The 72089-nt window shown below is 43.5% G+C and overlaps 1 protein-coding gene across 1 annotated transcript; it reads left to right on the forward strand.

Moving 5' to 3' along the window:
• The first annotated feature begins 9897 nt into the window (after positions 1-9897).
• Positions 9898-54307, forward strand: LOC126455659 (transmembrane protease serine 9). The gene is made up of 5 exons (XM_050091427.1): positions 9898-10019; positions 35871-36057; positions 42249-42597; positions 45698-45823; positions 52381-54307. Exons 1-5 carry the CDS (start codon positions 9914-9916, stop codon positions 52540-52542), a joined length of 930 nt encoding a protein of 309 aa, XP_049947384.1. The 5' UTR covers positions 9898-9913; the 3' UTR covers positions 52543-54307.
• The last annotated feature ends 17782 nt before the right edge of the window (positions 54308-72089 follow it).

Below are 72089 nucleotides of genomic sequence, written 5' to 3' on the forward strand. Positions count from 1 at the left end.
TCCAGTAGGTTTCTACAGCCGTGGAATCGGTAAACTACCTGAGCGTTGTCAGACTGCTTAAGATAAAGTGAGAGACATACAGGGTTATTACAAATGATTGAAGCGATTTCACAGCTCTACAATAACTTTATTATTTGAGATATTTTCACAATGCTTTGCACACACATACAAAAACTCAAAAAGTTTTTTTAGGCATTCACAAATGTTCGATATGTGCCCCTTTAGTGATTCGGCAGACATCAAGCCGATAATCAAGTTCCTCCCACACTCGGCGCAGCATGTCCCCATCAATAAGTTCAAAAGCATCGTTGATGCGAGCTCGCAGTTCTGGCACGTTTCTTGGTAGAGGAGGTTTAAACACTGAATCTTTCACATAACCCCACAGAAAGAAATCGCATGGGGTTGAGTCGGGAGAGCGTGGAGGCCATGACATGAATTGCTGATCATGATCTCCACCACGACCGATCCATCGGTTTTCCAATCTCCTGTTTAAGAAATGCCGAACATCATGATGAAAGTGCGGTGGAGCACCATCCTGTTGAAAGATGAAGTCGGCGCCGTCGGTCTCCAGTTGTGGCATGAGCCAATTTTCCAGCATGTCCAGATACACGTGTCCTGTAACGTTTTTTTCGCAGAAGAAAAAGCGGCCGTAAACTTTAAACCGTGAGATTGCACAAAACACGTTAACTTTTAGTGAATTGCGAATTTGCTGCAGGAATGCGTGAGGATTCTCTACCGCCCAGATTCGCACATTGTGTCTGTTCACTTCACCATTAAGAAAAAATGTTGCTTCATCACTGAAAACAAGTTTCGCACTGAACGCAACCTCTTCCACGAGCTGTTGCAACCGCGCCGAAAATTCAAAGCGTTTGACTTTGTCATCGGGTGTCAGGGCTTGTAGCAATTGTAAACGGTAAGGCTTCTGCTTTAGCCTTTTCCGTAAGATTTTCCAAACCGTCGGCTGTGGTACGTTTAGCTCCCTGCTTGCTTTATTCGTCGACTTCCGCGGGCTACGCGTGAAACTTGCCCGCACGCGTTCAACCGTTTCTTCGCTCACTGCAGGCCGACCCGTTGATTTCCCCTTACAGAGGCATCCAGAAGCTTTAAACTGCGCATACCATCGCCGTATGGAGTTAGCAGTTGGTGGATCGTTGTTGAACTTCGTCCTGAAGTGTCGTTGCACTGTTATGACTGGCTGATGTGACTGCATTTCAAGCATGACATACGCTTTCTCGGCTCCTGTCGCCATTTTGTCTCACTGCGCTCTCGAGCGCTCTCGCAGCAGAAACCTGAAGTGCGGCTTCAGCCGAACAAAACTTTATGAGTTTTTCTACGTATCTGTAGTGTGTCGTGACCATATGTCAATGAGTGGAGCTACAGTGAATTTATGAAATCGCTTCAATCATTTGTAATAGCCCTGTACTGTTGATTAATTTCTCTGTGATGTTTGTTTTGTTCTGTAAAATAATGGACAACGCTATTAAAATATGCACTGTCCTAATTCAGATGAAATAGGAATTACCATGATATCTTTCCGACGAAAGTATATTTTAATAAAACTTGAAGTATCTGTAACGGGAGTTTGCCTAGATCAACACGAATTAGTAAGATCACACTCGTTCAGTACTTCGGAACGGTCTGTGTTTACTTGCCGTTTTGTGTCATAATGAAGTTGTATGGAAATACGGCATTTCATAAATATAATTTCCTTGTTGATATTTGATCTGACTTATTCCGAAACGACTAAAACTTTACCCTCAGCGGGGACTAAAGCATCCCCCACTTTAAAAAGCAACCATGTTACCTCACAGCTAGCATAACACCGTAGCATACGGCTCTCGCTCATTACTCCAGTGGTGGCTATGACAGATAAACTCGCAACATTTAAGACGGGATTAAGTGCAGTTTCCATGTCGAATGACTTTTTTGCTTCAGTGGTTGTTCCTGTCATATTCCTGAATACTGACCATACCTGTCTATGACAGATAAACTCGCAACATTTAAGACGGGATTAAGTACAGTTTCCATGCCGGATCACTTTTTTGCTACAGTGGTTGTTCCTGTCATATTCCTGAATACTGACCATACCTGTCTATGACCGATAAACTCGCAGCATTTAAGACGGGATTAAGTGCAGTTTCCATGTCGAATGACTTTTTTGCTTCAGTGGTTGTTCCTGTCATATTCCTGAATACTGACCATACGTCCTGGAACACGCTCTTTATAGTTCACTGAACAGCGCAGACAGATCACAAAGGCCACATGGGTTCTCAATCCATGTAACATTAAGTGAAATTATAGAAACAGACCTCGAAATTACATGTTTTCGAGATATGTCTTCCACAAAAATAATAAACCGTTTATAATGCAGGATAGAATGATAAGTTTGAATTTATAATGCAATGGACTGAAAAAATGTTTCTCAGTATTGTAAATCAGCTTCTACTTCACGAAAAGCGAACACTCTATGAGCCATCACGTCACCACGCACAAGAAAGAGTAGTTGACTGTGCACTGGATATGTATGTACCAGTAGAACATTTCATAATGGGACGGACTCTCAATCTATACAGTCACTGTAAAGAAATTTCTAAAGAAATAGACTACTGCGTAGTAGTTGTACAGCAAAGCTTAAGGCTATAGATAGAGAGATGCTGAATGAAACATGTTTGGCTGTCAAGAGAGCAACACGTGAATCCTTCAGTGACGACTGTGACAAATTATTGTCATATGATCTTTCACAGAACCCAAAGAAATTCTGCTCGCGTACAAAAGCTGTTAGTGGTACCAAAGTTAGTGTCCTGACACTCGGGGATGAGGCAGGAACTGAAATTGTGGGTATCAAAGCAATAGCAGAATCGCATTACTCCGTTTTCAAATTTCCTTTATAAAGGAAAATTCAATAGTAAAACTCTGGTTTAATTCTCGTAACACTGAAAAGATGAATGAAATAGTCGTTAAAACCGAACAAAGCTCCAGAGCCTGATGGAGTCCCTATTAGATTCTATACTGAATTTGCAGGTGAGGTAACCCCCATTTTAACTACAATCTGTCGTACATCCCCCGAATAAATAAACGTGCCCAGTAGTAGAAAAAAAACACAGGTCATACCGGTTTACAAGAAAAACTACCATCCAGTACCCTTGACATCTATTTGTTGTTGTATCTCAGAACATACACTATGTGATCAAAAGTATCAGGACACCACAAAAACATACGTTTTTCATATTAGGTTCATTTTGCTGCCACCTACTGCCAGGTACTCCATGTCACCGACTTCAGTAGTCATTAGACATCGTGAGAGAGCAGAATGGGGCACTCCGCGTAACTCACGCACTTCGAACGTGGTCATGTGACTGGGTGTCACTTGTGTTATACGTCTGTACGCGAGATTTCCACACTCCTAAACATCCCTAGTTCCACTGTTTCCGACGTGATTGTGATGTGGAAACGTGAAGGGACACGTACACCACAAAAGTTTACAGGCCGACCTCGTCCGTTGACTGACAGAGACCGCCGACAGTTGACGAAGGTCATAATATGTAATAGGCACACATCTATCCAGACCATCACACAGGAATTCTAAACAGCATCAGGATCCACTGCAAGTACTACGACAGTTAGGCGGGAGTTGAGAAAACTTGGATTTCATGGTCGAGCGGCTGCTCATGAGCCACACATCACGTCGGTAAATGCCCAACAACGCCTCGCTTGGTGTAAGGAGCGTAAACATTGGACGATTGAACAGCGGAATGACGTTGTGTGGAGTGATGAATCACGGTACACAACGTGGCGATCCGATGACAGGGTGTGGGTATGGCGAATGCCCGGTGAACGTCTTCTGCCAGCATGTGTAGTGCCAACAGTAACATTCGGAGGCGGTGGTGTTATGGTTTGGTCGTGTTATTCATCGAGGCAGCTTGCACCCCTTGTTGTTTTTCATGGCAATATAACAGCACGGGCCTAAATTTATGTTTTAAGCACCTTCTTGCTTCCCACTGTTGAAGAGCAATTCGGTGATGGCGATTGCATCTTTCAACATGATCGAGCACCTGTTCATAATGCACGGCCTGTGGCAGAATCGTTACACAACAATAACATCCTGTAATGGACTGGCCTGCACAGAGTCCTGACCTGAATCCTACAGAACACCTTTGGGAAGTTTTGGAACGCCTACTTCGTGCCAGGCCTCACCGACCGACATCGATACCTCTCCTCAGTGCAGCACTCCATTAAGAATGGACTGCCATTCCCCAAGAAACCTTCCAGCAACTGACTGAACGTTTGCCTACGAGAGTGGAAGCTGTCATCAAGGCTAAGGGTGTGCCAACAACTTATTGAATTCCAGCATTACCGATGGAGGGCGCCACGAACTTGTATGTCATATTCAGCAAGGTGTTCGGATACTTTTGATCTCATAGTGTACACCGACTTCAAACATAATGACATATCTCGAACAAAATGACCTCCTCCACGCCTACCAGCATGGATTCCGAAAACGTCGATCTAGTGAAACCCATCCCGCACTTTTCTCACATGACATACTAAAAGCTTTGGATCAAGGCAGTCAAGTAGATGCAGTATTTCTTGATTCACGAAAAGCATTTTACTCAATCCCACAATCACACTTTACTGTCAAAAGTACGATCGTTCGGGTTATCTATGGAAATTTTTGATGGATTGCGGGTTTTTTGGTAGGAATGATGCAGCATGTTGTCTTGGATAAACAATCATCAACAGATGTAGAAGTAACTGAGGGCGTCCCCTAGGGAAGCGTGTTGAGACTCTTCCTTCTCATGTTGTATATTAACAACATTGTGGACAATGTTTGTAGTATCCTCAGACTTTCTGCAGATGATGCAGTTATCTATAATGAAGTACTGTCTGGAAGAATCTCCACAAACATTCACCAGGTCCTGATAAGATTTCAAAATGGTGCAAAGATTGGCAACTTGTTTGAAATGGTCAGAAATATAAAATTATGCACTTTATAAAACGAAAAAACATCGTATTCTACGACTGTAATATCAGTGAGTCACAGTTGGAATCAGTTAAGTCATACACATACCTGGGCGTAACACTTTGTAGGGATGTAAACAGGATGATCATATAGGCTCAGTCGTGAAAAGCTGGTGGCGGGCTTCGCTTTATTGGCAAACACTGGAGAAACCTACACAGGAAATTGCTTATGAATCACTCGTGTGACATATCCTAAAATATTACTGAAGGGTGTGGGACCTGTATCAAATAAGGCTAACAGAGGATATTGAACGTATACAGAGGAGGGCTGGAGGAATGGTCAAAGTTTTGTTAGTCCGTGCGAGATTTTCACTGAGATTCTGAAGAAACTGAATTGGCAGGCTCTTGAAGAAAGATGTAAACCATCAAAGAAAAGCCTACGTACGAAGTTTCAAGAACCGGCTTCAACTGATGACTCTAGGGATATATTACAACCCCCTGGCATCGTAGGGATCTTGTGGACAAGATTAGATTAATTGCAGCAGACACAGAAGCATTTAAATATTGCTCTCCATACGTGAATGGAGGCGGGAAAACCCTGATAGTAGTTACAACTGGACATACCTTCTGCCATACACTTTACAGTGGTTTGCATAGTATAGATATAAGATGTAGATGGAAAAAAATCAGATTATCAAGAAAGAGTTGTGCGACATAAAGTTGGTAGGCGTGTTTCTGCTACTGAAAGCTGATGTCTATTCAAATTTCGCGCCTGTCGCGTAAGAGAGGCACTACTAGCGCCCTATGAGGTTTGCTTTAAATAGACGCCGTAGGCTTTAGTTACCTTTGAGGATGGACGTGGTGGCTTGATGTCAGTTAAGAATGTCTTTAATAAGGCGACAGACAACTTTGTCAGTACCTCACTTAGTTTGAACGTGGTCGTGTAATATGGCTACGAGAAGTTGGATGTCCCTTCTGGGATACTGCAGTAAGACTTGGCCGTAGTGTAGCCACTGTGCATGATTGCTGGCAGCAGTGGTCGCGAGAACACATGGCCACAAGATGACCGGGCTCCGGGCGGCCACGTAATACTACCGAGAGGGAAGACCATCGTGTTCGGCGTGTGGCTCTGCCATATCGTACTGAATCTGCAGCAGTAATTCAAGCAGCAGTTACCACCACAGTGACATAACGAACTACACTACTGGCCATTAAAATTGCTACACCAAGAAGAAATGCAGATGATAAACGGGTATTCATTGGACAAATATATTATACTAGAACTGACATGTGATTACATTTTCACTCAATTTGGGTGCATAGATCCTGAGAAATCAGTACCCAGAACAACCATCTCTGGCCATAATAACGGCCTTGATACGCCTGGGCATTGAGTCAAACACAGCTTGGATGGCGTGTACAGGCACAGCTGCCCATGCAGCTTCAACACGATACCACAATTCATCAAGAGTAGTGACTGGCGTATTGTGATGAGCCAGTTGCTCGGCCACCATTGACCAAACGTTTTCAGTTGGTGAGAGATCTGGAGAATGTGCTGGCCAGGGCACCAGTCGAACATTTTCTATATGCAGAAAGACCCGTACAGGACCTGCAACATGCGGTCGTACATTATCCTGCTGAAATGTAGGGTTTCGCAGGGATCGAACGAAGGGTAGAGCCACGGGTCGTAACACATCTGAAATGTAACGTTCACTGTTAAAAGTGCCGTCAATGCGAACAAGAGGTGACCGAGACGTGTAACCAGTGGCACCCCTTACCATCACGCCGGGTGATACGCCAGTATGGCGATGACGAATACACGCATCCAATGTGCGTTCACCGCGATGTCGCCAAACACGGATGCGTTCATCATGATGCTGTAAACAGATCCTGTATTCATCCGAAAAAATGACGTTTTGCCATTCGTGCGCCCAGGTTCGTCGTTGATTTCACCATCGCAGGCGCTCCTGTCTGTGATGTAGCGTCAAGGGTAACCGCAGCCATGGTCTCCGAGCTGATAGTCCATGCTGCTGCAAACGTCGTCGAACTGTTCGTGTAGATGGTTGTTGTCTTGCAAACGTCCCCATCTGTTGACTCAGGGATCGAGATGTGGCTGCACGATCCGTTACAGCCATGCGGATAATATGCCTGTCATCTCGACTGCTAGTGATACGGTACGCATTTCTCCTCCTTACACGAAGCATCACAACAACGTTTCACCAGGTAACGCCGGTCAATTGCTGTTTGTGTATGAGAAATCGGTTGGAAATTTTCCTCATATCAGCACGTTGTAGGTGTCGCCACCGGCACCAACCTTGTGTGAATGCTCTGAAAAGCTAACCATTTACATATCACAGAATCTTCTTCCTGTCGGTTAAATTTCACGTCTGTAGCACGTCATCTTCGTGGTGTAGCAATTTTAATGGCCAGTAGTGTATTAAAAATCTGTTACATCAAGAACAGCTCTGAGCCAGACGCCCGGTAGCGTACATTCCACTGAACCCAAATCACCGCCGGTAGCTGCGGTCGAGCGGTTCAAGGCGCTTCAGTCCGGAACCGCGCGGCTGCTACGGTCGCAGGTTCGAATCCTGCCTCGGGCATGGATGTGTGTGATGTCCTTAGGCCAGTTAGGTTTAGGTAGTTCTATGTCTAGGGGACTGATGACATCAGATGTTAAGTACCGTAGTGCTTAGAGCTAATTCAACCATTTTGAACCCAAACCACCGCCATTTGCGACTTCAGTGGTGTCAAGCGAGAGCTCATCGAAGGGCAGGGTGTAAATCTATCGTATTTTCTGATGAATGGTGGAAGCTGGTTCTGTTTCGGTGCCAGTGATGACCGTGTGTTGGTTAGAAGGAGACTAATTGAGAGCCTGCAATCAACCTGTTAGTGTGCTAGACGCAGTGGACCTATCCCAGTAGTTACGGTCTGGACTGCGACTTCATATGACATCAGGAGCACTTGCGTGGTTGTTCAACTCACTCTGACTGCAAATTTGTACGTCAGTCTGATGGTTCGACCTGTTGTGCTGCCATTGACGAACAGCAGGATAGGGAGCTATTTTCAACAGTACAACGCTCGCCCGCATACCAATGTTGCAACCCTATATACTCTACAGAGTTTCGACATGTTCTCTTGGCCTGGCAATCACCAGATCTGTCTCCAACCCTGCACATACGGAGATCATCGGACGACAATTCCGGCGTCTCCCACAAACAGTATGAACCGTCCCTATATTCACCGAGCAAGTGCAACAGTCATGGAACTCCGTCCCACAAACTGACATCGGGCACCTGTCGAACACAATGCATGCACGTTTGCATGCTTGCTTTCAACAGTCTGGTGGTTACACGGGTTATTAATGGACCATAATTTCACATCTGCAATGGTTTATCTCGTACCCATTTGAACACTTGTGATCCTGCAACGTTAATCAATTAAATATGTTACCTAGACAAATGTATTATCAAAATTTGATTACTCTAGACTAATTATATTTTGGTGATGCGATTTTTTTCCGTCAGTGTGTTTCATGTTCTAATTGAGCGCAAGTTCCGTATGCGGAATGATTGCAACATAATTGTTGTAATATTTGACACACGACCGAAATAATCTCCACATCGCGAAGTAGTGACTACCGTCAGTAATTCTAAAGCTCTCATCCAGAATCTTCATCAGTGCAGAACTCCAACTGCAGCACCCCAAAATCAGGTCGAGAGGAAAAGCAAATCAGAATGGTTGGTTGGCTGATTCGGGCAAGAGGGCCAAACAGCGAAGTCATCGGCCCCATCGGATTAGGGAAGGATGGGGAATGTAGTCTGACGTGCCTTTCAAAGGAACCATCCCGGCATTTTCGTAAAGCGCTTTAGGGAAGTTATGGAAAATTTAAATCAGGATGACCGGACGCGGGTTTGATCTGTCGTGCTCCCGAATGCGAGTCCAGCGTGCTATCCACTGCGCCACTTTGCTCGGTAGAACAGAATGGCCAGCACCCATTTGAACTACACAGCCTCGCAGCTAGGCACCAGCGACGGTTCAATCCCGCGTCCGGCCATCCTGATTTAGGTTTTCCGTGATTTCCTTAAATCGCTCCAGGCAAATGCTGGGATAGTTCCTTTGAAAGGGCACGGCCGACTTCCTTCCACGTCCTACCCTAATCTGATGAGACCGATGACCTCGCTGTTTGGTCTCTCTCCCCAAACAACCCAGCCCCAACCCTCTCCACCCCTCCATAACTATGACCCGGCCATGACCTAGGCACCTGCAAATGTTTCCCACTGGCTGATGGTTCTAGCATGCTTCAGTGGAGATAGCCTCGTGATGACTGGGTGTTGTGTGATGTCCTTAGGTTAGTTAGGTTTAAGTAGTTCTAAGTTCTAGGGCCTGATGACCATAGATGTTAAGTCCCATAGTGCTCAGAGCCATTTGAACAATTTTTTTCAGTGGAGATATAAACAGATAACGCAAAGAGTTTGCCTCCATTAATCGTAGCTGACAACACAATATACTTGCAAAACTTTGCAAAGATGAACTCGCCATTTTAGAAATCAAAAATATTGCAGGTGAAAAAGTGCTGTTGAACAGCCAACTTCCAAAGTCTGCAGTGACGTCACAGCGCCAAGCGGCTTCTCCGCTCCCACCGCCGCCGGCAGTCGTGTGACGCGCTCGCCACTTGCAGCGGCTGCGCCGGCACGTGACTGCCCGGCATACTTACCTGGATGCACCGGCGGCGTTGCGCAACGCGTGAACTAGACCCAGTTGCGCCGCGCAGCCTCCGCGAGCGGCGATAAGCTATCACTTTCACCTTCGCTGCGGCGCGGCGCGCCCCGCCATTCCGCGATGTAAACAGTGTTCGGCGGCCGACGGCAGTGGGAGGGGGCCGCGGTGCGCGTTTAAAAACTGTCGGCTCCGCCAGGCGGGCACAGTGCAGCCAGTGGCTTGCGGCGGCGCGATCATGGCAGCGACACGCCCCACCACGTGCGGACCGACTGCGGCGTCGATCGCTGTACTACTGGTAGCTGCGGCTACCTGCGTGACGGGGGCGTCGGCTGCCCACAACTGTGAGTGATTCTGTCAACCGTTCCCACAGCCATCTGCGTCCTTCACACCTACCGTCCAATCGAACGACCACTGTTTATAGCACGTGTTTCCCCTCCTGTTCCTTAAAAAGGAACGGAACGCCTGGTCTCACACAGTACATGTTTTCAGTGGCGAATGCAACGAATTACTCGTTTGACGGTTTTTTTTTATCGCGGTTGAACTGTCACTGCGTGTTTTGGCCCAAATCTTGGCGATCGTAACATGTTCGTCGTTCCCAGAATGAGACTTTCACTCTGCAGCGGAGTGTGCGCTGATATGAAACTTCCTGGCAGATTGAAACTGTGTGCCGGACCGAGACTCGAACTCGGGGCCTTTGCCTTTTGCAGGCAAGTGCTCTACCAACTGAGCTACCCAAGCACGACTTACGCGCCGTTCTCACAGCAATACTTCTGCCACTATCTCATCTCCTACCTTCCAAACTTTACAGAAGCTCTCCTGTAAAGTTTGGAAGGTAGGAGATGAGGTACTGCCAGAAGTACTGCTGTGAGGAGGGGGCGTGAGTCGTGCTTGTGTTGCTCAGTTGGTAGAGCACTTGCCCGCGAAAGGCAGAGGTCCCGAGTTCGAGTCTCGGTTCCGCTCACAGTTTTAATCTGCTAGGAAGTTTCATATCAGTGCGCACTCCGCAGCAGAGTGACAATCTCATTCTGGGAACATCCCCCAGGCTGTGGCGAAGCCATGTCTCCGATGTATCCTTTCTTTCAGGAGTGCTAGTTCCGCTGGTTCGCAGGACAGCTTCTGTAAAGATAGGAGACGAGGTACTGGCAGAAGTATTGCTGTGAGGAGGGGGCGTGAGTCGTGCTTGTGTAGCTCAGTTGATTGAGTTCACGGTCAACAACGAACTAAAACGGGTGTCTTACGACGTCCGCCCCGAGCAGATGTAACGAACAAAACCGAACAAAATGAGATTTTAAAAAAATAAAACAAAAAGTTGGTAGAGCTCTTGCACGCGAAAGGCAAAGGTCCCGAGTTCGAGTCTCGGTCCGGCACACAGTTTTAACCTGCCAGGAAGTTTCACTCTCGTCGTTATTTATGTTAGTATTCTAGCGGTTTTCCCAAATATTTGATGCTCAAGTGTAAAGTTCAGCGAACTTTTTCATCTCGAACTCATGCATTTCACCTTATCGCCATAAACCTGTGGTCTGATTGTAGTACGGTTTCTAGAAACGCTGCTAACATTAATCATCTGACGAAAGCTTGATGCCAAAGTTCGTTGTACTGACGCATCCTTGCCTCATGGCGAGTCAAGGCTGAAGTAATAAATTAGTTAAAAACAATTTTGTGCTTCAGTCACTCTCTGCTTACGTGCACTACCCATGTCGGTGGTCGTGCCACCGTCACCATCGGCTGGATTCCTTTTTTTTTTTTACCCGTGCAGTTTTTTTTCCGAACTTGCAGCATACCGCAGGTGAAAAATAGGTCCACAACTTGTTTTATAATTGAAATAAATGGTAATAAGGTGCATTAAGAGGTATCTTTTTTTTCTTGATGGTCACTAGTTTGGGATAGCTACGTCCATTTTCAAGCCATCCGTATCGTAAGCGTGAAAATACATGCTAAAGGCTATGGACAAAAAATTGCTCCTGCAGTGACAATTAATGTCTTCTTTTGTGGTCTATCTCCTGTTGTTGTGTCGGCATAGTGCCGCTTTGATGGTCACTTCAGGGGCTTGCACCTGTATTGTCACACGATAAGGATGGTTTGAAAATGTACATAGGTATCCGAAACTAATCACCATCAAGAAACAAAAACATACTTCCTACTGGAAATTATGACAGAGCACAACCATTTATTTCTTTTCTTCAAGTACCTGGGTCAAGTTTCATTTCCTTTATAGGCGTTTGGCCATCGCCATTCAGCCATCCATTACGTTTCCTTAGTATCATTGTTACTCTTAAATTATTAAACCCTCGTAAAATTAACTAGTGCATCTGGTACTAGTTCGCGGTTCCCGCCAATCTGCATTTGTCGGTATAGGGTATAAAACAGGATATTTTGTATTTATTTTGTATGTGACATACCATTGCAGACCTTAAAAGTGAAATTAACTTCTGCCGAGACTATACATTATGACTTTCTTTAAATAAAATATGGAGTAGTAAAATTTACGATCGTTTAGTAACAATGTAGCATCCTCCCCCCCCCCCCCCCTCTTTAGTGTACTAGAGTTAATAGTTATTCTACAATGCACTTCACTAACTACTGTTTACGAAAAAAAGCATATGAATAAATGATTGAAACGTAACGCCACTACAACAAGCTTTTGGCAGCCAGCGACGACTTATAAAACCAAAAAGTTTGACGAGCCCATGCCAAGAATGGGAACACAAAGCACACATCTATGATATAAATTCAATTCTTGATGTAAAAGTGAACGACGTCTACGTGATGAAGATGGCAAGGCAATCGAAACGCGTGTTAGACTAAATCACAGACACAAACGTAAGTCGCTGCTTTTTGCATCACCTAATCAGTCGTACTCCTTCAAACCAGTGGTGAGTTGAGCAAACGGTTTGTAATACATTTAATGAAAATATTTACCGCATGGGATCATCTGTTAGACAGTCTATCGCAAGTTTAACACATTTTACTCTAGTTCACGTGAACAGAAAGACACATCTTCCGGCTCGGTCTAGAACTCAGAAATAGGATTCGTCCAGAAAACGGCGTTCAGGCTGACCACAGTGAGGTGCAGCCTTTACCTGGCCAAATGATGCTCTGGCTTCGAACAAACTGAAAGCCGTCTACAGCAGCCTCATCTTAGAATGTAACTACTGCAGAAATAATGTTACGGCCAATTTCAGGAAACAGTATTCGCCCAGCTTTGACAGAAACTACTGAAACTAAAAAACGGGTCTTTTAGGCTAGTATCGGGGTTCTCGGGATAAGCGGGATCATTCGGGATAAGCGGGGTTCGAAACCCTGTCCGACCCTCCGTGTTTGAACTAAATCTTAGTATGATTCCTTTAAAACAAATGCAGCCGATTTACTGCCCATGATTGTCCAGTACCGAGTTTCTGCCCTTCAGTAATAATGCTGCTATCGTTGACCGGAAGTTAATGTCTAGTTCTTTTCCTCTGGTCCTTCGATTAGACCTCGATGCGTACCCCAAGCACGTTGTACAACCCCGTGTGTGCAAATGTTGCATAGCTAACACGCTTCATTTCACGACGTCATTTACCGAAAATCAACTTTTTCGGGGCATGTAAGACACCATTGTCACACAAACGTATAAAACGAATTTATAGGTTTCGCTCCTAGCTCAGTCCATGAACCCATTACCAGATGCAGCTTCGTGTGTCGTTTTCAAATTACGATGTATACCTTTCGACTGAATTGCTGAAAGACCCAGATAGCTGCTGCGGTGTGCGTTCGAAATGCTAATCTCCACTGGAAAATCGAGTTTAAGTTACTTCAGTCTTCAAACGACACTTCAAGCGAATATTTATTTGAACCACTGAACGAGGTCATGAAAGTTTACAGGCTCATCCTGTCCAGCTGAGCTACTTGACGTTCCTACAGAACTACGAAAGGAGGAGAAACCGTAAAAGAGCTTGAATTTAGCTGCAAAATACTATTCGCGGTTTACATAAATAGGTGTGGAAACGCTTATCGTGTTTTATCTGTATATAGCAACAAATAGACTGTCTACTGTGACTCAACTGCTGTGGTCATAAGTCCCCTAGAACTTAGAATTACTTAAACCTAACTAACCTAAGGACATCACACACATCCATGCCCGAGGCAGGATTCGAACCTGCGACCGTAGCGGTCGTGCGGTTCCAGACTGTAGCGCCTTTAACCGCTCGGCCACTTCGGCCGGCTGACTCGTAGCACTGAAAACTTAACATCCACACATTGTCCTTCTGCTGATATGCTATTGTACTTTACTCCTTCTGCTCCTATGCTATCGTACATTACCACTCGCGAAGGTGGTTCCGGAAATGAGATTCTGTGTGGAGAAATTAACTTAACTGCCGTTCCTTTCAGCTATGTGTCAATTTTACACATAACATGAAAACTCTAAGAGAGATGTCCCATTCCGCTGTGATTGTCCGATATTGGGCGATACGAGATTAATAGCTGTGCCAACTCTGTTATTGTTCGCACCAACGCAGAAGCTAGCCGTCTGCAGTTGAAACGATTTCGGAATACGCAAATGACGGCCACTGTGACCGCGATGTGAGCTCTGCTTTGTTGTGTAAACAAACGGCCGCGTTAGTCGGTCAAGGTTTCGGAACAGGTTGCTCGCGCCAGGCGCCGAGTCCACTCCCGTCTGGTTTTCCGGTTCGAAGAGCAACGCGAGTAGCTGCGTCTGACGCAACGCGAATTCATAATTCTCCCAAATATTTTTTTTAAAGGTCAGTGCACAGTTATTTCAGAGGTTATTGGTTTTAATGTAAATGTAACACTGGAAATTTACCTTCCGTTTACTTACTAACCAGTAGAAAATTCATTTTATTTTTTACGTTCTTTATTCTGCAGTATTCGTATTTTTTGCGATAAGTATACATTGTTGACCCCTTAGGATGCTCTCTATTCTGGCTTAGATAATCCATCACTGTCTACTTGACATTGTTTTTGTTGAAGTTACTGAAACTGTCACTAATGTGGTTAGTTGTTTACCGTTTGGGCCAAAATAAACATTCCTGTGAAGAGAACATATGCCCATATTTGAAGTTTCGTCCTCGATACGACTGTGCTGTTATTACGATATCTTTTTCCAGCGTATGTTCTGCCCATTGATACTGATAGGTGATGACGCAACAGGCCTAGAAATTTCGTCAGGTCGGTGTGTCTAGTGCCATGGAGCGTGCAATATCCATCGGTCTAAATACCTAACGATGGCAGCAACATCTGTGCTTCAACGGAATTTTTTTCTCACGAAACGAGTAGTTGAAGTAACGCAATCGTTAACTAGAAAGTATTTACCAACTCAGGCCCCGGGACCTGTAGGTGCGGCGAATGTGAAAACACTGGCCTGGCAATTACAAATGAGCAGGAAGATAAGGGCAGATACCGATTAAGCAAGCGACTCTGGGGATGTGGGTCGCACCAACTGCGTAGTTAGGTTCTCCGGGCTCCGTCCTGCAGACGCGGTTCGGCGAAGTTGGCCGAATGGGACGTCTGTTCTGCCGAGGCTGCTGCCACGGTGAATGGTGCTCAGGTGTACGGGGCGGTCCGCTCTGGAGCGAGGACAGCGTAGCCCGGCCGAAGATAAGGGCTGCGACGGCCGCACGCGCGGCCACGTGGGCTCCGGCCGGCCGGACGCCGTCTGGACGTCGGCAGCCACGTGCAGCGCACGGGCCCGCATCTGGCTGTCACTTGGAGCCGGCGCGCGTGGCCGCGATGCGCAGCGGTGCACGCAGCAATGCAGCCACGTCACCAGGGGGCCGGCGCGGGGGCGGCTCACGCCTCCGCTGGAGCGCGCGCGCTCTGACCACGTGCGAGGCAGTCAGTGGGAGTTAGCTCTTCTACGCTATTAACCAAACGCTATGAAGCTCACATATCCTACCTGTATAGGAATTTCAACAGTTACGGAAGAAAGCATTCAATCATCATAGAGACACGCACAGACCCGAAAAAGAGTGGGAGCGGATGGCTTGGAGGAGGGTAAATGGGAGGAACTGCCGTCCCGACTGCAGCAAGGGGCCCGTGCGATATATTTCTTGGACATATATGAGCCCTTAAATCGAACCGTATGAAACGACGAGCTGCTATAGCATTTAAGAGGAGGACCTCGTCGAGAAGCACGAAAAATGGGTGAAGTTCAGAATTTTTTTCATACAAAAGCACTCTGTCTTCAGGCCACAAGTGGCCCATCGGGACCATCCGACCGCCGTGTCATCCTCATGTTGAGGATGCGGATAGGAGGGGCGTGTGGTCAGCACACCGCTCTCCCAGTTGTTATGATTGTATTCTTGACCGAAGCCGCTACTATTCGGTCGAGTAGCTACTCAATTGGCATCACGAGGCTGAGTGCACCCCGATAAATGGCAACAGCGCATGGCGGCCTCGATGGTCACTCATACAAGTGCCGACCACGCCCGACAGCGCTTAACTTTGGTGATCTCACGGGAACCGGTGTATCCACTGCGGCAAGGCCGTTGCCATTTTTTCATACAAGAATTGTTTTTATTAAAATGCGGGTTTTACTACTTTGTATACATATATTCGTGTATGAAAAAAATTTATCCTATAAAAAATTAAAAATGGTGGCTGCAGCCATTATGTACTCCGCAAAGCATCCTATTTTGCACAAAGCGTTGCACTGACTCGTGGCTGTTTCCGAAACAATTAGAAATAGAAAATTCTTAAATTGGAATAAATTTGGGGAAAACCACGGTAAGATAACAAAAAATATCTCGAAAAAATGACAGCTATTTGAAAAACATGTCAGTTTCTTGATGTTTTTCTAAATTCAAACATTTTAAAAAAATTCAAATACAAAAAAGTTCTCGCTAAAGCCCCCTAAATTTCTTTTGCCAGCCGGAGTGGCCGTGCGGTTCTCGGCGCTACAGTCTTGAACCGAGCGACCGCTACGGTCGCAGGTTCGAGTCCTGCCTCGGGCATGGATGTGTGTGATGTCCTTGGGTTGATTAGTTTTAATTAGTTCTAAGTTCTAGCCGACTGATTATCTCAGAAGTTAAGTCGCATAGTGCTCAGAGCCATTTAATTCTTTTACTTCAAAAAACTCAAATGAATCGGTTAATCTGTTGAGCCTACAGATCGCTTCGAACGCTGAAAAATGTTTCGAGAAAAACGCGTTTAATATTGGAGTAATAAAAAACATCGTTTCAAAACTTACGGATGATCTGTGATCCTACGACCATAGCGGCATCCTTCCTCATCCTCAAACATGCTCTGGTTTTGAATCTGGTGCTGTACTTTTTAAATCAGTCCTCTTTTAACACACTAAGACATTCTTTTCTACGCAGTGGCCACACATTTACTGCCAGATAAGTCGGACAAATTTTTGCTGTTTGTTCATATGACGTTTCTTAACACGTTCATTGTCTTCAAAATAGATGAGTAACCCCCGTTGAACATACCTGCAGCTATATATGTTGCTATTTCAACAATTTTTGCCCGACAATGAAGATACTGGTTTCCAGATGCACGCGTTGAAGCTCTCGTTGTCTTTTTATGTGTTGGCACCGGTGCATCTTTTAAGCAAATCTCATTGGACAGAAACTCACATACTCGCCGAGTCTTATCTTGAACCGATAAATCGAGCGCCTAAAGCTGCCTATATTTTGGTAGGCATACGTTTCCATTAAACACGCTGTAACTTCAGAAATACTTTTACAATGAAAAAATCTTTTGTAGGCACGATATTTATACTTTAGGGATGCAAATTTGTAAAAAATTAAATCTCATGACGAGATCATCTCGCAAATGCGCGCTCCTCTATATGAATGCACAGCTAAAAGATGGCTTTTAAATGTACCCTGAAACGGAACAAATCCATGTGTGTCACGTGATAGCTGATCTTAGTAAATAACCAAGGTGACGAAAAGAGTAGTTTGTGACGATAATAACGAGGGCTTGCAGTCACTTGTTGATAGTGTTTTCGACTGTGATAATGAAGTAAGTGACTTGTATTTCAGTGATTCAAATTCTGAAGAACCACAAGCAATAGTTGAAAGTGCCCTTGAATATCAGAACGGAGTAGGTGATTTTGCCCTTAAAGTTCAGATGACTGCTGCCTTTCCTGTCATGCGATGCACAGTGAAGGTGTAGAGAAAGATAGTTTTTATATCACAGATATTTCCAACTCTTCATTGAATATCACAAGATCAGTGGAAAGAACAAAACCTGCTACACCACTTCAGGACGAACGTTGTACAGCAGCTGCTACCGAGTGGACAGCTACCTGAGTATTCTGCTCGCAGGCAAGTACTACACTTATGAGATTTAAGGCAAAAACATGAGTCGATTTCCCGATGCACATACTCCCAACTGAGAAGAAAAGAATTCGACAAACAGGGTATATTCTGTGCTACGTAAGAGGGAAAAGAAATGAAACTGTGTAGTAGAGTAAAAATTGTTGTGTTGCTCTACCTTTAGATAACATTTAGATAACTGTTTTGAGAGTTGCTATACTCAACAGTTATAGTAGCTGACATATAAGAGGGATGAATGAAAAGTAATGCCTCCACCTTCATTAATTGAGTTTGGATGGGAATATTTTAATAAATCAAACGCAGAAACAATCCTTAGAATGAGATCTTTAATTACTAATATTCACTTTTCCACATAATCACCAGCCAATTGAGTACATTTCTGCCAAAGATGAACAAGTTTTCTGAAGCCGTCACGGAAGAAGTCGACACTCTGTTTCGGCAACCACAGTCTCACAGTTCTCTCAACGTCTTCATCAGAAGCATAATGATGTCCCCGCAGATCGTCTTTCATTATCGCGAACAGATGGAAGTCAGAAAGTGCTAAATCTGAACTGTATGGAGGATGCCGTACGGTGATCAGATTCAGTCTCTGATGTTCTGCTGACGTGGCACGTGAAGTGTGTGTGGTTTGGCACTGTCATGCTGCACGAAAACATTTCCCTTTTCCTTTCGAACCCTTGTCAGCTGTCGTTTCAGAGTTCGCAGTGTTGTGATGTAAGGCTCTGAATTTATTGTTCTTCCACGATTCCACGATCAAATCGAGACACCAGTTTTCTTGTGTTAGTACTGACATTCGGTAGCGATACACAGGCCGTCAGAAACAGTTTGAAAAGCTTGTAAGGATGTTGCAAGCGAAGTTGTGCTGGGAAATTCGATACGTTGCGCAGATTCAGAGTTATTTAGGATTGAAGTTGCCCAGGCAGGTGGCTGCACGAAAAAATTCAAGCACTTGTACACACAAAAATGCGGTAATGCATTGACATTTGTGGGTCAGTGGGTTACCAGTAGTCCAAATGCTCATTAACAGCTAAAATATGCATTTTTTTGAAAGTGATAATTAAAGCTAAGTGAGTAAAAGCCATTTTTGTTCGGTTTGAGGGAACCAAATAAAGAAAAAGTTTGGCGACACTGTCTCTGGCAGGCTGCTTGAATTTGCGTCTGCGATGACCTGACTGGCTAACTTCAAACTAAAATAACTCAGCAATGGCGTAACGTATTGATTTTTTCTCTTAACAATTTTTCAGCATGAACTTCCCTGTAACATTCTTACAATCTTTTCAGACTGACTACACTCTTTGCGTCAAACGTCTAGGGGCGGCAGACCACGTACCGAGGAACCCCTTACGATACAGACAAAATGTCTGTTTACAGTTCCCGGCGACGCTGGGCGTCCTTTTGTATGAGATAAGCCCCTGAGAGACGGCACGGTGTAGGCACTCTCCGGCGTTCGTGCGCATTGTGTGTTGCCTATCATCCAGTCATCTTCTCTGTATGAAAAGGGGTAAGCCCAGAAAAATTAAACATCCTGTTAAACTTCTTAAATACCTTTCTCCACTTGGAAACACTCATTCTTACTGTTTTCTTGGTGAAACTCACTCCATCAATTTACTGTGGTAAGTAGTATGCAGTGGGCATGGATAGCAAACGCTACTAGTTCCTGAAATCCCGTGGCCCCATGACTGGAGGACACTGGAGGAGGCCATTGTGAAAGAAGCTGCGCGATTTGGTGCTTTATCACCGCAGACTGCCCATTTTGTCCACAAGGAATGGAGTACTACTCGTAGCCATTTAATATGGTGCAAAAAGGTGCCAGCCAACAGGGACCGGAAACTAGAGTCACACCTTATCAATGACAATCGGTTGTAAAAATGACGAGGACTGCTGGTGTCGGTGAATACAGGTCCATCTTAAACAGTTTCAGAGCGAAAACTGCGAAGGGAACTGTATGCAGTGGACACTTGGAGTAGCGCACGTCGTAAAAGACCATTGCTGACAGCTGTTCGTAAAGCTGATGGTCATGGACGGGTCAAACAAGACAGACAGACAGAAATAAGTGACTGCGGAAGGTCGTGTGGGCCGAGGAATAGCGATTTTGCCTCTTCAAATGATGCAAGAGGTAGCTTGCACCTGCAGCCCAATGAGTCGTTTTGACCTGCAGTGTTGTGGAGGGTGTAGACTAGGTCAGAGGTGGTTTCGTGACGTTTGGGAGTTTTTCGTACCATGTCTTGTACCAACTCGTTCACGTTACCGTGAACACCAAACAGGATGTTTGTTCCAACATTCCTGTGACCAGTTGTTGCCCTTTCTTCATTATCTTCACGATGAGCATGCTGTGAACATTCCAGTCTTCCAAGATGACAGCGGACGTGTTCACAGGGCTGCACGTACACATTCCTGGTAACATATCGCACATCAACTGGGCCGCTAAATCATCCAATCTTATTCAAATAGAGAATGTCTGGGACTATATGGAAGGGCGGGTGAAACGTAGCAATCAAGAAGCCCGCAGCGTCTTAATTTAGATATGGCACACCTGAACAAACATATGGAGGCTAGATACAATATGAGCGTGATGTCTCCTGATAGTGACAAACTTATACGCTGTGCTTGTAATGTGCCTGACAGTGCTAAAAACACGAGCTGGCACACATTTGACCGATATTGGTAAGAAATAGATGCAAATGTAGGTATAGAGATTAACTGATTAGTTGCCTAAGCTACACACTTGGTTATACACACATACCAGGATTTCACATGTGTGGGCCTGATCTACCTACCCATTGTCGGCCTCGACGCGTCAGGAACGCTTTGCTTGCCGGGCTGGCCCATTAACATAACAGGTAGCGACCGACACGGATGATGAATGACTGTGGGCCGATAGGCTGACAGGGACCTGGTGGCCGATGCGATCTGCAGCCGCAAAGCAGAACACAAGAGAGCAGAGCGGGTCACACTCCGTGGTTGCAGCACCTGCAACCCCGCGTTACGTATTGTGCTCCCAGCTGCTAGCTTTTCGCATTGGGACATAACGTAATTGGGACGCTTGCAGACGTTGCTTAGTCCAAGCAGGAATACTAGACTACTTGTTTGGGAAGTCACACTAGACATGTCCTTCCTCATAATGGATACTACCTTTCTTATAGATTACAAGAGACAGCCGTAAAGTTCTCATTATCACATCATAGAAACAGGTACGTAATTAGTTTTTTTGTGTCTTTCTAGGTACATGTCTGTAATAATAGTACACACTGAAATCTCTATACAACCGTACCGTAGCGCACCGGAAGGTTAGCCAAAACAAAAAGGCAATATCGAGCGATAATTCATTTTCTGCATTTGAAGGGGGACACTACTGCAACAATCCATGCAGAGTGTACGGAAACAGTGCACCATAAGATGAAACGTGGCGCACACGCTTGAAATGTGGTCTAACAAGTCCGAGTGACGAAAAGATTGGAGATACCTGATGAAGATGCCGAGATAAGAGTCGAAACATCGTGTTGGGAAGACGTGGACCACCGGCAGTAAACCAGATTCTATGAGTTGACGTCGAAGCTCGGAGCGCCTGCTGGATTCTTTGACGTCTCGCATACATCCAAAAAGCCCACCGAACCGAGGCAGCAGCGGTCATGTTGCAGCTGTATCACGCCAATGTAGATGGCCTATTCTGCCACCTAATCACCATGGTGAAGTACTGGGCCTATCGCTATAATTTCGAGACAAAGAAGCGAAGCAAACAGCGGAATCATGTGGCTCCACAGAAAAAAAGCGATTTTGATGAATGTTTTTATGGGACTGTCACTGTCTGGGCAAACCGCCACGGGACTGTACTTGTCGAGTTGACGGGAGACGGTCAAAATGAATCGTTGCCGGAAGCTTTCCAAGGCTGTGATTGTTGGTCCACAACGCTCCAGCTCATCCTCGACAGGGCACAGCTGTTGCTACTTTGCGCTATCAAATTTTGCGTCACCTGCGGTATACTCCTGACGTGTCAATTAGTGACTTATTTACCTTTCCTCTCGGCAGGCATTTTCAGAATGATGACAAGGCGATTTTCGAGGTGGAACTTTTCCTAGACAGCCAAAATGCCGACTTCTGAAACCTGGACTGAGACTCGAAAATGGGCACTTGGTTTCCCAGAGATCTGTCATATGACCCATGAAACTACTTTCCGCAGATAAATCCATAGCTTAAATCAACTAGATTCTTTATCATACTTTTTAAAAATTTTATAACTATTTTTCCCTAGGCTGTGACCGAACCACTCTTCGTCAGTCTCATTCTCCGAGTGAGAGTCCAATGAGGGCTACAGGCATCCAGCGATGTAGACTGTAAAGGTGTGTGAGACATACTAGAAGTATCAGGCTTAGAAACAAACCTCTCAGGAGGCATTTCTGCATTATCTGTTACGTCTATCATTATAGGAAGTCTTTGTCTACCACCATAATTTTTCCCTTCTTCCAGTCCACCCAGTTCAAGTTCGTTATTATCAGATGACCATCTTGACATTTTAATATCAGCATCCTGCATATACCACATGTTTACTCCGCGATCTGGTAAGTATTGTTCACAAACTTATTTCCTTTTGTGTTCCTCTCAGTTCCTCTCCAGTTCCTGTTTAATTCTACCTACCTCAACAATTTTTCCCTGTGCAAGTCCTTTAATAGTTAATCTAATTAAACTGCATGCTGAAAGGAAGTGAAGCACCCAGAAGACATGGTCGGATGACGATGTAACGCCGTACAAGTGCGCACCTTCGCTGCGTATGTAAATGATTAGAGGTGCAATTCTTCGTGACAGGTACAACAGCCACCAGACCGCATTATTGTTCTGTATGTTCAGTGTTGTCACCAGGCCTCGTTGGGTATACAAGGAGGCGTGAACAGCTTCAGATGTTGCGTGGTAACTATGAAGGTCACGGAAATGGCAGGTACTCTTGTGAAAAAACGTTATCCGCATGTAAATTTGTATGGAGCCTAATTGTAGGTCTCCGTTTGTCCTGCTGGTCGAATCATGCAAAGTCCAGATATGAGGCGTTCGGATGTGACAATGACCAGACGTTGGACTGCATTGGAACGTGAAGGAAGGTATACTCGTCTTCAAGTTTCTAGTCGTCTACGTCTGACCGCCACAAGTGAGAATCGTGCATCAAGCACATCGTAATCTCTTCACATCTGCGCCTGCCATCATAGAACAAGTAATGGACTCCTAGTAAGATTCTATGCAAACGAACTAGAGCTAGACGAAAATCTGCAGTGCTTCATGTTCTCGAAACAAAACAGAGGGAGGGGATATGCATACGTACTTTGTTAGTCTGATAATTTCAGTGCATTTGCCAGTTGCTCTCCATACTGAATATAAAAATGTGTGGAACACAACAAGTTTCGTGATTCGCATTACCACCGTCTGTTAAGCTACCATGGCAAGAGATTATGTTGTGAACGACGCATATACCACTATTTTCGGGACTTTGAAGTAGCTTCTAAAGATCAAAAAACTGAATGAGATGGTTCCCCAAGATAACAAAATTGTGGTCATAACTTTTCGCATACAACATTCTAAAAGAAGAGAGTCGAAGCTTTTGGAATGCTAAGAGGTAAGGTGGTTCTTCGTAGAATCAGCGAGGAGAGGAAAACAGTAACAAACATCGTTATAAGGAACCACAGAGGGCAAAAATTGAAGACATGGATTCCGACGCATCTAATAAATAACAGATGTTGAATTTAAGAGAAATTTTGAGATTAAGAGTCAGCAATAGCTACAAAATCGTGGCAGGCCACGTCAAGCGGATTAGAATACTGATGACCAAACAAAAAATTTAGCTCTTGCAAGATGCCAGTGGAATAGCACCATCGGGAAAACGCACACAGATAATTCTGACTAGTCACAAGCTATCAGCGCTGAATGTGATCTGTGAAGGATAGTTTTGTTTCAGAACCGTGAAATTGCATTGACATCGTATTCTCCCAGTGTGATAGCCCATTAGCATCGTGCGAGAAGCTCCGAAGAATGGTTGCTACGTACGGTATAATCTAGCAGAATATGGTCCGAACATGGTCATGTCTAGACGTCAAACTGATCTCAAAATTTCTTCGTCCTTAATAACCTCTCCTTTGACGATATGACAGTCTTTATTTTAAAAAAGGAAAAAGTCTCTTACTCCATGTAACGGTAACAAGTAAACAGCTTGTCTGCGAATCACGAAGGGGCCCTAGTTTGCAATGACATTCCTTGTTAATTTGAATAACACTGTCCTCGTTTCACCAGATGGAAGCTCTTAATGTTCCAACTAGAGCGTGATGATAACCCGCTGCAGGAGGCACAGTGCAGAGCACGCTCTGTTTAGCAAACATGTGTTTATCGCTTTCTTAATTTGGGTCAGATACAATGAGGCGTGTCTGTTATGACTCCTTTCTTTCAATATCATACTCAAAACATTACACAGAGCAGCCACAATATGTGCGTGTGGGTTTCATTAATGGTGGCACAACCAGGGTAGCGCGACCGACCTAGTATATCATCAGCCTGAACGTTCAGTACAAACGCAAACTTCTGATGACGAAATTCTCTCTGGATATGTGGTATCTGTCCGAAAGAACAGACGCCACGAGTTCATATAATTTATTCGCCCCGATGGGGGATGAATATACAACCTTCAGTGCAGATGCACATTTACGTTCAACCTCCCGCGGGAATCTAAGATTAGTGAGCATGGAGGACATAGACGGGGACTGGGGATAGTTGGCGCTAGGTGGGAATGTTCACGCATTTGAGATGAACACTGTGTCCGGATGGCGCAGTGGTTAACGCAGTTGCCTAGTAAACAGGAGAGCCCAGGTTCGAGTACCGGCCAGGCACCCATTTTCACTCGTCTGCGCTGATTCCGCCCTAAATTCCTACGCAACTGATACCATTAGTTCCTTCCCTTTCCTTTCCTCCCCCCCCCCCCTCACCCTCCACGTTCAATTACATAAAACTCTCTCTTGTTCCAGCTGCGTCAAGTGGCTTAAAACCCGCGAGCTTTCAGCTGAGTTTCAATTTTTTGTAATTGACAGTCACTTAGTGTTTGTCTGGGCAGGCGACTCTAATTGAAACGTCTGTAGCTGAGGAGAACTCGAATGAAAGCTCGTAGGTTTCAAACCACTTGACGTGACTAGAAGCTCGAGAGAATTTTATCAGTATACATCCCCGTGATCTCTGGTTTGACAATACAGACGCCCTTCTTTAGCATAGGCGCACAGTAAAAAGAAACAAAAAAGTGATACTTACCTGACTCCAAACACGACTTCAGTACATTATATTCCACAAACAATTTTCCAGTATTGTTCGTTAGTGGTTAAGTGCTATCCTCGTGTATGGTGGATGCAAGACGAGGAGTCTCAATTTTATTTTTCAACTCTCAGTATTTCCTACTCATGGTGGGTTTCCTGGAACTTAACGGGTGTTTCTCTTAAGCCTTCCGGAAATTCCGAACCGTTCTTAGGTCTTTGGCGAGTTAATTCCTAAAATACGAATATTTATGCACAACTAAGATTTTATTACCCCTTCTGAAGAGCTAAGCGTCTGCCAACGAAAAGTATCGTGACGCGCAGAAATCCTATAGAATGTTATGCTGGCTTATAAGACGCAGTTAATCGTAGGGACTTGGAAAACCTATGGTACCGTAACACAACAAAAGATTTCTGTGGACAAATCGCTCTCTCTCTCTCTCTCTCTCTCTCTCTCTCTCTCTCTCTGTCTCTCTGTCTCTCTCTCTTCCCCGATGACATAGTAATAGCAAAACCTAAAAACATTCATTCTACAGAATGGCGTTTGTTGAAATGCTGTATTCAAATTGGTATAGTACCAATGAACGTACACTGAATCAAACAGCGAATTTCACGTATCATTCTCGGAGAACGAACGCAACAGAAACGAACCATGTCCGATAAAATCCAAGTGATGTTTCTCAATCATTCCGGTTCTCATCAGCTGTCCGCATCATGAGTACGCGATGTGCCGGCCGGAGTGGCGCTACAGTCTGGAACCGAGCGACCGCTACGGTCGCAGGTTCGAATCCTGCCTCGTGCATGGATGTGTGTGATGTCCTTAGGTTAGTTAGGTTTCATTAGTTCTAAGTTCTAGGTGACTGATGACCTCAGAAGTTAAGTCACATAGTGCTCGGAGCCATTTGAACCATTTGAAGTACGCGATGTCATTGGAAAGCTAATTTTACGCTATAATTTCAGTTAGGTTCGCCATCCCAGACAAAGAATACTTGACTATGCTGTTTTTCTAGCTACAAGAAATCATTCTACGTCCAGAACCTGCGGAAATTTCTGCACTAATTATCAACTTCCACGATGGCTCTAAAGCAGACAGTGGGAGTAAATCCATTGTCAAAATGTAAGTGTGGAAAGTCATACGAGGAACTAACCCAGATTATTTTTCCAACTACCGCTCGCAAAATCTAAGATTTGATGTCCAGTAATGACACATTCCTTGCAAGTAAATCATCCATGAAAGGTAATGGACAGTAAGACGACAGCTTAATACCCACAACAGGATTCCTGCTGTTTATTTGCTTCTCATGACACGTCGAAACTTTTAGAGTGAGGATTTATATACTATTGTTTACAATAATAGACTACATTTAAACTCTTGAACTAAATTTGTAAGAGCAAAGGTATAAACTACCGGGTTAGTTTTATACATGTTCTGGTAGTGTTATTTAACACCAGTTTATTTAAGATAGGAAGACAAGAAGTAATAACATAATAAAAAAATCTTAGAATTTAACGACTGGTCGAAACGGTCTATAAATAAAAGATTTGAGGAAGAGGTAACATGCTACCGTGGACAAATTGCATTCCACAGGCAGCCACATTGATTCTCTATAGTAAGGCGCTAGTACACACTTTATTGTTCAAAGTACTCGTTTATATCTCTTCCATCGGCACACCAAGACATCGTTACATAAATCGGTAGCACACAGTAACTGCTCCAACGATCAGACGAGGCATGTATCGCTGGATTTCAAATTAGGGGCTATAAAAAGGGTGATACTGTACCTTCAACCCACAGTGTTACATTATTTCGCGCTTCTTTTAAGTTAGACTGCTCATGTACTTCTTGAGTCACGATCATATTTCGTCTAATCTATGTTAGCAGACAATATGAAAACAGTAGTTCTGCTGCCAATGAAATTTGAAGAATTCGATGTACTTAGTGGTTGATACGATACTTCGTTGCAATAGTTACATATCTACCTTCTATTGCTAAGACATGGAACCAGTCGTTTCCAGTATAATACATTTCACAACTGACTATCAGGACTCAAAATAGAAATGACAGTGGCATTGCACTCACCGGCAGGTGAATTAGACACACGCAAGTTCAGGGAGAAGAAAAAAGAACTTGTGCGATTTTCGGATGACTTTTTAGGTCTGTCAGTAACGGCAAAGGATTTTGAAGATGAGTTGAACGGAATGGACAGCGTCTCGAAAAGAGGTTATAACATGAACACCAACAACAGTAAAAAAAGGTTAAGTGAATGTAGTCGAATTAAATCATGTGACACTGAGGGATTAAGACAAGGAAATACGACACTAATGTTCTCATTGTAACTCGATGATTGTCTCTTAGTTTCCGCACTTTTCCACGCCGAGTTTGTCCCGTCACAAGATTAGTACTACTGCGAGAAATGTTGGCGGAGGACTTGTTAGCAATATCCCAAACAATATAGCGTCTCCCTAGTACTGACACTACGCTATCATTCCTTTCAGTGGCTTTACTTCCGTGGTCGGAGAAGCCATGTGCATAAGAATTTGGAAATTAGGAGTCAACCTTCGAGAGGGAATATGAATTTGGATCAGCGCAGAAAGTGTTCTTGGGAGTCATAATGGTTAAAGTGACAGCTTATGAAATGCTAGAAATGCATCGTCGAGTTTTGGTCCTGGTACTGGTAAAAACACAATTATTCACATTAGATCATAACAGCTAATATATTCAGAGGTACCCCCAAGTGTCCCTGTAAGAGAGTCGTTCCATATAACGGATACAATTAATATAAAGCAGTGACGATTGCTCAACTACTGGCATCCGTTATGTATGTAGATATGCGATTAAGCGTCCGCACGAGTTGTATCACTCCAATATAGCCATGGTCAAGTGGTGAAATGCCTACCGGGCCACGCGCGCGTAAAATGAGGAATGGGGGGAGGGAGAATTCTTGGCGGCTATGCTATCCCCCCCCCCCCCCCAATAAAGAGAAATATTTTAATACATGTGTTTATATTGTTCCATGCATCAATTTACAAATTTTTAACTAACTTTCGGACAATAACATAACATGAAAACAAGGAGTATTGTAAATGGCAAGGAATTCTACAAACGAAAATCTATATTTAATAACAGATATTTTCATTTGCTTGCTTACGTGGATTGGCTCGTTGCTTAGCCACCTGTAGGGAACATTCCGGCCAGGAAAAGAAGCTCATCCACAAATTCGACATTGTTCGTGAGTACACAGGTAGACTCAGCGATCCATAGGGAACTGATTGTAACGAGACCGAAAGGGAAAGACATTCCAATAAGAAAATAATAAGATTGAATTCCCCGAACGTATTTGGACACGACGGAAAGAAACAGCAACCCTCCCATTTACACGCTCACATTGTGGTGAGTGCACAATTCATGTATATTACAACTTTTCCAAACTTGTGACAGTTTATTGCATGAGACATGCGCTTTTAAAATTTTGGGACGAATCCTTTTCAGATGTGTTACTGCTCTGCATTACAGTTTCTTGGAAGATATGCTAAAGAGACGTAGTGTGCACAGATGTAAACAAATTATTATTATTATTATTATTATTATTATTATACTACTAGCTTTTTACGGCAGCTGCGCCCACGTATGTATGTGTCACATACACTGATGAGCCAAATCATTATGACCACTGCTTAATGGCTTGCTTGCCTGATTTTGAACGAAATACGTCACTGATTCTGCGGATCAGCTTTTGTGGATTTATGTGCCATTAAATGTCTACGCACAGGTCATGAAATTCGCGTAAAAAATAGGCCGGTGATGGCGCCCGATAGCGACCCAGATGGGTTCCATAGGATTTACGTCAGGCGAATTTGGTCGCCGAGACATAAACGTGAGTTCACTATAATTCTCCTCAAACCACTGTAGCACGGTTCTGGCTCCGCGACACGGACAATTGCACTAATGAAAGATGACATCGAGAATGAAGGGATGCAGGTGGTTCGCATCTGTCAGCGTGTCTTCGATTACTACCACAGGTCCCATGCAAGCGCAGGAGAATATCTCCCATTGCATAATACAACTCCCTTCGGCCTTTGCCCGTGACGCGTTTCACGTTTCGAGCCGCCATTAACCTCGATGAATGTGGTTGTGGATACGACAATGGATCTAGTGTAGTGTGTAGTATGATTTACCCGAAGAGCCGACACGTTTCCATTGATCGATTGTGGAATCCCGATGGTCTCGTGCGCACTGCAATCGTAATTGGCGATGTCTTTGGATCAACACGTAGGGATGGTCTGCTGCGGAGCTCCATATTCAATAACGTGCGATGCACCATGTGCTCCGAAACGCTTGTGTGTGCACAAGCATTGTGCTCTGTCAGCAGAGATGCCATTGCTACCTCAATATGTAAACACCTCAGTGTGTTAGTTGTGTTTAGTCTCCATGTAACAGTCTCCCCACAAACACGTCATAGAGTATAATTTACAACCTGATGTTTCTACACAGTCGTAACTGTACCACTTAATGGATTACCCCTGGCAGTATAGACTAACCGTTTACCATCCACGTATCCACAATCAACACCTGACTCGCTGCTCAGGGAAAATAAGCATTAATCACTTGCTCTTGCCACATGTACTCGGACGTACTAATCAATCTGAAAACGTACTGCTCCTAATAGCTATTATTTTAGTCTGCCAATAAAGTAAATAGTGATGAAATGTTGTTCAGTACACTGTCCTCAGTCACTAATAGAAACATCTGCACTTACACCATCACCACACCGAAATAAAATCTGATTCTCTGCTTTTTAACACTATACAGCTCCAGAGACGATGTTAAATTTATCTGTTGTATTCAGTCGTGTGACATGATCTTAGGTCCGGAAACACATTGACAAAATTATTGGCTCCCTGCGGTGTTCACTCTCGCGACATACTTGACACACTGAACAGCATAAATAAGAGAAAATTGCCCTTGATACTTTTGAAAGTGTTCCAAGTCAACTAAATACAGGAAATAAATACCAAGAGGTCGTTCTCGAACATTTTTACGTCACTCCTTATCATCCACACTCCCTCTCCTAGTGGTAGTGAGGGATCTAATTCCCGCAGTATTTTTATAGAAATAATAATTCATGCACATAACAAATTTGATTGAAATTGCTCCAGGTGTTCCTGATTTATATGTCAGTGTTGCTCTTTTTTCGTTCCCACCCTTTTGGGATGTAGGTGGTTCTTAACCCTACAGTGCTTCTTTCCAGACAGCAAGTAACCAGCAAACCTCCCATTCTTTAAAGAATCGTATTGCCCTGTACAGAGCAGCTTCAAACTTCTGATTACAGTACGAATGAAATAAAATGTTAATCGAGAAAAAGTTGAGGTCTGAAATGGCATTTAAAAATTGTTAGAAGTCGCCAGCTGCTCTCATTACCAAACAGCGTATGAGTATAATACGGCTAATTTGCCCATCGTTTTAAGAAAACCTTGTTTTTCACGCATCCCAATGTTCATGGCGTCGTATCTCCCGAACTGTGTCCTACGGTGATATAATTTGCAGGTACGTGGTGACAATTCTACATCTACATCTACATCCATACTCCGAAAGCCACTTGACGGTGTGTGGCGGAGGGTACCTTCAGTACCTCTATCGGTTCTCCCTTCTATTCCAGTCTCGTATTGTTCGTGCAGGGAAGGATTGTCGGTATGCTTCTGTGTGGACTCTAATCTCTCTGATTTTATCCTCATGGTCTCTTCGCGAGATATACGTAGGAGGGAGCAACATACTGCTTGACTCTTCGGTGAAGGTATGTTCTCGAAACTTTAACAAAAGCCCGTACCGAGCTACTGAGCGCTCTCCTGCAGAGTCCTCCACTGGAGTTTATCTATCATCTCCGTAACGCTTTCGCGATTACTAAATGACCCTGTAACGAAGCGCGCTGCTCTCCGTTGGATCTTCTCTACCTCTTCTATCAACCTTATCTGGTACGGATCCTACACTGCTGAGCAGTATTCAAGCAGTGGGCGAACAAGCGTACTGTAACCTACTTCCTTTGTTTTCGGATTGCATTTCCTTAGGATTCTTCCAATGAATCTCAGTCTGGCATCTGCTTTACCGACGATCAACTTTATATGATCATTCCATTTTAAATCACTCCTAATTCGTACTCCCAGATAATTTATGGAATTAACTGCTTCCAGTTGCTGACCTGCTACATTGTATCTAAATGAGAAGGGATCTATCCTTCTATGTATTCGCAGCACATTACACTTGTCTACATTGAGATTCAGCTGCCATTCCCTGCACCATTCGTCAATTCGCTGCAGATCCTCCTGCATTTCAGTACAATTTTCCATTGTTACAACCTCTCGATATACCACAGCATCATCCGCAAAAAGCCTCAGTGAATTTCCGATGTTATCCACAAGGTAATTTATGTATATTGTGAATAGCAACGGCCCTACGACACTCCCCTGCGGCGCACCTGAAATCACTCTTACTTCGGAAGACTTCTCTCCATTGAGAATGGCATGCTGCGTTCTGTTATCTAGAAACTCTTCAATCCAGTCACACAATTGGTCTGATAGTCCATATGCTCTTACTTTGTTCATTAAACGACTGTGGGGAACTGTATCGAACGCCTTGCGGAAGTCAAGAAACACGGCATCTACCTGTGAACCTGTGTCTATGGCCCTCTGAGTCTCGTGGACGAATAGCGCGAGCTGGGTTTCACACGACCGTCTTTTTCGAAACTCATGCTGATTCCTACAGAGCAGATTTCTAGTCTCCAGAAAAGTCATTATACTCGAACATAATACGTGTTCCAAAATTCTACAACTGACTATTGAACTATATGAAAATTATTGAACTATATGAAAATTATTGAACTATATGAAAATTATTGAACTGTATGAAAATTATTGAACTATATGAAAGAAACGTAAATTAGTTACAAACTAAGGCGTGCACACACTTTATTCAACATGTAAACGTCACTGCAGATATTTGGATTTAGGTTATGACATGTTAAATATGCTTGCCATCCTTGGCGATGATGTGGAGCAGAAGAATAGCGAAAGTCTGCATGACCCACTGAAGTGTCGGAACATCGATGTTGTCGATGACCTGCTGAATGGCTGTTTTCAGCTCAGCAATGGTTTCAGGTTTCTTGCTATACACCTTGCCTTTAACACAGACCCATAAAAAGGAGTCACACGTGATCAGATTCGGAGAATATGGCGGCCAATCGAGACCCATAACAGTGGTCTCTGGGTACCCCAGAGCCAGAATGCGATACCCAAAGTGGTCCTCCAGGACATCAAACACTCTCCTACTTCGATGGGGTCGAGCTCCGTCTTCCATGAACCACATCTTGTCGAAATAATGGTCACTAATCGGATGAAATCGTCTTCCAAACCCTTTACGTACCGTTCGGTAGTCACCGTGCCATCAAGGACATTGCACACCACACAATTACCCTTTGAGGAGAAGAGACTTCTCGATCGCGAAATGTGGATTCTCAGTCCCCTTATTGACGAACCCATCCAAATGAAAGTGCGCTTCGTCGCTAAACCAAACCATGCATGCGCATACTAATTCTCATTATGCCCCGCTGCCAACCGTGCAGTTTGAACATCCTAGCGCAAACCATTCAGAAGCTATGACAATTTTATTCCATACATTTCAGTAATTGTTACTGTATACATTCAGTGGTATATTTGGATGCTTTCTGTGAAATATGTTGCAAATAGAGTTGGTACTAAAAAAGTCACAAATTAAAACATCGTGCCTGGTGTAGCAGTTCTACTGCATGAACATTTGAAATATAGTATTAGTTGAAAACAGTCTTTGTTGCAATTATAGTTTTTTTATTTATCAACTACGCGTTTCACCTTATTTAGGCATCTTCAGGCTGATCTTAATTTGGTATTTTTTAGGACCATCCTTTAGACAGTGTAGCTAAAGGGCATCGTCGAGTACATCAGGCCAACATTGCCTTCGTTAACCTAGAAAGTATTTTGGCTTGATGTACTCGACGATTCCCCTTTAGCTACACTGTCTAAAGGATGGCCCTAAGAAATACCAAATTAAGATCAACCTGAAGATGCCTAAATAAGGTGAAACGCGTAGTTGATAAATAAAAAACTGAAATTGCAACCAAGACTGTTTTCAAGTACTACTATTAAACACTGATTTGCTGCTTCATGCCACAGATGGATTGGGAGAATTTCTATTTGAAATATAGTTAGCAGTAAACTTCTTTTCTTTTCATCATTGTGTGGGAAATGGGGGAGGGGGGGGGGAGAGAGAGAGAGAGAGGAGTGGTATCAGCGAAAAGAAGTTTCGTAAAGGTCTGAAATTACGTGTAAAGTATGTTACAAGTGGCTAAGTGCTCTCATTCCGAAATACTGGATGATTATAGTTTGGGCATCTGCTCGCGGTGCATTACGGTTCTTTTTCACTCACACCTCTTTGAGAGGCAGATGGCTCTACTCCTACAGTGTTTCTTTCCAAATAGCAAGTGATCAAGTGGATCAAGTATGGTTGAGATCGATCCAGTCTTTTAGGAGGAGGATGTGCTGAACAAATATAAACACATTTTTATAACATATAGGTAGATTAAAACGTTTAGAGGGTGAGGGGGCGTTCCGTCAGTAATGCAACACTCTTCTTTTCTGGCAGCAAGTTGGTTTTATACAGGATTCCAAGATATCGTATTATTCCCCACTCTTTTGGCAACAAAGCCATATTTTTCAACAAAATCTTCGTTCAATTCGACGCCTTACGCCATTTTACTGGGAGGGCGTGTATGCCCACTTAATACCATTGTACTGTTTGACTTCTTTGGGCCAGACAGATGCTCTCTATGGTCTTCTGCTAGGCGGTGAGGAAACCAGAGGGAACACACTCTTGAGTACCCCAACTGGTGGACGAGTGTGTCAGCTCTACCTACAGAGACATCCAGTTGAGTAGCGAGGTGTTCGATTGTGATCCGTCAGTCACGTCGAATGAGGAGTCACAGCTGTGTGTGGCAGGCCAGCACGCGGGTGATCGGACAGGTTCGCGCGACGTTGTTGCGGTGATGACAGGCACCTCGCCCACGGCTCCATAGACATTCTGAAAGCGCCTATGAATATCTGCGATGCTTTGGTTTTCCACCAAAAGAAACAGAAAGACAGCTCTCTGCTACATCCATACTCCGCAAATTGGGAGTGGCGGAGGGTACTTTGAGTACCCCTATGGGTTCTCCCTTCTATTCCAGTCTCGTATTGTTCGTGGAAAGAAAGATTGTCGGTATGCCTCTGAGTGGGCTCTAATCTCTCTGATTTTATCCTCATGGTCTCTTCGCGAGATATACGTAAGAGGGAGCAATATACTTTTTGACTCCTCGATGAAGGTATGTTCTCGAAACCTCAACAAAAGCCCGTACCGAGCTACTGAGCGTCTCTCTTGCAGTCTTCCACTGGAGTTTATCATCTCCGTAACGCTTTCGCGATTACTGAATGATCCTGTAACGAAGGGCGCTGCTCTCCGTTGGATCTTCTCTTTCTCTTATGTCAACCCTATCTGGTACGGATCCCACACCGGTGAGCAGTATTAACGCAGTGGGCGAACAAGTGTACTGTAACCTACTTCCGTTGTTTTCGGACTGCATTTCCTTAGGATTCTTCCAATGAATCCTAGTCTGGCATCTGCTTTACCGACGATTAATTTTACATGGTCATTCCATTTTAGATCACTCCTAATTCCTACTCCCAGATAATTTATGGAATTAACTGCTTCCAGTTGCTGACCTGCTATATTGTAGCTAAATGATAAAGGATCTTTCTTTCTATGTATTCGCAGCACATTATACTTGTCTACATTGCGACCCAGGCACCGGCCTTGCCGCAGTGGATACACCGGTTCCCGTGAGATCACCGAAGTTAAGCGCTGTCGGGCGTGGCCGGCACTTGGATGGGTGACCATCCAGCCGCCATGCGCTGCTGCCATTTTTAGGGGTGCACTCAGCCTCGTGATGCCAAATGCGGAGCTTCTCGACCGAATTTTAGCGGCTCCGGTCAAAGAAAACCACCATAACGACCGGGAGAGCGGTGTGCCGACCACACGCCCCTAGGATGGTCCCGGTGCTTTATTACATTGAGTTTCAATTGCCATTCCCTGGACCATGCGTCAATTCGTTGCAGATCCTTCTTGACAGCGCGGCTACAGCACGGAACTTGATGAAACTATACGGGCTGAAGCACGAATAATCCACTATGTCCCACAACAAATTCCGCATTTTTTCAGCCGAAATTCGGAGACAGAAAAATGTGTTGTATTACTTATTGAACACGCTCCTCCTCCTCCTGTATATATTTTATTATTGTTATTAAAACCTAAGCATGTCCGGACCGATAAAACTAGAGTTACGACAAGTTGTATTGGAGAAGTGGGCGGTAACAAATAGCGTTCCCACTTCCCCCTAGAACGAAACCCTACTAGCCGCGTGGCGCTCGCAAAAAGCGCGCAACTCAGAAGACACGATAGCTTAGAATGAACTCTGAACCCTCACCGTGTGAGCGGAGAAATGCAAATAAATGACGTGAGAAATGAACGGAAACTACTCTAGAAGGTAAGACACTTGCTGACGGGAGGCCGGTGTGTGCGCAGTGTCGGACGTGCAGTGCGGCCGGCAGTGGTCGCCGGGTCGGCGCGGCGCGCGCATCGTGGGCGGCGAGTCGGCCGCTCCCGGGGAGTTCCCCTGGCTGGTGTCCATCACGCGCCAGGGCGGACACTTCTGCGGCGGCACGCTGCTCACGCGCCGCTGGGTCGTCACCGCCGCGCACTGCATGTGCAGGTCGGTAGTGCTCTGCCGCCCGCTGCTCTGTGTAACACCTGCCATTCTGCTGCTGCTTCCGGAATGAGATTTTCACTCTGTAGCGGAGTGTGTGCTGGTATGAAACTTCGTAGCAGATTGAAACTGTGTGCCGGGCCGTAACTCGAACTCGGGACCTTTGCCTTTCGCGGGCAAGTGCTCTACCACCTGAGCTACCCAAGAACGACTCTTGCCCTCGGGGCGAAAGTCGTTCTTAGGTAGCTCAGATGGTAGAGCACTTGCCCGCGAAAGGCAAAGGTCCCGAGTTCGAGTCTCGGCCTGGCACACAGTTTCAATCTGCTGCTGCTTATTTACAAGTTTATTTGTAAGCTCTTCCAGAAGTTCTGAAGACGACTGCGCCAAAACTAAAAGACAGAAAAATGGCACATGTGAGTGAACAGACCATCTCTCCGAGTATCGATTCGTAACAAGCGCCGTGACGTAGTTGCACTGGGCAGCAGGCGTGTCAGAACATGTAAACAAAACATCTGCTCCACATTTTCGCAAGGATTAGTCAGCACCTGCAGCTAGACAATCCAACGAGCAGTTTCCTGGGCCTGAGTTTTTCTGGGCAATTTTTGTCAGTGACTTCAATGAACAGTAGACATGTATTCACGTTTGCCACCTGTAACGTGAGTTAAAATTTTGGGGAGATGCTCTGTCCACTGATATGTGTCTATTTTCTGTATGTCTTGTAGTTTTCGTTCAGTTATCTCCTGAAATTTTGGAAATAACCCCTACCCCCAGTTTATAAAAATGAGTTTTGCACTATTTTGGCTTAATAGGAAATAAGGTGCTTTCCAGCAAGTTCATTAAAAAAAACTGACAGTCTCATAAAACCATGTTCACTTTTATTCCAAAAATATTACTAATAAGTATTTTATCTACTAGTAACTTTCTTACTTTTCATTTAATCGTTAATACTGGAGTATTAATTTTTTATATTAAGCTCTATAAATCTACTAAACAGAATATTTGTGAGACAAATGCTTCTAAGATGAGAAGAAAATCATATTTCTCTTTAAAAATTCTTATTCTTTGCTGAAACTTTTTTATACCCTGGAAACTCATGGCGATCTTCATGTACAACCTCAAGCACATACTTCTTCTGTTCCCCGTTTCTTTCTAAATTATTTATTGTAGTCTTTCATGAGATTCATACCTCTCTCAGCCGAATCGTATATATCAATTCAATAACTCGTTCTAGAGCGTCAAGTACTTCTTTTTCACGATGTTCCAAAGGCTTGGGTTAAGTAACTTCTTATTGAAATCAGATCTACCAAACATCCTCCCATTTTGTTAGAAACGAACTTTTCAATCGCATTACAGATCACTTCCGGAATTTGGTCGACAGCTACTTGATTCCTTTTTATATTTTCGTCTGATGGTTCTGCCTCGCGATTCAATGGACTCGTCATTTTCATTTGATTTTTAGAGGACTAAATAGTATCAAAGTTGTCAAATACAACAGAACTGGGAAAATTGGATAAAAGAGTTTTCAGTTTTTGTACAACTGCTAAGAAATGTCGCACGCGACACCCTGATATTAGTAAAATTTTGAAAGATTGCTGAAATTCGGTGCTTTGAATCTAAAAATGGTACATAATTTTGCTTCAACGTACGTAATGATAAGCAAAATCAAATATTTTCTTCTACTAGCAGTCCAAATTCATCACGGAACATAGATATTTTCATCTTTCCTGTTCGATACCACTTCATCACAAAGAGATATTCCTCGAGATGTTGTTTTGACAAGAGAAGTTGCAGTTAATTCTAAAAATGCAACTACCTCATGACTGTGTTTCTGCAGCTCTCCCCATCTTCAGATATACTTGCGAGAATGTGTAAGGTGACCAGCATTGAATGGGTACTAGATTTTTCTTTAATTTCATTATGAAATGCACTAATGTGTGAAATTTATGTTACAGTCACGTAAATATTTATCTTAGTAAATAGTTAAATTTCAGCCTCGTATCCTATTGACTGTCTCTATTGGTTTTAGAAGCTCATCTCTCATCATCAAACATAAGGTGATCATTTCCAAGCGTGGCACACCTTTTAATCATTTTTGATCAAAAGTAGCTACTTTGTTCACTAATAATTATAGTTAAAACATTAGCATGTGCTACGTTCACAAGTTTCAGCTTTGTAACCTTCGTCGAACTCATCGAATATTTTTGTCTTGGAAAAGATGTTAGAAGACGAACATCTCAAAAGAAGGTTAATTGAGTGTAGTCGTGTTAACTCAGACGATGATGAAGGAATCCGATTAGGAAATGAAACCCTAAAAGTAGCTGATAAACTTTGCTATATGGGCAGGAAAATAGATTATGACGGCCTTAGTAGAGACTGTCTGGGAATGTGGGAGTGACAACAGAAGCTTGGCTGAAAAAAAGAGTATAAATTTAAGTGTTAACAACCTTTTCCGGTAGTACTTGTCTGAAATGCAACTTTATGTGGAAGGGCAACGGGGATGGTGAACAGTACAGACAAAAGGAAAATAGAAGCCCTGTGGCGTGGCAGAATATGAGACGGGTAGTTAAAGTAACTCATGAAAGGAACAGAATCCAACTGGGAGGTAAAAGATGGTGAATAAAATCCTACGCAGTGGCTGTTAAAATACTTTTTAATAAAAGTTTATACAGGTTTGGCATCAATAGAGATGCATCTTCAGGCGATCTGTACGAGAAATTGAAACATTACAGGATTGGAGTGCCTTGAAAAATAGACGTGTACTGCCGTAAGGCACTATGTATCAGTGAGAGCTGAGTACTCACAGGTTTTTTAAGCAGTCATGGCACGGTAAAGTGATTGCTTAGAGCCAAGTTCCATCGTTCATCATCAAGATATAAACAGATAGCACATCTAAGCTGAAATCCATGTTTAAACTGGTTGGGACCGAGGAGCAGTTGTAAGACCCGGATAAACCTATTTAAATTTCTAACTACCGTATAATTAAGCAAACTAAATAAAACACCACATTCATATGTCTTACCTTAGACAGATAGGTACTGTGGAGCTGGAATGTCTATAATGCCTTAGAAAGCATAGAAGCGTGTACGGAGCCAGAATAAGCTCTACTGATGAGTTGGTCTTGCGGCTTGGGGTTGGCTTCACGGTGCGTCTAACTTACGGAGGTAAAAGAGGCTTATGAAACAACTCATCTAAACGAAATAGTAGACCGACTGAACCGATTCCGAGGTATCAAGGAGTAGTTAATTTGGTAATGGAGGAAAGTGTGTGTGGAGGGCAAGGAGCGGGATTAAAAGTAGCAGAGGTGGAGCATGTCTTGGTTCAGCTCGCAGGTTCAAATGGATGTAGGTTGTTATGCAGAGATTTGGAGGTTTTCAGTAGCATGTAGAGCTGTATGAAACGCCTTCGGACTGAACACTGTAACAACAAAACAACTACTACTACTAATACTATTACTACAACTACAATGATCATTGTGTTGCTTATATTAAAATGTAAGGACGTCGCACATGGGGCTAGTTCATGCAAAAAGTTGGCCAAAATTAGTCTTTGATATTTTCTGTGCTATCAGATCCTTGAGAACATATTTGTACGATAATAATGTATTTACATACTTCATAACATGAAATCAGACAAAATTGTAGTATTTTTATTAGATTCTTTATTCCTTAGCTACAACATTACGTATTAATCAGGTGGTGCCTCCCGGTCTTGTTCGTCTGACTACTTTATTTCTATTGGGGACTCCCCTTCATTATAATTTTCAGCCTGCCTATCCATCCTTCGCTTGGGAACAGTAAATATAATGAATGAAATTTTCACTCTGCAGTGGAGTGTGCGCTGATATGAAACTTCCTGGCAGATTAAAACTGTGAGCCGGACCGAGACTCGAACTCAGGAGTTCGAGTCTCGGTCCGGGACACAGTTTTAATCTGCCAGGAACTTTCAGTAAATATAATGTTTCTTTTCAGAAGATTTTCCTGGTTTTCTTTGGCTCTGGTCTCATTCCTGTTATTAATGGACCAGATATCAGTAGGAGTCTATTTATTATACCCAGAATGCATTCCTCTCATGAGAATTTCCTAGCAAACGTATACGGATGAATGTGCTTGTTGCAGGCGTCTGACACTTCTTCTGATAAACTGCCTATGGGTAAGTTCATTAACAGTAGGAACGTGCACCAAAATCTTGTGTACAGTGGGAGACTTAGAATGTCATGGATATAATTCAACACATAGTATTGCTATTTCAGCATATAAGCAGAACATTTGTCCACGTCTATCTTATGTCCTATGGGAGTAGCTTCTAGGATAACACAAAATCAATAGATAGGTTGCAGATCCACACCTGTTATTTCTGCTGATGTTTCAGGGTCTGAAAAAAGTCTTCTGCTGGTATTTCTATCATTTTTAGCCTTGCTGGGGAACATCTACAATAATTAATCGCAATGGATTTCTGAACATTTCTTGTGTTAGTTTTTCCTCTCTTGAATAAGCTTCTTTTCGTCTTCTGAACGGATTTGTCAAGTGCAACAAAACATTTGAAAAATCTAACTCGGGCATGGGTTTTTGGCAAGCCACTGAAGTCTTCTGAGGTGGCCCCGCAAATGTAGCATCCCATCGTCGACGCTGTGTCTGTTGTTGCACTGCGCACCCTTGCATCAACCGTAGTCCTCAGTAATGTGTTTTTATGGTTAAATGATCCTCCTTCCTTCAAATTTTTATTTCTTGTAATGTTTCAATTTGTCTGTTGATAAAACCAATTTCTTCATTAGTAACATCAGCTGTTTCATGAACACATCTAATTCTTATTGGTCTGCAATAGTGAGGAGATGATGGTGTAGGATTTTTCCAAACAATTAGATATTTATTCGTGCGACTGATAAGTAGGAGATTCACGAAATATGACTCAATTATATTCGCGTCAGATTTATGGTTGTTTCCAAATTTTTGTTTAAAGTGAATTAGCTGTGAACCCACACCCCTATTTGCAGATAAGTTCTAATGCATTTATGTCATCGTTTGGAATACTCTCTTTCAAATTTTGAAGTTGGCAGGGGTAAAATACAGGGAGCGAAAGGATATTTACAATTTGTACAGAAACCAGATGGCAGTTATAAGAGCTGAAGGGTATGAAAGGGAAGCAGTGGTTGGGAAGGGAGGGAGACAGGGTTGTAGCCTCTCCCCGATGATATTCAATCTATATATTGAGCAAGCAATAAAGGAAACAAAAGAAAAATTCGGAGTAGAAATAAAAACTTTGAGGTTCGCCGATGACATTGTAATTCTGTCAGAGACAGCAAAGGACTTGGAAGAGCAGCTGAACGGAATGGACAGTGTCTTGAAAGGAGAGTATAAGATGAACATCAACAAAAGCAAAACGAGGATAATGGAATGTAGTCGAATTAAGTCGGGTGATGTTGAGGGAATTAGATTAGGAAATGAGACACTTAAATTAGTAAAGGAGTTTTGCTATTTGGGGAGCAAAATAACTGATGATGGTCGAAGTAGAGTGGATATAAAATGTAGACTGGCAATGGCAAGGAAAGCCTTCCTGAAGAAGAGAAATTTGTTAACATCGAATATAGATTTAAATGTCAGGAAGTCGTTTCTGAAAGCATTTGTATAGGGTGTAGCCATGTATGGAAGCGAAACGTGGACGATAAATAGTTTAGACAAGAAGAGAATAGAGGCTTTCGAAATGTGGTGCTACAGAAGAATGCTGAAGATTAGATGGGTAGATCACATAACTAATGAGGAGGTATTGAATAGAATTGGGGAGAAGAGGAGCTTGTGGCACAACTTGACTAGAAGAAGGGATCGGTTGGTAGGACATGTTCTGAGACATCGAGGGATCACCAATTTAGTATTGGAGGGCAGCGCAGAGGGTAAAAATCGTAGAGGGAGACCAAGAGATGAATACACTAAACAGATTCAGAAGGTTGTAGGTTGCAGTAGGTACTGGGAGATGAAGAAGCTTGCACAGGATAGAGTAGCACGGAGAGCTGTATCAAACCAGTCTCAGGACTGAAGACCACAACAACAACAAGTTCTAGGGGACTGATGACCTTAGAAGTTAAGTCCCATAGTGCTCAGAGCCACTTGAAAAGTGGACTCTGGGCCAGCTTTTAGAGCAAAATACCCTTGTGTGTGCCATGCGGCGACGACAGCGAGTGCTAACGAGGTGCGCGCTTGGTGCAGCGGCAGCGTGGAGCTGCCCATCTCGCAGGTGCGCGTCTCCGTGGGCGCGCACGACCTGTCTGCGGCGCACCGCGGCGGCGGCGGCGGCGGCGGCGGCGGCGGCCCGGCGCTGGCGGTGGAGCGGCTGCTGGTGCACCCCGGCTACCGCTGCCGCAAGTTCGCGCACGACGTGGCGCTGCTGCGGCTCGCCGCGGAGGTGCGCTGGCGGCCCGACTCTGCGTGGCCCGCCTGCCTGCCGGCGCCCTCCGGGTCGCCAGGGTCCTCCAGCTTCTCGGGCCGCGAGGCCACGGCCGCCGGCTGGGGCTGGATGCAGGAGAACCAGGGCGTGCGCGCAGACGTCCTGCAGAAGGTCAGCACTTCCCTCACTATACCTTTTATCTACAGTATTACGACACTTACTTATTGTGGTGTGCGTAATGTAAGACCTTCGGTGCACACACCATCAGATTATTTGACTTGTCGCTCTAGCGAAGTAGGCGAATGTCAGCAATATGTCTCGTGGTCTTATCTTCGCGTGTTTATCTTCTGCCATTATCAGACTATAGAAATGCCACCCTGTAACAATCCTCGGAAGGATCCAGGCCTGAGGAGGGAGCGTTATGGTCTCGGCAATGTTTTCGTTACATTCCCTGCGTCATCTCGTCTTTGTTGAAGGCACAATGGATCAAGAAAAGTATGCCTCTATCCTTGGAACAATGCCCATCCGCCATGCAGTTTGTTTTTCCTCAGAATGACGGCATCTATCAGCAGGACAAAAAAATGGTTCAAATGGCTCTGAGCACTATGGGACTTAACTTCTAAGGTCATCAGTCCCCTAGAACTACTTAAACCTAACTAACCTAAGGACATCATATCCATGCCCGAGGCAGGATTAGAACCTGCGACCGTAGCGGCCGCGTGGTTCCAGACTGTAGCGCCTAGAACCGCTCGGCCACTCTAGCCGGCATCAGCAGGACAAGACAACGTTTCACGCAGCTCGCAGTGTACGTGCGTGCTTCGGAGAGTGCCAGGATATGTTGATATGTTTACGGTACTTTTCTGACCACCAAACACCGCAGATTTAAAGCCAGTCGAAAATCCGTGGGACCACCTCGATTGGGCTCTGAAATGATCCAAATTCTTGTGTTATCCTATTCAGTGCTGGTGATGTCAAGACTGGTTCACACATTTAACACGAGTTCAAAGCAAGATGGTTGTTGAAAACGTTTTTTATATTATTTCACCTCTATTCACTTTCTTCTTTTCCTGTTGTCTAAATCTACGCTCTTGACCCTAATAATCACCTAACTGCTGCCTTACGTTTCTTCTAGTTCGGGACTTGGTAATATGTTGAAATTCCTCCAACAGTTGTAGTCATGAAGCTACTTCCTAAATCAAATAGTTTCTAGACTGGCATCACAAAGTTCAGCAGATTTTATATCTAATGCCACCACACCACACAAATTAAGTAGCTGCTTGTGGTCATTTCTGACATCCTTGGCGCAACATTCATGCAGCACTGGCTGCACACCATGTAAGCAGTTATTGAGAAGTGTTGCATTTAGAAAGATGACAGGCACCCACCTAAACCGTTAATATTTATTTGCATACCTTACGTAGAATGCTTGAATTGTCTCATGTTCTCGTTGTTCGCCGAAACAGAAAGCATTATATGATATTATTTGGTAGTGATTAGAGCATTTTTCACCATACTTACCTCTGAGTTCCTTTACTATTCCTAGGTCTAAAATTATTCGTATTGCAGTGAACCTGTCTAATAATACATTCCATTATCATTACTTGCTGGTATATTGAGTGTTAAAAACGTATTCCCTACTTTTAGATGTGGTAGCATAGACCAAAACAAGACATAAATGTCCAGTAAACATGGGAACCAAAATGCATACCGTAACAGCTATGACCATTTGTTCATTTTCGCTACTGCAAGCTCGTTACTGTGACGAACGACTTAAAGAATGCAGCAGACAGACACTGGCACATTCCTCTGCTATTGTCCGTGGATACAGAAAGCAGTAAACATCCGTTTGCATTAATACGTAAGGCGTATTCACGGTTCTCGGTGAATGCAGCGCATACATTAGTCGTAATGGAACCGGTTTGTGTTCTGATAAGTTTGTAAAATGTGAAATGGGCAATGGATTCGTCGGTACGTCCCGCTCGTCGGCCAGCTCGTTCCCCCGATGTTAATCTCTTGGATTTTTGGTTGTGGGGACATTTGTAATCTTTGGTGTATGCAAGCCCCATTAATATGTACAGGGTGTGGCACTTAAGTACCCTGGTGGAGTGGATACGATTGGACGTAAATATATGCACTTAACCACACCCCAACAGGATGGAGCAACTGCCCATACAGAAGGCCGAACCTTGGGGCACATTTTCACAATCTTCACGCCTGACAGAGTCGTTAGCAGAGGTCAGTCTGGTCGCTGTCCAGGTCACCTGATCTGTCAGTGTGCGATTACTCTGTGTGGGGAGCCCTCAAGAGTAACGTGTATCGCAACAACCCTCGTAGTCTTCAAGAACTTCAGCAGAACATTTTGGACGATACTGCAGCAATTTCAGCGGCTCATCTTCGATCAGCCTTCAGCAACTTGTTGGCCAAGGCCCAAAAGTTCCAAGAGATGAAGGTGGTCACTTTCGGAATTTTCCAGGAGGGCGTGATTCCCTAAGACATCGGACAGAAGCGTGTCTTCTTGTGGACACTGTACTGAACAGTGTCTTCTTATGGACACTTTACTGACCACCTCCTTCAGCGAAGGCTCACAAGTTCAGGTTGCATATAATAGTAAACAGACACATTATAAGACATGCTGTTTCACAGAAAGAGAACAATGTCCATTCATTTGTTTACTGCATCCTTCAGGTCGTTGGTAACAGCAAAGAGATTGCATTAGACGAGATGTTTCATGGTAGTGAATATGACTAAGTACTCAAAGCTCTTAAAGTATGGATGTTGACCCAGGTTTTATGGACATTTTTGTCTTTTATTGGTCCATACTACCACCTCTCAAAGTACAGAACACTTTTTTAACACCCAGTACTTAAAGCTTCGCTTTAGAAGCAATATATAAACTTTGAAATTGTTACAGCATATATAATCTTCGTTTGGAATTTTAAAAACAAGATTAGAATGAGAGAGACTCAAAATACTACGCACAACTTTCATTTCTGGGACTGAGGGAGTCACATTGTAATCAATACTTTTAAAGATTTAGCATTTCCTCAAAACTGTTGTACATTTCGACAGCTAGTCTTTTCGAAACTCATTGCCAGAATGTGCTATTTTTATGACATTTAACAACTTTTTCACGAGTAAATGTTCTTGGTAAAATCTTGTCTACATACAGCAAAAAAAGTAGTTTATTTCTCGAACGGGGCGTAACAAATCGTTAGCATGTGCATCTCTTTCATCATTTATCGTCTTGAGAATAACAAAATTTCCATTTCAGGTGAATGTGCAAGTAGTGGACAACGAGCAGTGCCGTGATTGGTACAAATCTCAAGGCAAGAAGACCAAAATACTAGATTCGCAGATCTGTGCTGGCTTTGAAGTCGGAGGCAAAGACTCCTGCTGGGTGAGTGTGTTCGTAATATCCTGGTGCATGCGGCCTACAACACAAACCAATAACCTACAGTTAAAATAGTATTATGTAATATTGCTTAACGATGTATACCAGGCTCGCTAAGGCCTACCTCAACCAATATGATGCGGTAACTGAAGATAAATTAACGGATAGTGCAATAGCTACATAGAAGAGAGCTAAAAAAAAGATCTAAAAACGACTGTTACTTTTACAAAGTTCAAAATTCACGATGTATTACGTTAGGACTGTGGCTATGAAAAATAAGTCATGGATTATGTTCACAAAATCACTGTATTTACTCAAAATAGTCTCCTACTGAATGAAAACACAACTGAAATCGCTTTAAAAGTGTTTTGAAACAGTACTGTAGTCCTTCTTTGGAGTCGCATTTAGTAGTGCGGTACAATTTTCTGGGATGTTGTTAATTGCATCATAGCGATGTCATTTCATTGCCAACTTCAATTTGGTAAACAACCAGAAGTCGCATGGGATCAAATCCGGCGAAGACAATGGGTGATCCAGGACTGTGATCCATTTCTGACCAAAACTCACGCACAGCCTTCAGTTTGTAGCTGAGGTGTCGTCGCGGAGGAGCAAACAGGAACCTGCATCTCGGTATTCGGGTCGAATCAATGTTTTGACTTTCTACACAGTTGGTTTTGAAACTTCAAAAATCGTAACGCCACAACTCGCCACGAGATAGCAATGCAGTTTGGAACGTTACACTGGCTATCCTAACGGAACTAGACACTCTGTGTATTCAAGCATTCTGGGCGTCATCAACAAATTCTGAAACAGAGACTCTCTTATTCAGAAATAAACAGAGCTTGCATAGCAAATGCAGCTTTTCCCAGTTGACAGGAAAGTCACGTCTAGTCAATAATAACCTGACAGGAGTTACTGCTTTTAGTGAATGCAGGTCATCTCAATCAGCCTCGGAGGGAACATTGCGAACGGAATTCCGAGCAATCGTCATTTTGAGTAAGGCATCTCCCAAAAGCCTCGCAGTGACACCTAATGCTGCGCGCCTTCAGTGGGCCAAGCAACAGAGAAACTGGGCATTAACTGACTGTAGGCGTGTAGTGGACTCCGCCGAATCACGATTTTGTCTCTCTTCAAATTACGCAAGGTGTCGAGTGCAGAAACGGCCCAGTTGGGTGTTTAACCCGGTTGCTGGGTGTAGTTTAGGCCGAAGGCAGTTCTGTAATGTTTTGGTGGTGCTTTCCGTTCCATGATTTGTGTCCACCGCAATCTAGTTACCGTGAACATGAAACAGAGTGTTTATTTCATCATTTTTGGTAACCAATTGTTGCCGTTTCTTCCACATCTCCACATGCTGTGGACACTCCCTTTTACCAAGATGACAACTATTTACCAGGGTTGGACGAACGCTCAAGCATTATCGTATCTTGACAGGTCCGTTAAACCATTGGACCACAGAAAATGTCTGTGACTATTTGGGATAGCGATGAAACACAGCAATCAATATCCCCGCATTTTAATTGCTCTGTGGGTTCTAATCGTCACAGATTTGCTTCAGAAAGTGAACAACACTGACAATATTTCTTTCGTACTTGTATTAGTTTTTTAAATGTAGGTTGCAGTGACAGACTGATTTATAGAGTGGCCGGATGTTATTTTAGGTTGGCTGTGTGTCGGCGAAACCAATGAAAGTGAATACGAAATCTCAGATGCAAACTTCTTAATGACATGTAATGTGGCTCGAGGTCCAGGTTAGGTTGAAAGGTGACTAATCGTCATTTGGCAAAGTGTTATCGAACACTTCAGTTTAACCTGACACAGCATACCTAGAGAAAGTTGGGGACTATTTTCCTCGTCGATGTGAAGACATTATCAAGTTTAGAGGCAGCTTTACACGATATTAGTATTATGTCTCCTAGGAGTGACTAATTTTTTGTCCGGAGTGCTTGTAAGCTTTCTTATGGTGCGTACTGGGTTACAGTAAATCTGTCTTAATCGTACGATAAGCTCGGGTGAACTGGGACAAAAATTTAAAAATTTGAAGTAGTGGTTTTACTGTTAGTAGAAAATGTAAAGTTTCTATTTCATACTTTACTATAATATTTAAGGAACAAATTAGCCTATTTCTTTTGTAATTTATTACATAGATAATGTATTAAAGATAACGGTTACGTACCAGATGCCCCTATTTACCATTGCCAGTGAGAATGAAGCGGGGCAGTTACTTAGGTGAGTCGGGACAGTGTTAAAACAACGTTTCTTCTTCTTTTAATTGACACTTACTGTACATGTTTATTAATGAAGTATGCTGTTTGTCTCATGACAACTTCCGTAGTTTTGAATGTCATTTTTAAGTACACATCTAGCACAAACAAACTTCTTCTTTCCCTTAACCCTTACACACTTTTCACGGTACTATCCCTTTATCCTTCCTTGGCATTGAATCTGGAGTCCCAATTTTGTTGATACGTGCAAGCAAGAATGTTAACGAGTCCATCCCTCACTCTGAGAGTAGATAGCTTTGGAATCTTTCGCTGCAAAAATTTCCTCGTTTGGTTTATTATTCACTTGACAGGAAGATTCATCACAGTTATACAATCGTGGCTCACCAAACAAGTTAAGTACTTCCATAGTTCTACCCAATAAAGTAAAATATTGCTCAACGTCATTCTTACTAAGGCCATTGCAACAATATGAAGAGAGGCCTTCAGCCTTCCTGAATGTTATTTCAGGGCTGCAATTAACGAGAAACAGTAAGCAAATTAATTCCCATCATTTCATGTTGTTTCGCTTTTGTTACGACGTTAGAATCCACTCCGAAACTACGAGCCGACAACCTAAGCATCCGTTCTAACTGCTTTCCTTTTTCGACGGTAAGCGTAATTTGGCAACCTTTCTTCTTCAGCTGTACATCATTAGCACTTTGTAGATGATGGTGAAGATATGACCGAGGCACCCCAAATAGTTCTTCAGCATGGCGTATCTCCTCTCTTGGCGGAATGCGCTAATAGTTTTGCGGATATCATCTTCAGCCCAACCACCTTAATCATTGCTCAACTGCGAGAGAATAGTGAAACATAAATCATAAAGATGTGTCGTCCCTATTCAGCCTTAATATAACGTCCCTATTCACCAAAAAAGTAGTGTTTGAGTCTACAGAGGTTGGTACCACTGAAACCATTTTCCATGAACAGATGTACCATAATTTCATTTCAGATCTTCCATTTAAAATGTAGCACAAACGAGTACATAATAAGGGTAACGGTTAAATAAGTATATTAAATTTAAAGAACAAAATATTGAACATCAAAAGTTTCTGTTCGTGTTACCTTCAACACCTGATATTTGTTGTGAAAAATTAAGATTCAAATGGTTCAAATGACTCCAAGCACAATGGGACTTAACATCTGAGGTCATCAGTCCCCTAGACTTAGAACTACTTAAACCTAACTAACCTAAGGACATCACACACATCCATACCCGAGCCAGGATTCGAACCTGCGACCGTAGCACAAGCGCAGTTCCGGGCTGAAGCTCCTAGAACGTTCGGCCACAACGGCCGGCAGAAATTAAGAACATGACACTAGACTGACACTCTGTCAAGCAGTTTTCTGTTAGATCAAGGACAGACAAGAATCTGGGAATGGCAACAACTTCTTACACTGAGGTGACAAAGGTTCTCGGCTATTTCCTAATAACGTGGTGGACCTCCTTTAGCCCGGCGTATTGCATAAACTCGACGTGGCGTGGTCTCAGCAAGTCGCTGGAACTCCACTGCAGAAATACAGAGCCATGCTGCATCTACAGCCGTCCATAATTGCGAAAGTGTTACCGGTGTAGGATTTTGTGCACGAGGTGACCTCTCGATTACGTGCCATTAATGTTCGATTGGATTCATAACGGATTATCTGGTTGGCCAAATCATTATATCGAATTGTTCGCCCTTCAAACCAATCGTGTATAATTGTGGCAAGGGGACATGGAATTTTTATGGATGACAGCGTGTCGTTGTCGTATGGCTGCAAATAGTGTCAAAGCAGCCGAACATAATCATTTCCAGTCAATCAGTTCAGTTGTACCAGAGGACTCAGTGCTTTTCATGTGATCACAGACCACATCGCTATGGAGCCATCACCAACTTGCACAGGGCGTAGTTGACAACCCGGGTCCATGGTTTCGTGGGGCCTGCGGAACACTGCAAACCTACTCCCTGGAACTCACTCCCTGATGTCTTAAGAGATATCCTCTCATCTTGTCTCTCCTCCTTGACAGTACTTTGCACATATTCATTTCCTCTCCGATTCTGCGTTGAATCTCCTCTTACCAGCCGAAATCGGGACTCACCTGAGCAGGCCACGGTCTAGGGTGCAACCGATATGGGCCCAGGAGAGGCGCTGCAGACGATGTCGCGCTGTTAGCAAAGGCACTCGCGTCGGTCGTCTGCTGTCATAGCCCATTAGAGCCAGATTTCGCTGGACTGTCGTAGCAGATACGTTCGTCGGTGACCCTACATTGATCTCTGCGGTTATTTCACGCAGTGTTGTTTGTGTGTTAGCACTGACGAATGTAATCAAAACGCGCTGCTCTCTTGCGTAGTCCACGGTAATAGGTGATGCCTGAAATGTGGTGTTCTCCGCGCACCCTTGACACCGTGGATCTCGTAATACTGAATTCCCTAACGACTTTCGATGTGGAATGTTCCATGCGTCTAACTCCAAATATCACACTGTTTTCAATGTCTGTTAGTTCCTGTCGGAAGCCTTTTCATGTGGATCACCTGAGTACAAATGACAGCTCCGCCAACGCAAAGCCCCCTTTGTACCTTGTGTACGCGATACCACCGCCATCTCTGTGTGTTCGTATCGCTATCCCATGACTTTTGTCAGCTAAGTGTAGTTTAAGTCCATTTCCACCGGTAAATAGACATTCAAAAATTGTCCCTATTCAGCCGATGTCCCGATTCACTCAAGCTTAGCCTACACGCCCACCATTGTGAAGTCGTCCACGGTCAAAGCAGTATCGTCAGATCAGTATTTCCGGAGAAATACACTACTGGCCATTAAAATTGCTACACCAAGAAGAAATGCAGACGATAAACGGGTATTCATTGGAAAAATATATTATACTAGAACTGACATATGATTACATTTTCACGCAATTTGGATGCATAGATCCTAAGAAATCAGTACCCAGAACAACCATCTCTGGCTGTAATGACGGCCTTGATACGTCTGGGCATTGAGTCGAACAGAGCTTGGATGGCGCGTACAGGTACAGCTGCCCATGCAGCTTCAACGCGATACCACAGTTCATCAAGAGTGGTGACGCGTATTGTGACGAGCCAGTTGCTCGGCCACCATTGACCAGACGTTTTCAATTGCTGAGAGATCTGAAGAATGTGCTGGCCAGGGCAGCAGTCGAACATTTTCTGTATCCACAAAGGCCCGTACAGGACCTGCAACATGCAGTCGTGCATTATCCTGCTGAAATGTAGGGTTTCGCAGGGATCGAATGAAGGGTAGAGCCACGGGTCGTAACACATCTCAGATGTAACGTCCACTGCTCAAAGTGCCGTCAATGCGAACAAGAGGTGACCGAGACGTGTAACCAATGGCACCGCATACCATCACGCCGGTTGATACGCCAGTATGGCGATGACGAATACACGCTTCCAATGTGCGTTCACCGCGATGTCGCCAAACACGGATGCGACGATCATGATGCTGTAAACATAACCTGGATTCATGCGAAAAAATGACGTTTTGCCATTCGTGCACCCAGGTTCGTCGTTGAGTGCACCATCGCAGGCGCTCCTGTCTGTGGTGCAGGGTGAAGGGTAACCGCAGCCATGGTCTCCGAGCTGATAGTCCGTGCTGCTGCAAACATCGTCGAACTGTTCGTGCAGACGGTTGTTATCTTGCAAAAGTCCCCATCTGTTGACTCAGGGATCGAGACGTGGCTGCACGATCCGTTACAGGCATGCGGATAAGATGCCTGTCATCTCGACTGCTAGTGATATAAGGCCGTTGGGATCCAGCACGGCGTTCCGTATTACCCTCCTGAACCCACCGATTCCATATTCTGCTAATAGTCATTGGATCTCGACCAATGCGAGCAGAAATGTCGCGATACGATAAACCACAATCGCGATAGGATACATTCCGACCTTTATCAAAGTCGGTAACGTGATGGTAGGCATTTCTCCCCCTTTCACGAAGCATCACAACAACGTTTCACCAGGCAACGCCGGTGAACTGCTGTTTGTGTACGAGAAATCGGTTGGAAACTTTCCTCATGTGAGCACGTTGTAGGTGTCGCCACCGGCGCCAACCTTGTGTGAATGCTCTGAAAAGCTAATCATTTGCATATCACAGCATCTTGTCCCTGTCGGTTAAATTTCGCGTCTGTAGCACGCCATCTTCGTGGTGTAGCAATTTTAATGGCCAGTGGTGTATGTAACAGTATGAGATGCATGTTGTAGTGAATTTGTGTTGCACGTGTCCAGCATTACGGAGCGACAAGGCTCTCTGGCTGGTAAGGGCTTTGAGAGGACCGTTGCGTTGCAGGCGGACAGCGGCGGCCCGCTGATGGTGGCGGACGGCGAGCTGACTACGGTGGTGGGCATCGTGTCGACGGGCATCGGGTGCGCGCGGCCGCGCCTGCCCGGCCTCTACACGCGCCTCTCCGACTACGTGCTCTGGATACAGGAGCACGTGCGCGAGCCCTAGCCCCCGCCGCTCGCCACCAGCCGGGACCCTCTGCCAGGAGACGGACCACCGAGGACTCGACTGCGCCGCGAATCTGCTGCGGCGGCACGACCGTCGCGCAGCGAACTTGATTTCTTCTGCGTCATCTTAAAGGACAATCAGGCACATCAGCTCGATAGAGAACCCCTTCTAACGAAATAGTCTCCATTCTTCGGAAGTAGATTACGTCATTATTCTGCACACTTATTCCCTCTTACGCCCAGTCCACTGTAGCCCGATTTAAAGTAGTTGGCATTTGACAACTAGCGTGCTAGTCTGCTACCTCTAGCAATACACTAGTGGCAGCAGTCCTGGCACTATGGGCACACGCTGTGTTGCCACTTCCTCTGCGTAAAGTATAATGCTTGTCAGTTCTCAAGTAGAGAACTTACCCGGATACGAAAATGAGCCTATTCCACGAAAAAAAAAAAACCTCCGTCCCTAATTAAAATGAAAAAAATATATTTGGCACCCTTAGAGTCACTATAGGTATTTATACCACACAGGAATTACAGATCTTTTAGCGACTTAAAACTTCATATCTGTTACACGTTAAAAACTAATATAATCGCAAGAAAACGCCGTTTCCCAAAGCTTGTACGTACCAAAGAAATGCCGTAGGTAACTTTGGAAAAAACGGTCTTTTCGTAATCAACAACAACAAAATAGTGTTTCATTGAGTTAATAGTTCACGAGATGTGACGGAATAAATTTAAAGTTGATTCCCAGACGGGAAACTGTTACCGGATTTTAAAAAATTAACGTCATTGTGGATAAAAACTTCTCGGTTTACAAACAGCATAACTTCAAATAAAACACCCCAGCTTTCGACGACTGTGCCCGCCATCATCATCAGGAGTAAAAGCCACTGATCGCAGGAGCCGGCACACTTATACAGGCATCACAGAGCCATCTGGAACCCTCCGGATAGGGCCGAAGTCACGCTTGCGCGTAAAACGAGTTTGGCAGCTCATAGCAGCTGCGGTCCGCCCAACACTAACTGAACATTTTTAGGTGGTGCTGGTCCGCCGCGGGACCAGCAACGTCAGGTGGTGCAATGTGGGGCCCAAGAGAAATACCGGGTCTTCATCGAATTCGTGACGTCATACTACTCGGATTGTCCGCCACACTTCGTGATCGCTTGGCCCACTGCAAATCAATATGTAATTGAAAAGGTACCCCCTACAGGTCATAACTTTGTCGTGTGTTATAGAGAGCTTGCATGCATTTAAACGCGCGGTCAAGCGTTATTAAACTTCTCTGAAACAGTTACTCGCTCCCCGCCGGAGACTACGGAGACCACTGGCACTCGTGCTGTGACGTACGCGATATGGCCTGTCTTTTTCGTGGGCCTCTGTGCGACAAGCCGGCGCCAGGTCTGCAGCTGTTGCTCTCGCCTACCTACAAGCGTCAAGCGTCCATCTTTGCTTTCGTTCAATATCCAGTTGTCCGCCTCCAACATATTTCTAGCTTTAAGAATAAAATTTAGACTTGCTTAGAGACTACAGTGGCCTATACCATATGCGAATTTCCTTACGCGAGTTTAATAGAGTAAAGCGATTTTCTATCACCGTTTGAAGTGGAGTGTCGTGGTGCCTACCTAGTGACAATATTTGTCGGGACAACGTCGCAAGTTTGGTACTTTAAAAGTCAAATGCCAACCAATTTAAATCAAACTGTAATTAGCTCTATCTCGACGAGATGCCAGACTCTCTCTCACTTACTCTCTCATTCAACTCCCTCCCCCCCCCCCTCTCTCTCTCTCTCTCTCTCTCTCTCTCTCTCTCTCTCTCTCTCTCACACACACACACACACACACACACACAACCTCAATTTCGTCCCACCTCATAACAAGTGCCAGAGCTCTCTCCTATTGCATATCTGAAATTTTCGACCTCCGACCAAGATGTTGGTCTTTCCTGACACAGCTGTTTCCCACGGCATTTCAAATACGGAAAACCCGCCAAGCTTCCAGAGTTCATTAAAATTCCCTAAAGATTGCCTCAAAAATAAAAGGCCTCCAACAGTACATGGTAATGATATTCCTTCTTAGGCGTGTTTTTGGTGAGGTCTGCAGGAAAGCGTTCTTTTGCTACGAGATGTGTCTCCCTGACCTGATAGCCTCTCTTAACTTCTTTCGAATATGTAACACAGCACTACTTTGTCCTCTCTGTTTCAGCAACATTTGTTTCTTTTTATGTTGTTGTGTCGCAGTGAATCTGTCTTAGTCATGCATTTCATTATCATTATTTATTGGTATTTATTAATTAAAGCTACGTTTTAGGAGCAAAATATATTTATAAGCTTTAAGATAAGAAATTTTCTTTGTTTTCGTGGGTGAAAGTTCCATTTGGAGCTTTGGAAACAAGATTAGAATATGAGTGGGCCCAAATACTCTATTAGTATTTTTATGTCTGGGACTTGGAAAACGATCACTGAAATTTTTCGGGCACACAGGGTATTATTATAAGACTTCAGGTAATTAGTATATTATAATACGAAAAACTATCTCAATATTTTAACGTACTGATGTCTTCCATACAAATAACGCTACTGATTCTTATAAACAGATCTCTTATTGACCACTGAAATGTCAAAGATAGGACAAACGATCTGTTCTTAAACTAACATAAGGGCAGTATTTTGTTGAAACTAAATAATTCGACCCAAAATTGTAGGCTTCTGTGAAGTTAACATCATTCGATGCTTTTTGGAATCTAAGAGGAGAATATTTTTGTAAAGCTACATTTCTATGTTTAAAACTATTATCTATGCTACATTGTACCTGAATATTACTTACCACTTCCTGATGAAGCAGAAAAGACGTAAGACTGTATTGAAACCTATAGTTATCGCTATCCTAAAATAACTGAGTTTACTGGTACTTATGTTGCGTCAAAAACTTTTTTTTTTCATTAAATACCAACACTCAGTTATTATGCGTCACTGCGTTTCTAGTCATTAGAGTGCCAACATATCATCAATGACTTCTGAGTAACATGGATTCTGCAACAGGAAATGCATAACATTACACTGAGTGTCAGAGTCGAAAACTTTTTCCCAGATGTCTGTATTCTTTTTTAGAACTGTCCTTATCATTACTTTCAACAGCACCGTCGTGACGATGAAAGATTTCAAAGAAAAATATTATTAGCAAAGTGAAGCAGCAACTGACCAAGTAAATTACATTTTCGTATATTAAGCACAAAACATAAATATAAAAGTTCAGATGATTTGTTTCGGGTTTCTGCTGCATAATCCATGTTACTTCTGAATTTTACACGGGTAGCATCTTATACGTGTCTCTTGTATTTCAATCATATTTTAAAACGAAATTATTGCAAGATGAAATATTATTCGGAAACCTCTGTTAACGAAAATTGTATTCCTTGTCGTTCTTCAAATGAATAAAAAATGTTTATGATTATAAATCTAACTTTTCTGATGGTTTTCCAAAATGTGTCTTTCCCTTTGACGTCATCCAAACAGCTAATAAAATCAGTATTCGATAATACAAATTTGTAGCACTACACAATTCTTTGCTTGATTAATAGAGACAACAAATGTAATAATTACGTGAACCCAGTTTGTGTCACAAATACGCCATTCACGCCTCTGATACCACTGATAGACGGGACACTTTGCATTCGTGATACAGGAAACGCTTTCTCTGTAGTGAGCTGTCTAACGTAAATATGGAAGCCGGTATATCAGGTAGAATCGTATGAGCAGGAGCCGAACCCAGGGCCTCCCGCCAACTGGGTCGCTGCGGGCTCCGCTTATCGCTGGCCTAGTTTCGGCAACTATAGCAGGGCCGCAGTGGCGGACTGTGGAACTAGTGGCGCTGCCGGCGGTCGCTAGCAGAAGGCCTCGAAGGAGTGGATGGCGACGCTAAACACGGATATGTACTGTGTAAACAGTACTGCAGGCCTCTAGTTACAGACACCAGAAACAAGAGGAAACTATTTGATGTAGGAATGAATTAGAAGTGGGAGGCAACAGCAGGCTCACTCTACCACGATTTGCTATTTAACATTAGTAACAGTGCTACTACACCATAGGGATTACTTCTTCATGTATACTTAAACAGTCGTTCTCACTAAATTCAAGTTCCTTGTACTTTAATTAAAAGTCAAGGTGGAACTTTCTCCGCCTGGCATAGAGATGACTTTGCTATCAAAACTATCTTTTGTTATATTGGCACCTGTCATATGTCTTCGATGAGATGCAAATTTGATCAACAGAAAACTTTCTGTGGCCTGGGTTTTTAAAATAGTCATAGTGTGTGTTTCGTTCAAATGATTGAATTGAAAACCTTGACATCATGGACAGCGGGTCGCCAAATTAAATTAATCGAAAGGTGATCTGCTCATTCATTTTAAATACTTCAGAAACAGGAAGAGGATTCCAAGGTGGCCATATTTCTCTTCAAGAAAATCACCTGAAGGACATCTTAAAACTATAAACACTAATGAATACATTGGTAAACGTACGATATGGGCAATAACGTGTAATAAATTTCAAAAGAAAGACTGTGGTAAATGTAATATTAAGAAGTAGTTCTGCATCTACATACATATTTCGCAAGCCACGGTATTTCTCACCAATATTTCCTATCTTATTCCACTTACTTATTGAGGGAGAGAAAAATGACTGTCTACATGTCCCATTTTTTTATACATTTATTGTTGATTCATCTGGTTTCTGATTAACTTGATGCGTTCCGTCACGAATTCCTCTCCTGTGCCAAGCTTTTCACCTCAGAGCAGCACTTCCAACCTACGTCTTCAATTATTTGCTGAATGTATTCCAATCTCTGTCTTCCTCTACAGTTTATACCCTCTACAGCTCCCTCTAGTATCATGGGAGTTATTCCCTAATGTCTTAACAAATGTCCTGTCATCCTGTCCCTTCTTTTTGTCAGTGTTCCTTTCTCGCCGATTCAGCAGAAAACCTCGTCATTCCTTACCTTAACACTATACTTGATTAAAACATTCGTCTGTAGCAGTACATTTCGAATACTTCGATTCTCTTCTGTTCTGGTTTTCCGACAGTCCATGTTTCACTACCATACAATGCTGCACTCCAGACGTACATTTTCACAAATTTCTTCCTCAAATTAAGACCTATGTTTGATACCAGTAGACTTCTCTTGGCCAGGACTGTCCTTTTTGCTATTGCTAGTGTGCATTTGATGTCGTCCTTGCACCACCCGTCACGGGTTATATTGCTCTCTAAGTAGCAGAATTCCTTAACTTCTACTTCGTGATCACCAATCCTGGTATTAAGTTTCTCGCTGCTCTCATTTCTGCTATTTCTCGTTGCGTTCGGCTTTCTTCGATGTACTCTCAATCCAAATTCTGTACTCATTAGGCTTGTAACGGTACCACCGACCACCTTAAACGGCAATCGGTGTTAACGTTATACCTCTGCGAGGAATTTTCAAGAAGTTGTGACCGTGATATAACCTAATGGAAACAGAACAATCAAACTGGGATTCGTTTCAGAAACACTCCAGCAGAGTATAACCAACAGTAAACGGTGGTCAGGAACAGATGTTCTCCTAGAACAAAAGCAAGTTGTAACATTACATATTAAAGCCTTTCACCAGCCTAATTAGGCATTCTTGTGTCACGCAAAATGATAAAGCAGAAACCATTGCTAAGACTAACTCAACTTTCCTTGACGCACACACACACACACACACACACACACACACACACACTAAACTCTTTCCTTATGTCTGTTCCTACACAGTAACCTAACCTTGCAGATAAATGTGCTACTAACAAACAAATGGCCAATGAGATAGTAAACAGTAACATATGCCTCTCAACAAAAATGGTTCAAATGGCTCTGAGCACTATGGGACTTAACATCTGAGGTCGTCAGTCCCCTACAACTTAGAACTACATAAACCTAAGTAACCTAAGTACATCACACACATCCATGACCGAAGCAGGATTCGAAACTGCGACCGTAGCGGTTGCGCGGTTCCAGACTGTACTGCCTAGAACCGCTCGGCCACCACGGCCGGCCCTCTCAACAACACGTACCTTAAATGAACTAGGTGTAACAGTTTATAAAACGAAATACTGACACATATGAAACTAGTCGCAGTACTGAACAAGGAAAAGCTAGAAATGATTTTGACTTTTAAATCAGGGATCTGCTAATAATCATAATCTGTAACGTCATTGCTTAGTACAGGGTCTCTATGCCTGTGCATTAACCAGCTTACATTAGAATAGATAACACAGTAAATAGTTGTTTCTTAAACTCTGTTTAAAGCAACTAAACAGAAGGCAAATGTAACTACACTGGCTCTGAAGGAGCCCTTGTATTGTTTCATTAACTAACTAACCCAGAACATAAAGACCCTTAAACTTTCATGATTTGAAGAACCGTGCTCATTAACAAAACTACACCAGTATGTATGAAAAATGGTAAGTATTCTCAACATTAATTAGGTAAAGCACAACAAACAATAACTCTTTAAACAACAAATGTGCTTTGATAAGCAGTCTTTTGACCTACTCAAAAATACAGTTGACTGTGCAATTGAAAACACAACATTAACTTCAAGTTCAGCCTCTTTCTCATAATAAATTAGGTCACTCGGAATTAAATTCACTAGGATAGGATTCCTGTGCAGGTTTGTGATTTGAGATAGTCAAGGGTGTAAGGTAGAGATTTTAGCAACCCCACGATCATTATTAAAATCAACCAAATTTCACAAATATTTGGTCGACTTACAGAGAGCCAAATACAAACAATTTAGTGGAAAGCTGGTGGAACTGGTGGCGCAATTTGCAGTGGCCATTAACCTGGCGGCGATGCAATCATTACAATACTGTTGGTCTATCCCTGTTACATATCGCGACGGAATTATATCTTTATACGGTCAAAAACCATGTCATCATATTGTAGTCACCAAATGCAGTATCCGAGGCCCATAGATACTGCCCTTAAGCTCTTCTGGCCTCAAAACTGCAGGAATATGAACCAAAATGATCCGCTACTGCAAGAGAGGTGTTAAACACAGCACTGCTCGCCCCTGACTCCTTGCCAGCCACAAGGGACAAGTTGCCACTTGCGCGCCCACCAACAGCCTACTTCTGTAGCTGAGGGGCTTCCTCACATCTTTTACATTCAAGCCTGTGTTCCCTAATTATAGACCAAGTTATTTACAGTACATTATATAACAATTATTCCAGTAGTTATTTAAATTCACAAGCACAGTTTAAACAACAGCGTTCAAAAGTTGACATAACTGAAATATGTATACATAGTCAAAGGATTCCCATGATAGATACAACATTCTATACAACCATCACTACAAACTGACATAGGAATATCAATGCAGATGCAAAATAAGCCGAAAATAGGTGTTACAGGCTGTTCATTCCTTTAACACATCCTGTAATTCTTTGCCACTTCCACTGAAGATAGCAATGCCATCAGCGAATCTTACCATTGGTATCCTTTTACTTGGAAAATTATTTTCACTCTTGAACCTTTCTTTTATTTCCGACAATATTTCTTCAATGTATAGATTGAACAACTGGGAGCGAAAGGCTACATCTCTGCGTTACACCCTTTTTAATCCGAACACTTCGTTCAAATGGTTCATGTGGTGTCACCGCCAGACACCACACTTGCTAGGCGGTAGCTTTTAAATCGGCCGCGGTCCGGTAGTATACGTCGGACCCGCGTGTCGCCACTGTCAGTGATCGCAGACCGAGCGCCACCACACGGCAGGTCTAGAGAGACGTACTGGCACTCGCCCCAGTTGTACAGCGGACTTCGCTAGCGATGCTACACTGACGAAGACTCTCTCATTTGCCGAGAAGATAGTTAGCATAGCCTTCAGCTAAGTCAATTGCTACGACCTAGCAAGGCGCCATCACCAAGTTATATTGAGATGATAATACTGTATCAACAATTGTGGTTTAAAGTTAAGTATTCCAGCAGCTACGTACTTTTCTTTATAGCATTCATTACGTATCCTGTTTCAGACCTCACGCCAGCCTGCGTGAGTTTAAGCGCGTGCCTTTCGGCTTCCTCTCATTGTGTCTAGGCTGTCTTGTCTAGACACAACAGTTCAAATGGCTCTGAGCACTATGGGACTTAATATCGGAGGTCTTCAGTCCCCTAGAACTAAGAACTACTTAAACCTAACTAATCTAAGGACATTACACACATCCATGCCAGAAGAAGGATTCGAACCTGCGACCGTAGCGGTAGAGCGGTTCCAGACTGAAGCGCCCAAAACCGCTCGACCACAGCGGCTGGCTGATCACTTAGTGCTTGGTCTTCTAGTGCTCTCTCTTGTCTTCTACATGTTGTTTAGGGCCTGTATTTCCCTATAGCTTATCCCTATTTTTCTCAGAATTTCAAATATCTTGCACCGTTTCACATTGTCGAACGCTTTCTCCAGTTTGACAATTCCAATGAACGCGTCTAGATTTCTCTTTAGTCTTGCTTCCATCCGCAGCTACAACGTCAGAATAGCCTCTCTGGTGCCTTTATCTTTCCTGAAGCCAAACTGATCGTCATCTAACACATCCTCCATTTTCTTCTCCATTCTTCTGTATATTATTCTTGTCAGCAACTTTGTGCATGAGCTGTTAAGCTGTTTGTGCTCCTGCCGTCTTGGGAACTGTGTGGATGACATTTTTCCGAAAGTCAAATGGTAGGTACATCGACAGTCTCATATAGTCTACAAACCAACATGAATTTCCGTTTTGCTGCCACTTCCCGCAATGACTTTAGAAATTCTGATGGAATGTTATCTATCCCTTCTGCTTCATTCGTCGATCTCTTCCAAAGCTGTTTTAAATTCCGATTCTAAAACTTGGATCTCCTAACTCTTCCCTATTGACTTATGTTTCTCCTTCTGTAACGTCATCAGACAAGTCCTCACCCTCGCAGTGGTCTTCAGTGTACTCTTTCCACCTGTCCACTCTCTCCTCTGCATTTGACAGTAGAACTCCCATTGCACATTTGGCCTTACTGCCCTTGCTTTTAATTTTACCAAAAGTTGTTTGGACTTCGTGTGCGCTGAGTCCGTCATTCCGACAGTCATTCCTTTTTCGATTTCTTCACATTTTTTCATGCTCCCCTTTTGCCTTAGCTTCCCTGTACTTCCTGTTTATTTCGTTCCTAAGTGACTTGTATTTCTGAATTTCCCTATTCATTTTTGCTCTTCCTTATTTCGTCTTTCAACTGAAGTATTTCTTCCATTATCCAAGCTTTCTTCGAGGTTATCTCCCTTGTACCTATGGTTTTCTTTCCAACTTCTGTTACTGTCCTATTTACCCTATTTACAGATGTCCATTCCTCTTCTACTGAGCTATTCATTATCGCTTTAACTAGAGCCTCTGAAAATTTCAAGCGCATCTCTTCATTCCTTCATATATCCGTATCCCACTTCCCTGCGCATTGATTCTCCCTCTGTATTCTGTTAGACTTCAGCCTTCCCTCCATCATTACTGAACTGTGATCTGAATCTATATCTGCTCCTGAGTAAGGCTGTACACGGCCTAATCACACTTGTCTTACTCTCACAATCACATGCGAGCTATACGATTGTGTCACCATAGGGATCGCACAGTTTTTATCTAATACAAGTCCTCTAAATTTCCCCAAGAGAGGTTCCGGAGAACTACACAGTCCAGTTACATCAATTTATGTTATATATCAATGTGCAACCACCACTTGAAGACGGCAGATTGCAGCACTAATAGTGGAAGGTATATAAAGCTTGTCAGGGGGGGACGCGGCAAACAGTGCAGTCGTGGACATTATGCTGAGATGGAGCGATTTATCTAACGTCCAAATGGGCATGATCATTGGCTTTCGTGTCGAGAGTGGAGGCATTTCCAAAACAGCTAGTTCTGTAAACTGTTTGCGTGACGCCCATGGTTAAATTATGCTGTTCTTGGCAAAATGGCACTGTCGAAAACCGTCGCCGTGGCAACTGCAGAGCACCAACAGTGAGCCGTGCGTGGCTCGTGTTCGAGCCATATCTCATTTGACGTCCTGTTTTTACTGTACTACCACCTCATTATGTTAATTTCAGTTACTCGTGTCACTGAGTTGCCGCCTTGCCTGCCCGTGAGCAGCAGCAGCTGCACTTATCGATATAAACCCTCGTCTGCTGACTGCTTTTACTTTCCGGTTATCGTGTGTTCGGAGTTAGTTCGGATCTGCCAGTGAGTTGCGAGGCGCTAGCAGTGCAGTTCGGACCTGGCAGTGTTTGACTTAGGACGCGGCAGAAGTTCAGTCGGGGCGCGGCTGTAGTGAGGTCCGAACAGCTATGACTCGCCCGACGGTTGCCGAAACATACCACTTGAGTGCGGACCACCTTGGTTGGTCGTCGGTCGGCCGTCTTGTCGGACGAAGTGTATGTTGGCCGGCGATCGCTTATGGGTTGCCTGCGTGTGCCAACTCGTGATTCGTCCTTGTTATTGCACGTCAGTATTGTCTAGTCCTTCGTGCAAGTGTTCGTGAAACTGTGTGCAGCTTGTGAAGTCGACTGCTCAGATATTTTAGTGCTGTCTCCGTGCTGATGTGCGGGAGTCGGTCGTTTGGTGTGGATCAGCCAGGAAATCTCCGCACGGCACAGTGGGCTGGGCCCGATGGCGGTCTCTACGCAGTGTCAGAGTGTGTGGGAGCTGTTCCGATTGCTACGAGGTTTGTGGCTCACCGACCCAGGACATCAAAGTTGAGTGGTGACTTAATTACCGAAGCCAGTCTGTTAACATTGTGCCGTTGGTTTTCATGGTTGGCTGTTGGGGGTATTCCCGTGATCAACAGCGAGTGTTCGAGTTGGCGAAAGTTTGGTCACCATCCGGTGGAGTTTAACTATATTTTGGTTATTGAAGTCCAAGTGCACTAGCGGAATTTTCTGCCTTCTGGCCGTTAGCGTTCCGGCAACCTGCCCTGGCCGCTGACGTAAAATTCAGGCAGTATCTCTTCCTCACCGTGTTGTCGCTGTCCAACGCGTGTGTGTGTGGTTTTGACAGCTTATGTATACTTGGTTGTGGGCGGCAATGCCTTTTACGTTTTGACTTTGGAGTTCCTTGGGTACTGGTCAGGTGGAAAGCAAGTCGTCTTGTCGGTGGGTCCGTTGACTGTCTCTTGGTTGGGTTGCCGGCGGATCGGATATAGTTGGGCCGACTACCTGTCTCCCCTAAGCGAACGTTAATATTTCTAGTGCAGACCGACCCTCGGAAACTTCTGAGCGCCGCTGGTTGTACTGCCTTTTCTTATTGGTGTTTGATTGTGTAATTTAATGGCTCGTGGCAAATGGTTTGAATCTGTATGCTTTTAGTTCGGTTTTAAATAATGGGCCTTCAGCCGTTTTAAGATTGAAGGTTCCTTAATTGTTAAATCTTACATTGTTTGGGCGTTCAGTTTCATTTTAAAAAAGTTATTTAAGGATAAAGTCTTGGGTTTTCTGCCTTGTAAAAATTTATTGTAGTTGTGTTTTGAATCATGGGCCTTCAGCCGTTTTAAAAATTAAAGCGGTTGTGCCCTTAAGCCATAAGATTGTGTGACATATTCAGTCGATAGTTAAGATCGGAAATTTGCACTGTAATGTTTGGGCAACTAAATAAAATTATTTGTTTCCGCGCGTAACTAATAGCCGCTCATTTTTGGCCCCTTTCCACAATTCCAACTACCTGTTCTGTCCTGCGGATTTAACCAGGCGTTTCAATCGGGCCAAAGATAACAGAGGTGAACGACGGTTGCGAAGATGTACACGGGCGAACATATGTTCAACTGTTGAGCAACTGCTCACGCAACGTAACAAGGAGTTACCGACAGTGTCTCCTCAATGACCGTTGCTGCGTATGGGCCTCCACAGCATGCGCCCATTTCATACACACATGCTGACCGGTGATCATAGGCGACGGAGGCTAGAATTTCCACGCCAATGCCGGACCTGGACGTCCACTGGGTAGTTACGGGTGGGCTTTCCAGATGAATCATGTTTTATACTCCACCGAACACACGGCCGTCGGAAACGTTGTGAAACGTCCGAAAGCAAATGACGAGGGAATGCTATAGTCTGGGGAATGTTTTCGTAGCATTCCCTGGGTGATTTCGTCATTCTGGAAGGCACACTGCAGCAACACAAATATGGATAGACGCATGCACTTCTCCGCGAATTTAACTGGGAACATTTATTGGCGGACGCGGATAACTGCACTGCCACACGTGTGCAATCAGTGTAAATACACGTCGCAAGCGTCACTTTGGACTGAGAGACAGGGTTAAGTTGCACAGCTCAAAAGTCAGTAATTAAAAGACCTGTAACTACACTACTGGCCATTAAAATTGCTACACCACGAAGATGACGTGCTACAGACGCGAAATTTAACCGACACGAAGAAGATGCTGTGATATGCAAATGATTGGCTTTTCAGAGCATTCACACAAGGTTGGTGCCGGTGGCGACACCTACAACGTGCTCACATGAGGAAAGTTTCCAATCGATTTCTCATATACAAATAGCAGTTGAACGACGTTGCCTGGTGAAACGTTGTTGTGATGCCTCGTGTAAGGAGGAGAAATGCGTACGTTTCCGAATCTGATAAGGGTCGGATTGTAGCCTATCGCGATTGCTGTTTATCGTATCGCGACATTGTTGCTCGCGTTGGTCGAGATCCAATGACTGTCAGCATAATACGGAATCGGTGGGTTCAGAAGGGTAATATGGAACGCCTTGCTGGATCCCAAAGGCCTCGTATCACTAGCAGTCGAAATGACAGGCATCTTATCCGCATGGCAGTAACGGACCGTGCAGCCACGTCTCGATACCTGAGTCAACAGATGGGGACGTTTGCAAAACAACAACCATCTGCACGAACAGTTCGATGACGTTTGCAGCAGCATGGACTATCAGCTCGGAGACCATGGCTGCGGTTACCCTTGACGCTGCATCACAGACAGGAGCGCCTGCGATGGTGTACTCAACGACGAACCTGGGTGCACGAGTGGCAAAACGTCATTTTTTCGGATGAATCCAGTTTCTGTTTACAGAATCATGATCGTCGCATCCCTGTTTGGCGACATCGCGGTGAACGCACATTGGAAGCGTGTATTCGTCATCGCCTTACTGGCATAACACTCGGCGTGATGGTATGGGGTGCCATTGCTTACACGTCTCGGTCACCTCTTGTTGGCATTGACGGCACTTTGAACAGTGGACGTTACATTTCAGATGTGTTACGACGCGTGGCTCTACCCTTTATTCGATCCCTGCGAAACCCTACATTTCAGCAGGATAATGCACAACCGCATGTTGCAGGTCCTGTATGGGCCTTTCTGGATACAGAAAATGTTCGACTGCTGCGCTGGCCAGCACATTCTCCAGATCTCTCAGCAATTGAAAACGTCTGGTCAATGGTGGCCGAGCAACTGGCTCGTCACAATACGCCAGTTACTACTCCTGATGGTATCTTGTTGAAGCTTCATGGGCAGCTGTACCTGTACACGCCGTCCAAGCTCTGTTCGACTCAATGCCCAGGCGTATCAAGGCCGTTATTACGGTCAGAGGTGGTTGTTCAGGGTACTGATTTCTCAGGATCTATCCACCGAAATTGCGTGAAAATGTAATCACATGTCAGTTCTAGTATAATATATTCGTCCAATGGATACCCGTTTATCATCTGCATTTCTTCTTGGTGTAGCAATTTTAATGGCAAGTAGTGTATCAAACTACTCTCCGGAAAGGTTCCGAGATCCGACCACTGGTCTGGAATGGGCTTACTGCTAACAGTTCGGTACGCCACCTTCAACTGCCTGTTAGTAATTGCCGCCAGTAATTCCACCAACGGAACAGAAATACAGCTGCGTCGACGAGGAAGGAAAACACTCACAAATTTGCAGGGAAAGAAATGATGCGTATTGGTAAGCTGTCCAATAAACTTTGCCAAATCCGTCACTTTCATTTCAACCGATGTTTGGTGGATGGGGATGGGAATGAGGGGGTCGGGCGTAGGTATTTTATAAACTGCCGAGATTTATCTGAAAATCATTTATTAAAGAACATGTTGGCGGCAGTACTCTCGGAGGCTACAATGGAGATTCTGCCGTGACTGCGGCACCACCAGCTAGGGAGGCGTCGTCAGGCACCAACGATCCGCCAGTAATGGCCACCCACGCCTTCCTGTAACAGAGGTCAGTTTACGAACCGCGACCCGCTTACAATGTTATCAGTTTATCACTCTTCAAATACAAAAGACACGTTAGATTTAAGATGTAAATCATAAGATTAGAGAGTCCCTTATATTCTGAAGGTACTCTGACGGAATTTTACATTTAAAATTTCTTAAATTCAGTATTAAATTATATAGGTTTGAAGGAAATTTAGTGGCCAATATCGCATTCAGTACTATTTGTTCCTGATGACGGATTTCAACAGTTAAGACTGTCACATTCGGATATTTTAGTCGTCCGGTTCTATAATCACACGTGCCAAGTTGATATAGTGGATATTATGTAGCAAATTTCACACAGGTTTGTAAAAAATAAAAACCGGTTTGTCAGCAATAGTAACAATACACTTTAAAATTCACCTTGATTAAATATGGATGTCAACACACACAACGGTCCACCGATACCTCTTAGACGGCGAATTGCGTAACAGTGCGCGTTTGTGCACTTGTTCACGTTCACATGGCACGTCATGTAACTCCAGTTTCATTCAATCTGTTTTACCCCACATGATACATTTACATCATATACAACAGTTAATGAACCTCTGGTCACCAATCATCACAGGACAACACAACACGTAATTACCAGCGCCCACTGGACCACCTTAACAGTATAGCGTTACGCGCTATGCTCCCTATATAAGGCTCCAGCCCAAACTAGTTATTTCTCGCCCAGCAGAACTTAAATAGTTAAGCGCGCTAACTACGTGGGTGCGATGCGGCTCGAGCACCCGGAGTACCCACAAAACTTTTAGTTTGATAAAAACAAAGTAAAATAAATATTTCTCATTGTCTTTACCAAAAAGTAATGAGCTATAAGACACTGAGATAGAAATTAAAATTTCTGACCTCTAAAACGTATCTCGTTTCAGATGTGTTTGTGCATAGGCAACCAAGCAACACACTCTCCCGTTCCTTGCCTTTCTCTGGCCAAGTCGAAGGCACTTCCCAGAATAAGAGTCGCACTGTATTGTGAACAAATCCCGTCTTTTCGGCTTGCTTTCATGTTTCCTTACAAATGTTAAGCTACAATGCACCCTCTCCTATCGTCAACAATTGTTCTGAAGCAAATGCTTGCCAGTATTGAGCAATAATAAAGAATAATACGAGATACGAGGAAGCCGATAGTTACAAATTACCTCATTAGTTATTTGTTTATCATAACAGCGCTGTGTTGTAACATTTCAGTGAAATTGCTTTCACGTAATTCTGGCTGTTATCCTTCTGTTTGTTGAGACAATGGCTTTGAAGGACTCGGGAACTTACATTGCAGCCTGTAGGGGTGTTACCGCATTAACAGCTAGCGCAAAGGAGTGGGTCTACTGACGGGATGCGTGAAGCAAAAGCTCTTCGCCGAGTAAATTTTCGCAATTTTCAAACGTTGCGCGATTGCTGGACGCGACTGGAAAGCTGAAACACGATACTGAGTATTGCTTCTATACATACTTCAGAATTCGAAGAGTTTCCTAGTCGCTATCAATAAATTCGTCATACATTTGTCTTCATCATCACAGATGGATATTACTAACACCGACAACGCGAAAGCCAAGCTCAGCCAAAAAATATGGAACCCGATAATGTGTCTTCTGCCAGTTCCTGTGGTACAACAGCAGGAAGTGTCAAGAAACCGTCAGGCACATTACACCACGAAGGACGGAAAACACATTTCCTTGTATTATTACGACAAAGAATTGGACGAAGTGTTCTGTAGCGTTCCAGATTAATGCACAACATTTTACCTGTTTTTAACTATTCCTGTTGCTGTTTCTTCGACTCAACGCTTATTTTTTAAGATCATACCCATAAAAAAACTGTCTTTGGAATTCTATGACCCAAGACAGAGTCAGTGAACTCATCCTCCACAGTATCCAAAGTGATCTGTTGATGCCAGTGAAATAATCAATACCTTCCATGACAGAAAGCACGCCGCATGGTCCAGTTTCACTAGATATCAAGGTCAGTACAGTGAAGTTTTATAAGTACAAATCAATCAAACAACGGATGGACCGACAGGCCTACGCTTGTTGATACTGACTGTCAATCACTATGATGTGTTTAATTTTAAAAAACATTTATCGCTATTACTTATTTTTAATACTCTGAATGTGTTAAACGAATGATATCTTTGTTTGTGTTACACGGAATTTTACAACAACTCCATTAAATTTTTATTTCTACCTGCTGCAATGAAATTTACGTTAATTAATGATAGGTTATAAATTTTATGTTAGGAGCCAGGATTTTTACTTTTGTAGGCGGACCCATATCGCTTACGTTACCTTACGTTACGCTTCTGAGTCTGTAGGTTCGTCCAAATGCATTTGACTCCAGTCTGATCTTACTTCTGTTGCTTTTAAGTTAGCTGTACTACCGACTGAGCTAGGGCGGTCTCAACGTACCCTTATAGTACCGGTATGTTTTACTTTATTACATCATAAATCTTTATGACACAGTGGCCATAAAAGATTATAAATTAAAAGTAATCATTTTAAAAAACATCGAGGCTCTCCAAAAACATACACTGTACTACATTCTGCCGTTGAATTGCACCCACATCCACAGAGATTCTGGAAAGTCGGCGCCCTTGTTCTGAAGTAGGCCAGCTCAACACTGCTACATTTGCAGAGCTGTCACTTATGTTAGATAACTAACCAGTGCAATAGCCTAAGGGAGTGTGGTACGCCACATCTGACTCGGAATTAGGAGGCCGCCCTATTGGAGGCAAGAAAATTTCTTATATTCGTACTTTTAATTTAATTAAACAGAACACTGGTAACCAGTACGAGAAGGAAGCGCCGATTACGCGTTATCACAAATTACAAAATCAATTCCTTGCTCATACTGAACGTTGCAAACTGCAAATACACTTCCTGTTACATTGCAGTAGGATACTTAGGGCTTGTAATACTTAAAATTTGCGTGCTTCATTGTTGTAAGTATAAAAAAAGTCCAACCTATAACTAAGTCTTCCGCTATGAAGAAAAAAGTGTGGGATTTTTACAGTTCAGACAATTATTATATGGGTCATTTCTTATGTGTCTGTTGCATTTATTAGATGTAGTGCGCCACTACCATGTGTAATCTTTGTTCTTTGAATTTTAAAGGAGTTTCTTAAACTTACTCTCATCATTTGTACTAAATAAATTGTGCTAATTAATAAAATGTACTAGACTGTCTTTTGTTTTATTTATTTTGCTTTGCCATGATGTATTTCCTCAGTCAACTTTTAAACCACGTTGCAGATTCTAGGAATCGTTCTAGTTAACAATTATGGGGATACAACATTAGTGAATTTTAGGTTCTCTTAACTTCTGGCGCTGGCTAGAAATCGTAATGTAGCTAACACAGCCCCGGATCTACGATATTTCGGAACCGGGACAAAAACTTGATAGTGGCGCCCGCCTCCCGCTCGAGGATTTGAGATAGGACGTCAAAAATTTAAGAAAAAATCGAGTTTTCAAAAATGTATTCATTTTGTAGCGCACATCTACCTGAAGAGTTTCATACATAAGACATATATGTTCGAGAAAATGTAAGACCTGTTATTTGGTCTTATATGTGCCAAGGTGCAATGCCACGCCTCGTCACTCAGTATTCTTCTATCGCTCGTTACTTTATTTCCCTCAGTAAAATTCAAATGTGCATTTTTGTGATGGAGGCCATCAAGCCTGCGCTCAGGACAGTGGGAATTAAAATGTCCTATGCTGCCACTCCTGTTTCCAGTCAGCCGGTCTTCCCTCAGTAAAATTCAAATGTGCATATTTTGTGATGGAGGCCATCAAGCCTGCGCTCAGGACAGTGGGAATTAAAATGTCCTATGCTGCCACTCCTGTTTCCAGTCAGCCGGTCTGACAACTCACCCACTTAAAAAAAGAAAAGAACCTCACATTTAATACTGGGTGGGATTATTTGTGACCGGTAGAATAAGAACTCTTCAGAAAATTTACGCTCTTGTTGTCTATTAGCTAATAACTTTCTCTTTTGTGTGACTTAATATTAAATATAGAAAACATAAAACCAGTAAAGACAAGATACAAGCAAGACAGTACACATTTCTTCAATCCTTACGTCCCAGCATTTTTTTCTCTCTAATCTTTCTACAGCTTTACACGGCGTGTTTTCCTTTCTGTGAAAGAATCTATTACCTCATCAAAGTTCTTCAAACGTTTTGCTACATGAAAAATCAAAATGTCGTTGTCCAATACTTAAAAAGCTGTTAATACGATTAGTATCCAAGACTGATGTGCTTTCTCGATTTCGTTACGTTTATTTTGTCACTGTCTGCTAGATAAAACGAAATAGGGCTTTCTCAAATTACAGCAGTTATAACTAACGCAAAATAAGCGAGACTGATTTGGCACAAATGGTCATTTTTATGTACCTCAATTACATAAATAACACAACAGAATATAATTCACGAAGTACGCATATCAAAAGCCTATTAGGCCTACTACAAGGAAAAAGCTTTATATTAGGAAATAGTTCCGCATTTCATTCACAGTCTCCAGTTTCTCAAGGATTTTTTATATAAATTTGGAATCGTCATATTCTCTCATACAATTTGTGCGATGTCCCCGTTTCTTCTCATTCCTCGTTCCAACAAAAAATCTTGTCATCACTAATTCTGTAACTATTCCTGCCATTGTCAAAACTTATTCGCCACCGTTAGTGCTAGAATCACCGGTTCAGTTATCCCGCGTTTATTTTCTGGTTAGGCGTTATTATGTGTTCGTACAATGCGTTTTGCGCACTATTCCGAGACCAGAACTCAAGCGGCTGATAACCGGAGTCTGTACAACTGTATCTTTCTGGTAAAAATTTCCTGACAGAATTTCATTTCCTTGGATACACTGAGAAGATAATATGTAACCTTTCTTAGCTGTTATTCCTGTTAGTCGTTTATTTCGACTCTGGTAGTCTGAATCTACGGATTTCGTTAGTAATTATAACAACGCTGATCATTTGCACACCCAATCTACCACTTAAACAGCGATTGGCATTCTCACGTTCGGGTTTATTTGGCTCAACTCTTATAGCTCCGTCACCTCTTGTCTGCAGGAAAGTTTTTTTATTTCCTGGCAGAGACATCACGTACACGGTGCAAAAAAATTGTGTGTGAAATCTTATGGAACTTAACTGCTAAAGTATTCAGTCCCTAAGCTTATACACTACTTAATCTAAATTATCCTAAGCACAAACACACACACGTATGCCCGAGGGAGGACTCGAATCTCCGCCGGGATCAGCCGCACTGCGGCGCCCTAGACCGCTCGGCTAATCCCGCGCGGCATACACGGT

The sequence above is a fragment of the Schistocerca serialis genome, chromosome 2 (genome assembly GCF_023864345.2).
Source record: "Schistocerca serialis cubense isolate TAMUIC-IGC-003099 chromosome 2, iqSchSeri2.2, whole genome shotgun sequence".
Classification (NCBI taxonomy): Eukaryota; Metazoa; Arthropoda; class Insecta; order Orthoptera; family Acrididae; genus Schistocerca; species Schistocerca serialis.

Coding starts and splice junctions, on each gene's coding strand:
- LOC126455659 (XM_050091427.1), top strand. CDS start 9,914: ATGGCAGCGACACGCCCCACCACGTGCGGACCGACTGCGGCGTCGATC. Junction 42,598..45,697: donor GCGCAGACGTCCTGCAGAAG/GTCAGCACTTCC, acceptor TTTCCATTTCAG/GTGAATGTGCAAGTAGTGGA. Junction 45,824..52,380: donor GAGGCAAAGACTCCTGCTGG/GTGAGTGTGTTC, acceptor GTTGCGTTGCAG/GCGGACAGCGGCGGCCCGCT.